Source organism: Leptopilina heterotoma, unplaced genomic scaffold, assembly GCF_015476425.1.
Source record: "Leptopilina heterotoma isolate Lh14 unplaced genomic scaffold, ASM1547642v1 Lhet_11, whole genome shotgun sequence".
Lineage (NCBI taxonomy): Eukaryota > Metazoa > Arthropoda > Insecta > Hymenoptera > Figitidae > Leptopilina > Leptopilina heterotoma.
The window spans coordinates 565,813-637,901 of NW_025110829.1; the positions used below are offsets into that span (position 1 = coordinate 565,813).

Here is a 72,089-nt window from a genome sequence, read left to right on the forward strand (position 1 = left end):
ACCGAACTAAATGTGTTTTAATCCAAAAAAACACGATTCAAAATGAAATATAGATTGAAAGATATTCTTAATTGATCTATAGCCAAATATTACATCATTAGGGGAATTAGGAACCATTTTCTGGTCATCTATTTCGTAGGGGGAAGAAAAAAGAGACTCAAAAGATCATACCACTTAGCCCCACCCCCTCCCCATCCTATCCCTTTTTTTCCAGTGTCGAAATATTTTTCGCGATCGTAAATAAAAGAAATCCTGGTAATGGCTTTCGCCAAGGACCTTTCTCTCGTTTCTCTCGAAAAGTTATTAAGACCCTCTCTCTCTCCTCCCACCCTTCTGGAAAGAAGCATGCGAAACCGCGTTACGGCCTCAGCATCCCGAAACCCAGTTAATTCCTTAACCCTTATAGACTTGGAGAAAATTTAGAGACCTCACTTCCTAAGACGACCGGAATAGAAACCAAGGGGAGAATGGAGAATGTGAGAGAGAAAGAGGGAGGGAGGGAGAGAGAGAGAGAGAGACAAGCAGAAAGTATGATGGAGGTGAGTGAGAGAAAGATGTCGAAGGGGAGAGGGAAAAGGGGTAAATGTGTATACCAGGTGCTCTTGGGATCTGAGCATCTTATGCTTGGGCGATACATAATTTATGTTTGCAAGAGAGGCTTAAAGACAGTATTAAGATCGGTCGCTCTATTCCGTGGCCAGTTATTACCCATTCTAAGAAATCGAGAATATCGTCTATGATCCATTAAAAACTTTAGTTGATCTTTGACTTCAATTTTCTTTCAGTGAATTTTTAGTTTCTCTCTTTGCTTTCTGATTACTTGACACAAAGAGTAGATTATTCTTCTTACATTTGGTTAATTTATGGTAGTAATGAAAAATTTATTCTTTAATAGAGAAAATGGTCATTGTAGTCAGGGTTGGACCCCCTTTTTAACAATATATAACTCAACTAGCAATAATTATTTTTATTAATTAATATTATTAATTAATTAAAAACAAATCTTCACTTTTAATTAATTATTATTATTATTAAAATATTAAAATCAACGGTGCTAATTTAATAGTTATTTTTATATAAATAAAATTAGCAATATTTTATAAATAACATAATTTAAAACTTTTTAATTAAAATTTTTTTTCTTAAAAATAAAATATGAATTGGAATATAGTTTTATTACTATTATAACTATAATAATCATATATATTCTGAATCAGGGAATTCAGGGAAAAGTCAGGGATTTTTATTAAAATTACTGGAAAAAATTAATTTTTAGAATTCATAAGAAAATTCTGAATTTTTGAGTCTTTTTTGTTTGCCTTATAAACTATGAAATTATACCACGAATTCCAATATAAATCCTTCAAATTTTTCTATTTCTGACAATAATTTCTTTTTAAATAACTTAATTCTTGAAGAACTATATCATAAAATTATTGCTTTAAAATTGTTTAATGAATAAAATTTTACATAAATACTTCAGAATTAATTGAATTTTTGAAAGAGTTGCGTTTATGATTTTCATAAATAAATCAACTTTAAAAGGTTTTAATTTGAAACTTTATGTTTTAAGATTGAATGAATTTAATTAGAAATTTTAAAGAACTTAGTTTTTTTTAAAATGTAAATAATAATTCCAATCCTTCTGAAATCAGCTAAATTTTTTAATATATATTTAATTAAATATTAAAAATAATGGATTGCAAATATTCTATTTTTTTCAAAAGAAATAAAATTCTTCACAGAAATTCAATTATGTACAAAAATTTTTTGAAATTCTCTTTAAAATTTCAATTACATATCTTTATAAATTATGAAATTCAATTACCTATTTTTAAAAATTTAAATAACATTTTTGGCAAAATTTCAATTATTTTCAAAAAATTGTCTCAATTCAATGATTTTCAATATTTCCTAAATATAAATGAAAATTTTCCAAAAAAATACAATAATTTTTTAAAAATTGATAAAATTCTACGCCAACATTTAATTTTTTGCAAAAATAATAAAAATTTCACAGAATTTCAATTTTTTTACAATAAATTATTATTCATAAATTTATTCACAGAAATTCAATAATATTCCAAATTTTTAAAAAATTCTAGTAAAAATTTCAATTATCTTTATAAATTATATAATTCAATAATTTTTAAAAATTTCAATAACATTTTTGACTGAATTTCAATACTATTAAAAAAATTGACTCAATTCAATGATTTTTTCAATATTTTCTAAATTTTAATTAAAAATTTGCCCAAAAAAATGCAATTCTTTAAAAAAATTTCATAAAATTCTGCACAAACATTTGATTACTTTCAAAAATACTAAAAAATTTTCTGGAATTCAATTATTTACATATTTTTCATAAAGTTCTTCACAGAAATTCAATTATGTTTAATAACTTTTAAACATTCTTATCTTTACAAATGATAAAATTCAATGTTTTCAAAAATTTTAATAACATTCTTGGCAAAATTTCAATTATTTATAGAAAATTGCCTCAATTTAATAATTTAATATTTACTATATTTTTAAAAAATTAATAAAATTCTACCCGAACATTTAATTATTTACAAAAATAATACAAATTTCCCAGGAATTATTTACAATAAATTATTTGTAAATTTCTTCACAGAAATTCAATTATGTTCAAGATTTTTTCAAAATTCTCTTCAAAAATTTCAATTATCTTTATAAATAATAAAATTAAATATTTTCAACAATTTTAATAACTTTCTTGGCAAAATTTCAATTCTTTTTAAAAAATTCCCTCAATTCAATAATTTACAATATTTCCTATTTTAATTAAAATTTTCCAAAAGATTTCAATTATTTTTAAAAAAAATTGATAAAATGCTAGGCGAATTTTCACAGGAATTCAATTATTCTCAAATTTTCCATAAAATTCTTTGGAGAAATTCCATTATGTTCAATAATTTTTAAACATTTTCTTCAAAACTTCAATTATATTTATAAATTATGAAATTCAATTATTTTCAAAAAATTTAATAACATTCTTAGCAAAATTTCAATTTCTTTTTAGAAAATTGCTTCAATTATTAATTGAGGCATTCAATTATTAAAAAAATTTGATAAAATTCTATACAAACATTTAATTATTTTTAAAAGAGATAATTATTCCACAAGAATTCAATTATTTACAAATTTTTTATAAATTTCTTCGCAATAATTAAATTATTATTTTTATAAATAATAAAATTTCGTTTAGGAATTCAATTATTTTCGAAAATAATAAAACTCATTGGAAAATGTGAATTATTTTTAATACAATTTTAATAGAATTCCTCAAAAAACAATAAATAATAAAAATAATAACAAATAATTGCACAATTATTAATAAAAAATGATTTTAAAATGAATTTTAGATGATAATTTAATATTATTTTATAAAATAATGATTTTCTCACTCGGTCGTGTTTAATTATTATAAGTTGTTTAATTTCAAAAAGGTTTGAATTTGAAATTTTTCAAAATTATAATTCCTATCAAAAAATAATAATAATAATTAAATATTTATTAAAAAATAAAGTTCTTGTTTTCGAAAAATGTTAAAATTGAAGAAACTTGTAAATAAATGTAACAGTATATTTTTTTGAGTGAAATATTTTCCTTTATTTTCTAAAAATTCAAAAATTTTCAATTTCATTTTCAATTAAAAAATTTGCAGTTGGCAAATACAATTTATAAACATTTTTTTCCTTTATTTTTAAAAGACTTTGAATTTTATTGAAACAATTGTAATATTAAGAAATAGAAATGTCGCAAATTATTTGCTTATGAAAATTGAGAATTTTTTTACAAAAATATTAAGAAATAGGAATATGTAATATTTTTCCCCCCAAAGAAAAGAATCGGTTTGTGAACAATATTGTTATTGAGAAATAAAAATTATTTATAAAATGTGTATATTTCCTATTTTTTAATCATAATTTTTTAACAAATAACAATTTACTATTTTTAATAAATAAAAAGGAGAAAAATTTGCATAATTCAGATCAGTCAAACGAAAGATAGAGAAAAAAGCATATAATAGACAAAATGGGTATATTTTTTATTTGCTAATCATAATTTTTTTAAAATTTTCTAATTTGTAATATTATTTTATTATAAATCGTGAAAAAATATCTGCGTATTTTCGATTTGCCAAACAATATTTTTTATAGAAAAAAAAGCAAAAAAATACAGAAGAACTAACTTTAAACTAGGGTCTGAATGAATGAAAGGCATAAATATCAGAATATTATAGTTTATTGCCTAAATTTATTTTTTAAAAAAAAGTTCAAAAAGGTGGCCCAACCCTGACAATGTCACTCTACATTAATAATTTTCAGGTGCACTTGCAGGACACAAAAACTGATTCTAAAACCGAAAAACTAATTCAAAAACTAATCTGTAAAAACTAATTCAATAACATAATTAATATAGAAAATAATTAGATTATCATTAATCACATTACATCTTAAATGAGTAAACAACAATAAATTCCACCCTCGATTGGACAAATGAAGAATTTCTAATTGAAGGAGAGTTGACATAATATTATTACCGATGGAACTATTTGTGCTTGGCGGCTAAAACATGCGTAACAAACATTTGCTTTTTAAAGAAGGCAACCAAGCGCTTATAACCCGAAACATTTTGTTTGACGATTTGATCAAAACTTTTCTTTTGACGAGTAAAACCCTCGTGGGGATGCCGTCGACCCGCCACAGCTTTTATCCGCTATCAATTGAGAGAAATTCCCCCTTCGCACAGAAGCAGCGAACAGCCCTTCTAGTCCTTTTGCGAAACCTTATCCTTTCTCGGATCCGTCGACGGTTTCTCTGTTTCGATATTTATGGCTTTCTGTTGTGTGTATATTATTACGTATGCACATTCAATCCGCTCTTTATCAGAATATCGATATAAACTTGGAATTACATTTTTTTCATAATATATATATTAAAAAAATGCGTATTACATTTTATTTCTCTTGAAACGAAAAAGATATTACATTTTTTTCACTTCAATCCAAAAATGCATTAAACTTTTTTCTCTTGAATCAAAAAAAGTATTTTTTTTTCTTGGGTCAAAAAATGTAAATTATTTTTCTCATTAATCAAAAAATATGTTAAATTTTTTTTTCCCCTGAGACAAAAATTTGTCTATAATTGCTAAAGTTAATATGTTTTCTTAAGAGTAAAATTTGTGTTTAGAAAATTCGGTTTTTTTGGGGGAAAAAATAAAAAAAAATTTATCAAAAATGGAATAATTAGAAAAGTGTGAAGATCAAGTTTTTTTTTGCAGAAAAGGTTGTATACATAAATCGCAAAAGTAAAGTGGAGAGAAATTTGTGCCATAGGGTTCTCATGCAAGTTCATTCGCGTCTATAAAACACGAAACCTCTAAAGCTTTCTCGAGAAAGGTTTTCGCATCTCTTGGCTTATTTTAGTGGGAGTATATGTTTGGAAGTTGTTGGTGTTGGTATAGTATAAGCTTCTATCGTGCTGCGCAAGGCAATACAGATTTATGTAAGTATTTAGCACAGGCTCTTTGCTTTATCGCAACCGGCCCAGCCAAGACGTCCTCTCTCTCTTTCTCCCTGATACCAACACCAAAAACCTATTCGAAGTCACCTAGCAAAAATTTCTTAAAACTTTTTCTTTTTATAAATTTTCTCTCACACACATAACATTCAACTTCACTGTGTAGAGAAAAAAACACACCAACATTAAAATTTTCGTTCATTTTAACAATTTCATCATCATCATGGGGGAGTGATGCTGCTGATTCTCAGACATTCTCAGTCATTAAATGTAAGTAATACTTTTATAAAAAATCAAAATTTTTGGAAGACTTTTAGACACTTTAGCAATAGTTTTAGAGTTCCACAACGATTATTTAATAGATTTAATGACTAACAACATGAAAAGCGACATTCAAAAAACAGTTCTAACATTATATTCGCAAAAAAGAATAAATATTCTGCAGTTCTCTAACAAAAAAACAAGAGCTCTGCAGTGAAAAAATGTGCTGCAATAAAAATAGGTACAAACTACAAACTTAACGAGTAATACCAAAATGTGTATTAAAGTCCAGTACAAAATAAAAAGCAAATTTCGGTGATATTTTTAAACCGAAAAAAAAATTTTTCTCCTACAAACTTTACTATTAACATAAAACAATAAGTAACACCATTTCTAGTAATGTAGTAATATAAGGTAAAAAAGTAAAAGAAGTAAATAACTTGTAAAAAAATTCGGCGCAAATCAAAATTTGAGACATGAAAAAATTCATGTTTCTTAAGGCTACCTTAAGGCTACCAAGGCTTAATTAAGGCTCAAGACTTGTTTAATGCTAAAAAATTGTCTAGAACTTAGGACTGAACTTAGACATAAGGCTTGCTTAAGGCTCACTTAAGGCTGAAGACTTGTTTGAAGCTCAAAACTCGTATAAAACTTAGGACTGAAGTTAAACATAAGGCTCGCTTAAGGCTCAAGGCATGTTTGAAGCTCAAAACTCGTCTAAAACTTAAAACATAGACTCGATTACGGCTCATAGCTCACTTAATGCTCAAAACATGTTTGGAGCTAAAAACTCGTCTAAAATTTAGAACTGAGCTTAGACATAAGGCTCGATTAAGGCTTAAGACTCAGTTAAGGTTCAAGACTTGTTTGAAGCATAAAATTTGTCTAAAACTTTGGACTGAACTTAGACATAAGTCTAGCTTAAGGCTCAAAACTTTTTTGGAGCTCAAAACTCATCTAAAATTTAGGACTGAGCTTAGACATATGGCTCAAGGCTCAGTTAAGACTCAAGACTTATTCAAAGCTAAAAAATCGTCTAAAACTTAAAACATAAGACTCGATTAAGGCTCATAGCTCACTTAAGACTCAAAACTTGTTTGGAGCTTAAAACTCATCTAAAATTTAGAACTGAGCTTAGACATAAGTTCGGCTCAAGTAAGGCTCAAGTAAGGCTCAAGACTTGTTTGAAGCTTAAAACTTGCCTAAAACTTAGGAATGAACTTAGGACATAGGACTCGATTAAGGCTCAACGCTTACTTAAGGATCAAGACTTGTTTGATGCTAACAAATTGGACTAAACTTAGGACTAAACTTAGACATAAAGCTCGTTTTAAGCTGAAGGTTTGTTTGAAGCTTAAAACTCGTATAAAATTTAGGACTGAGCTTAGACATAAGGATCGCTTAGGGCTCATGGCTCAGGGTCAAGACTTGTTTGAAACTTAAAAATTGTCTAAAACTTAGGACTGAACTTAGGCATAAGTCTCGCTTATGGCTCAAAACATTTTTGGAGCTCAAAACTCATCTAAAATTTAGGACTGAGCTTAGACATAAGGCTCAAGACTTGTTTAAAGCTGAAAAATCGTCTAAAACTTTAAACATAAGGCTCGATTAAGGCTCAAGACATGTTTGAAGCTCAGAACTCGTCTAAAACTTAAAACATAAGTTTTTTTAAGGCTCAAGGCTCACTTAAGGCTCAAAACTTGTTTGGAGCTCAAAACTCGTCTAAAATTTAGAACTGAGCTTAGACATAAGTTCGCTTAAGGCTCAAGACTTGTTTCAAGCTTAAAACTCGTCTAAAATTTAGAACTGAGCTTAGACGTAAGTTAGCTTAAGGCTCAAGACTTGTTTGAAGCTTAAAACTTGCCTAAAACTTACGACTGAACTTAGGACATAGGACTCGATTAAGGCTCAACGCTTACTTAAGGATCAAGACTTGTTTGATTCTAACAATTTGACTAGAACTTGCGACTAAACTTAGAAATAAGGCTCGCTTAAGATTCAAAACTTGTTTGAGCTCAAAACTCGTCTAAAATTTAAGACTGAGCTTATACATATGTTCGCTTAAGACGCAAGGCTTAGTTAAGGCTCAAGACTTGTTTGAAGCTTAAAACTTGTCTAAACCTTAGGACTGAACTTAGACATCAGACTCGCTTAAGGCTCAATATTGGTTTGAAGCTCTAAACTCGTCTAAAACTTAGGTCATAGGGCTCGATTGAGGCTCAAAACTTACTTAAGCCTCAAGACTTGTTTCATGCTAAGTAATTGTCTAAAACTTAGGACTAAACTTAGAAACTTGAAACTAAAACTTAGCTCGCTTAAGGCTCAATACTTGTTTAGAGCTCTAAATTCATCTAAAATTTAGGACCGATCTTAGAAATAAGGCTCGCTTTAGGCTCAAGGCTCACTTAAGGCACAAGTTTTGTTTGAAGCTCAAAACTCGTCTAAAATCTTGGACTGTACTTAGAAATTAGGCTCGCTTAAGGCTCAAGGCTTACTTCAGACTTCGGAATTGATTGTAGCTAAAAACTTGTCCAAAACTTGAGATTGAACTTATAGCTCGCTCAAACTCGATTAAGGTTCATCATTGCTTAGCTTAGGCTCTAGATTTGTTTGAAGCTAGAAACTCGTCTAAAACATAAATTTTGATTAAGGCTCAAGGTTCAAGACTTGTTTAAAGCTAAACAGTCGTCTAAAAATTAAAACTGAACTTAGACATAAGGCTCGCTTAAGGCTTAATACTTTGTTTGAAGCTAAAATTCGTATATGACTTAATATTGACCTGAGACATTTAATGTTTATTTTTATACAAGTTTTTAGCTTCAAACAAGACTGGAGCCTAAAGTGAGCCTTGAGCCTTAAAAAAGCCTTATGTTTGAAGTTTTATACGAGCTTTTAGCTTCAAACAAGTCTTAGGCCTTAAGTAAGCCTTGAGCTTTAATAGAGTCTTTTGTTTTAAGTTTTAGACGAGTTTTGTGGTCCAAACAAGTCGTGAGCCTTAAGTGAGCCTTGAGCCTTAATCGAGTCTTATGTTCTAAATTTTAGATGATTTTTCAGCTTTAAACAAGTCTTGAGCCTCAAGTCTAAACTCAGTCCTAAATTTTAGATGAATTTGAGCTCCAAAAAAGTTTTGAGCCATAAGCGGAGCCTCATGTCTAAGTTCAGTTCTAAGTTTTAGACAATTTTTTAGCTTCAAACATGACTTGAGCCTTATGTCTAAGTTCAGGCTTAACTTGTAGACGAGTTTTTATCTTCAAACAAGTCTTGAGCCTTAAGTGAGGGTTATAAGAAAAATAAATAAATAATTTTTTAATTCTATGTAATTTGCAGACGAAAGTCTAATCTTATTTATCAGGATATTTTTTCATGTTTTAAAGTGTTGTAGGAATTTTTGATTTTTGAAAAATGAAAAGTGTTTTTAGAATGTTTGCTTCAACCTGGACGCATCATAAAAAAAGAATAGAAGAAGACGAATGAAAAAATAAAATTCAGTGCAAAATTTGAATTATTCCAACTCGTTAATTGATGAGGTGAAAAAAAATCCATTTTCTTTATATTCGTCGCTTAGAAAAAGGAAAATTTCTGTTAAGAAAATATGGGTTTTGTGTAGGGTTCTATATGTATATATATATAAGTATACGGGATCCATGGGTGCTGGAGCAATAAATCTGGCGGGTATATCTGAGCTCATGAATGTTATTAAGATACAACCCCCCGCGAAGCTGAGCGAAGATGGCAGGGTGGGATGTTGTACGTACCAACCGAGAAAGATACAGTTTTGAAAGCGCAGAAGAATAAAAAGAATGAAATAGAACACGCGAAAAGTAGGGAAGAGGTTTTTTGATAGAGAGAGAGAGAGAGAGAGAGAGACTCGAGGAGTAAAAAAGAAAGTGGGTGGAAAGGTAAAATTTTCTCTTTCTTTCTTTCTTTATTTTCCTTTTTTTCCTCCGTTAGGAAAGCGTGACTATACAACTTTGGTATCTCGAAGAAATTGAAGGGAAAAGGAAAGGAGAGGAGACGAAAGAAGGAACGACCTGGAGAAACGGTTATGAAGAAATACCGCCTACGGTAATCCTACTATAGATCACCGCCCGTTGGACGCCTCTGCTCGCTTCTCCTTCGCGTCTTAATACTGAAGACTTAACTCATACTTAACCCTGTACCCGAAGGACGACGTGCTCCTCTCTCGCTTAGCTCGCCTAGAAATCGTATACCCCCCTCACTTCCCAAACCAAGAATCCAGTTATCTTTTCCCTCTAACTAATTCGAATCGCATTTTCAGATTAATGTCCTCTTGAAACTTTCCTAATGGCTCATTGCAAAGATTCTTTTTCGAAAAGTTTTGCTAGTGAGTTTGTTACTAGAAAAAAAGGAGTAAAGGAGAGGGAAAGAAAGAGAGAGCTTGCAGAAATTTCTTCCCCTTTTAAATAGTTATCTTTCTTCTTTGCAATCGGGGCTAAATAGTGTATATATATATATATACTTGAAACTATCTGTCCCCGGAAAGTTACTTCCCAGTTAATTAATTAAGACTTTCATATGAAATGGACCACGACCAGGAGATCAAAGCAAAGATATGGTCTTCACTGAGTCGTGTCTTTCAAAGTGTTCTGCCTGCCAATTAATAAAGGACCTACTACTATATTTGCTACACGTAGTGGCACTCGCATCTTATCCTATATTAATAGTAAGTAAATACGTCCAGATTTAATCGACCGTGAAAACTGCGTGTCTACACTTATATTTCGTGTGTGTGTGTGCACTTCTCTAATCATCAATTTATTCCTTAAATCATCAATTACAAATTATCAATTACAAATTATCGATAAAAAATTATCAATAAAAATTACCAATAAAAAATTCCCAATTAAAAATTATCAATAAAAAATTACCAATTAAAAATTATCAATTAAAAATTATCAATTATTTTGTTCTCAACTATATGAAATAAACCCGCGTCGAAAACTTCTATGGAAGTATTCCCTGAAAATTTCATAGAATTTCCGTGGAGATTTCATGAAAATTCTGCAGGTTTTTTATTTTAATATTATTTTAACATTTCTATTATGGTTAGGGTCTAATAGAAATTTTAAAATATTGTTAAAATAAAAAACTTGAAGAATTTCGATGGAATTTTCAAGAATTACTTCCATGGAATTCTTCGACGTGGGAACCAGCGTCGTTTTTCAAGACACAAATTTTTTTTTGAATCGAAAATAAATTCTAAAAAAAAGGCTGAGAACCTTCGTGTTTCGGAAAAAGCTCTTCTTTAATAAAAAAGCTCCAAATTGATGAAAAAAGCACCAATTTGATATTTGACTCCAAAAATTGTGAAAATAAATTTACAAGACCAATGTCGTTTTTTCAAGATACAAATTTTTTTCTGAATGGGAAGTAAATTCTAAAAAAGTTCTGAGTACCTCCGTGTTTCGGAAAAAGCTCTTGATTAATAAAAAAAAAATTCCAATTCGGTGAAAAAAAACCCAAATTTGATATTCGACTCCAAAAATTTTTTTTTAAAAATTGTCAAGACCCGCGTCGTTTTTTAAGATACAAATTTTTTCTGAATCGAAAATAAATTCTCTAATCATAATAGAAATGTTAAAATATTATTAAAATAGAAAACTTGCAGAATTTCCATGGAATCACCAAGGAAATTCCATGGAGAAGTTACATGGAATTTCCAGGGTGTACTTCCATGGAATTTTTCGACGTGGTTAACACTCGCTTTTTTCTAATTTTATAGATATTTAAAAATAGTTATTAACATTTCTAATTTTCTTATAGAATACAAAAGAATTTAATTTCTTTTTAACTATTTTCTTAACACACATCAAATAACAGAAAGTTGATCAGTATTCATTAAATGTATTCAAGTACAAAAATTTAATAAAATAAGCAACTGCATTTAAAGAAAATAGAATTTTAATAAAAATGTTGTTTATTAAACAATAGAAATTAAGCAAATTTTTTTAACTCTTTTAAAAAAAAATAATTGTGAGTTTGTTAAAAAATTGTATTATTTATAAAAAAAACTGGAAATTTGGTTAAAATATTGTATCAGCGAAATAATCATAAAAAGTTCGTTCTCCTTTTGCAAAAGGAAATAACTGAGAATTTTGTACAAAATTTTGTAATTATGAAATGAAAATTTTGTAATTTTTTTTTATTTATTTCTAAAAAAAATTATAATTTTATTAAAAATGATTCATACACATTTTTTTTCTTTTATTTCTGAAAAAAATTTAGAATTTTAATAAAAAAAAGTTCTAATTTTAGAAAATACAAATAGTGCCAATTATTTTGATTTTTTTTAAAAAAAAAAGAATTTTATACGAAAATCGTGATTAAAAATAGAAATTATGATATAATTATAATTATATTTTTCAAAAAGAAACAGACAATTTTTTACTAAAATTTGTGATGATGCTAACTTTTCTCAATTTATTTAAAGAAAAAAGAATTTTTTTTAAAATCGTGATAAAAAAATAGAAATTATTGGAAACTTTTTAATTCTTTTTTGAAAAAAAAAATCTTGTGATTTTGTAAAAAAATTGTGATTATAAAATAGAAATTATTTAATTTTTTTTTATTTATTTCTAAAAAAAATTATAATTTTATCAAAAACCGTGATTATTAAATAGAAATTATGGAATTGTTTTTTATTTATTTCTAAAGAAAATTATAATTCCATTAAAATTATTATTAAAAATTAAATTATTATTATTAAAATTAATTAATTATAATTATGAAAATTTGCTTTCGAAAAAAAATTAAAAGTTTGTATAAAAATATGATTCACGAAATTTTTTCCCTTTATTTCCCAAAAAAAATTTTAATTTTTGTGAAATAGAAATAGTGCAAATTATTTTCTTTTTTTCTAAAAAAGAGAATTTGATTTTAAAATCGTGATTAAAATTAGGAATTAATCAAAATTTTTTCCTCTTTTTTTAAAGAAAATTTGAACAAATTTTTAATTTTTATGAAAAGAAAATAAATCTGCTTAATTTAAATTTGTAAAATATGGTATAATAAATATATAATGAAAAGATTAAAAAATTTGATTATGATTTGTCAATTACAATTTTTTTTACAAAATTCTAATTTTTTTCTTTAAAAAAAAATGGAAAATATTTGCATAATAATTTCTCTTTCTCAATACTTAACAACTTGTTAACAATGTTCCAAGTTTTCTAATTAGCGTACATGAGTAATTCTCCTCATACGAGGCAATGATTAAAAATTCTAAAAATTATTTTAAAAATCGTGTTTATAAAATAGAAATTATACTAATTTTTTCCATTTATTTCTCAAAAAACTGGAAATTTTGTTAGAAAATCGTGCATAAAGGTATAAAATAATGCATAAAAAAATTGTGATTTTGTTACAAAATTGTTATTGAGAAATACATATAAGTGGTAAGAATTTCTTTTTTTCTTTAAAAAAGGAGGAAATTAGGATTTTGTATAAAAATTGTTACTATGAAATAGAAATCATTCTAATTTTTTTTTTATTAATTTAAAAAAAAATATTTTCATTAATAATTGAGATTAAAAAATATAAATTATTAAAATTATAATAGTGAAAAAAGTGTTGAAAAAATTTTTTTATTCAAATTTTTCAATGATAATTGGAAAAGAACACAAAAAAATTAGCTTTGGACATGAACTTTCGAATGAAATATATAAAAACACGATTAAAATAGACTTTGTGTAAAATAAAGCATATTAAACTAGATGATTTTTAGTTAAATCGAGAAAACTGCATTTTGATTATTTTCGAATTAAATCATAACTTTTGTTTAAAAAAATAAATTTTTTTCGATTCTGATATTACTAAAAAATATAGTAAAGATTAATTATGCAAAAGTTTGAAGCAGATTTGAAAATAATTTTTAAAGTTATTAAATAGGAAACAGGAATCAAAAGTGACCACTGAAGAATCACCCATATGTAATAATAATGATGATTAACTATTAATTATTTATTATATGTGAAATTGGCTTTTATTTTAATTAATAAAATATGAATATCTGTAATCGTGTATTTTATAAATTTTATGAATCGAGCTGAAGAGTAAATAAAAATTCAAATTTTTATCGTATACTTTTATACATAATAAAAGGCGCGAGGAATTTCGTTGTTGTATATTATATTATTATTTGTAGAGGAAGTTTTTTGGCAAAGAAGAAGTATGTCAGGAGAAGTTGTTGGAGATAATGCAAACAGAAAAAATAAAAAAAAAGAAGGGCAGTTTCGCTGAGATTTAAGACGCCGTGGCAGAATAGTAAACAAAAGCTACGATAAATTTTGTAAGTCGGAGAATTAATAAAAGATTACACCGCGGTTACTGCGGTACCGGTGAGATAAGATTCGCCCATAACCGGGAGCAGAGAGTCCGCTGCTAAATCATCGGATATCTTACCAGTAATACATAAACCACCCTTCAAGCTTATACCTTATATGTATACGTCTCATTTCTATCTTAAAATCCAAGAGGCTCAAAATGTTCTTTTTTTTCCTTTTTTTCTTCTATTTTTTGGTTTATAAAGCGCAGATATTGTGATTGTGCATCGTAAATCCAAATTTGGGATTTAATCCCAATCGAAAACATTTTTATTGTATGTCACCATTTGAGTTACACGCAAGTACAATTGTTTCTGTTTTGAAAATTATTATCTGTACTAGGCTAACTTCTTACTTATTTTTTTAAATAAAATTAACAATTTGAAAAATAATAGAATTTAAAAATTTTCTAATTTAAATTAAATTTTTGTTGAAAACACTAAAAAAATTCAGTTTTGGAGAAATAACAAATAATTGCAGAGATTCAATTATTATCAAAAGTAATAAAATTTATTCTTCTCATAAACTTCAATTATGTTCTAAATAAAAAAAAATCTCTTGTCAAAATCTCAATTACCTTTGTAAATAAAAAAATTCTTCCACAAAGTTAAATTATTCTCAATAATGTCAATATAAAACTCTTGTCCTAATTTCAATTATTTTCAAAAATTTTCCTCAATTCAATGATTTTCAATATTCACTATTTTAATACAATTTTCCAAAAGAATTCAATTATTTAGAAAAAATTTAATAAAATTATACGAAAACATTTATTTTCAAAACTAATAAAAATTTCATAGGAATTCAATTAACAAAATTTTCACAAATTTCTTCGCAAGAATTCAATTATTTTAATAAATAATAAAAATGTTTTAAAGAATTTAATTATTTTCATACGCAATAAGATTCTTTTTAGAAATTCAATTATTTACAAAAGTAATAAAATTATTCATATAAATTCAATTTGTTTAAAAATTGAAAAAAGAAATTCGTCAATAAATGTAACAGAATATTTTTTGAGAAAAATTTTTTCCTTTAATTTTTAAAAATTAAAAAATTTTCAATTTCATTTCAATTAAAACTAGCAATAATTCGCGCGCTAAAGCGCGCGGCTAACTTCTTGCTACCTTTTTAAAATAAAATTAGCGATTATAAAAATAATAGAAGTTAAAAATTTTCTTATTTAAATTTTTGTTGAAAACACTAAAAAAAATCCAATTTTGGAGAAATTACATATAATTGCAGAAATTCAATTATTTCCAAAAAAAAAATAAAATTCTTCTTATAAAAGTCAACTATGTTCAAAATTTTTAAAAAATTCTCGTAAAATCCCAATTATATTTATAAATAACAAAATTCTTCTACAAAGTTCAATTATTTTGATAAACGTCAAAAAAATTATTGTCCTAATTTTAATAATTTTCAAAAAATTGTTTAATTTCAATGATTTTCAATATCAATATTTTAATAAAATTTTCCAAAAAGAATTCAAATTTTAATTACTATTTTACTAAAATTTCACAAAACAAGTCTACTATTAAAAAAAAATGTTAAAAAATTCCTCTCAAACATTCAATTAATATAAAAAATATTAAAAATTTTCGTAAGAATTCAATTATTTTCAAAATTAATAAAATTCTTTACAAAATTTCAATTATTTCAAAGATTTTAATCAAAATTCTTGTAATGAATTCAATTTTTTTTTTTAAATAATTAAATTTTTCAGGGGAATTCAATTATTTTTTAAAATTTTAACAAAATTCTTCACAAAAATTCAATTATTTTTATAAATAATAAAATTCTTCTGACGAATTCAAGTATTTCGAAAAATAATAAAATTCTTTGCAACATTCCAATTATTTCAAAGATTTAAATCAAAAATCTTGTAAAGAATTCAATTATTTTTATATAAATAACAAAATTTTTTAGGTGATTTCAATTATTTTTATAAATAATTAAATTTTTCAGAAAAATTCAATTATTTTTGAAAATGTTAACAAAATTCTTCATAGAAATTCAATTATTTTCAAAAGTAAAAAAATTCTTGTGAGGAATTCAATTATTTCAAAGATTTTAATTAATTTTTTAGAAAGAATTCAATTAATTTCATGAATAATAAAATTCTTGTGAGAAATTAAATTATTTTCAAAAATAATAAAATTGTTTGCAAAATTTGAATGATTTACAAGATTTTAATCAATTTTTTGTGGGTAAGAATTCAATTAATTTTCTAAATAGTAAATAATAACATTTTTCTTAAGAATCTAATTTTTTTTTTCAATTAAAATCGATGCAAAAATTCAATTATTTCTATAAATAATAAAATTCATTGTAGAAAAGGAGAAAAATTTACATAATTTAGATCAGTCAAACGAAATTTTTAATAGAAAAAAAGCATTTACACTGTAAAAAATTTAGGGAGTTAACGGACTCGGGAGTTGGGTGTGAAATTTTTCGAGTTAAAAATCAACTCCAAAAGAGAGTTAATTTCTAACTCCCTTCATTCAACACCCGCGAGAGTTATTTTTTCCTTGGGGAGTTAGCATTTGGGTGTGAAATTTTAACTCTCTTTATTTAACTCCCCTGGCATTAACTCCCCAATGGGTGCGACTTTTATAGACCCCCCGGGGGAGTTAAAATTTAACTCCCTTTTTTTACAGTGTAATAAACAAAAATTTAAATGTTAATAATATTTTTTTAAATTCTCTAAATTTCTAATTTCAAATATTATTTTATTGTAAATCGTGAAAAAATACCTGCATATTTTCGATTTTGTCTAACAATATTTTTTACAGGAAAACAAACCAAAGCATATACACAAAAACTAACTTTAAAATGTGAACAGACATAATTAATGAAAAAATGAAATACAAAGATTATTATAATTAATTATTAATAATAATGTGTAAGACAAGATTTCTTGGCGCAAAAGTTTCGCTTATTTAATGGAAAAGCTTTTTTGGAATTTTACAAATCTTATTTTCGATATTAGACAAAGATTCCTTGGCGCAACCACAGAAAATTTTTGGGAAATTATTTCAACTCCAAAATGGATAAAAATAAACTACAAAGCTTTAATCCATCAAGGATTAAAATAATCCATCGGAGGATTATTATTTTTTCAAAATTTTCGAAATTGATTTAAAAAATTATTCCTCTTTTTTCATAGGTTTAAAAAAATTTTTAAAGCGTGTAAATTTTTTTTTTACCTTTCAGAGAAAATATTTTGGATATTTTGAGTAATTGCTAAAAGCAAATTGGTAATCAGCGAATGACGTTTGTATTTCAGCATCTCTCTCTCTACATACATGAATGTCTACATGAAGTTGGCATTTTATTCGCGAATTCCGTAGCGGGCGAGAATGGCGCTATATTATTATTAGAGTCCCTTAAGTCTAAGAGCCTTAAATCTGCGATAACTTATGAGCACCCCGCCACCCACTCTTTCCCCTTCCCCGCCACTTTCTTGCCAACCCATACCTTATATACCATTTCCCTATAATATCTTAGTCTACGAAGGCGCCTCTCCTGCCTTTATCTCGCATACATTATACGCTTCTGAGCAAAACGGAGGGGGTTCCTGAGGGTAATTGAAAATAACTACCACCCTAAACCAAAACCTGCGGCGTGGAGTCCCTTATATGCGGAATAACCAAGACGAACCACCGGGGATCATCTGCCGGCTCAACGGCGAGTTTTCGATATTAACTTTTCTGTCAACTCTTACACTTTTTCTATCTTATTTTCAAAAAATCTTATTTATTTATTTATTAATCGCTCATAAGGGTTAACTCTTATTTTCTTTCTATTTTTTCCATTTCTTCTATTTATAATTTCTATTTTTCAATTTTCCTCTATTTCATTAGACACGGTTGCCAGTCGCTAAAGCGCGCGGCTAGCTTCTTACTAATTTTTTTAAAAATAAAATTAGCAATTTTAAAAAAAATAGAATTTAAAATTTTTGTTGAAAACAGTAAAAAAATTCAATTTTGGAGAAATTACAAATAATTGCAAAAATTCAATTATTTAAAAAAAATATATAAAATTTTTCTTATAAAATTCAACTATGTTCAAAATTTGAAAAAAATTCTCATAAAAATCACAATTATTTTTATAAATAACAAAATTCTTCTCCAAAGTTCAATTATTTTTACAAATGTCAAAAAAATTCTTGTCCTAATTTATCAATTATTTTCAAACATTTTTCTAATTTCAAATGATTTCAATATCTACTATTTTAATTAAATTTCCCAAAAAGAATTCAATTATTTAAAAAAATTTTTAATAAAAATGCAAACATTTAATTATTTTTATAAATAATAAAAATCTCACAGGAATTCAATTATTATTTTCATAAAAAATAGTTTAAAATTCTAGAAAATAATAATTGAATTAAAATGACGAAAATAGTTTTGATGAAATTACAGTAACAATATTCTTATAATATAAAATAATGATTTTATCTCTCGGTCATTTTTTATAACAAAATACTTTTATAAGTTGTTTAATTAAAAAAAGGTTTGAATTTAAAATTTTTGAATGTCTTAATTCCTGTGGAAAATCCTGTTCCAAAAATAAGATTAAAAATAGGAATTGTGCAAATATTTTTCTTCTTTTTCTAAAACAAAATAATAATTTTGTTAAAAAAATTGTGATTCATAAAGAAAAATAATGCAAAATAAATAAATTTTCTATTTCTTAATCACAGTTGTTTAACAATTTTCTAATTTTGTTTAGAAGTAAAGAACAAAAATCTGCATAATTTCCATTTGACAAAACATAATATTTCACAAAATTTTAGTCTTTTAATGAAAAGAAGTGAAAAAAATTCTGATGATTTCTATTTGTCATTACAATTTTGAATTAATTATAAAATAAAAATAATTATAACTTAATAATATAATATACAATCTATCTAAAGATAACAAAAAACTTTTTTAGAATTTATTTTCGATTCAGAAAAAAATTGTGTCTTGAAAAACGACGCTGGTCTTGACAATTTTTTAAAATAATTTTTGGATTCGAAAGATTTAAAAAAAAAATTTAATGAAAATTTTGGATGTTTTTCATCAATTTGGAGCTTTTTTTTATTAATAAAGAGCTTTCTCCAAAACTCGGATGTACTCAGAATTTTTCTGGAAATTATTTCCAAATTAGAAAAAATTTGTATCTTGAAAAACGAATTTTTGCTTTTTTTCATCAATTTGGAGCTTTTTTTTTATTAAAAAAGAGCTTTTTCCGAATCACGGATGTACTCAAACTTTTATTAGAATTTTTTTTCGATTTAAAAAAAATTTGTATCTTGAAAAACGACACTGATCTTGACAATTTTTTTAAACAATTTTTGGAGGTGAATATCAAATTTTGTCTCTTATTATCAAATTGGATAGAGAAGAAGGAGCTTACTCCTTCTTCTCTATTTCTGCGAATAATTTCTTTTTGAATAACTTAAGTCTTAAAGAACTATCAAAAAATTATTATTTATAATTTATTCAATGAAGAATTTTATTTAAAAATTTAAAAATTCCCTTTAATTTTTAAAGGGTTGTGTTTACAATTTTCAAAAATAGATGAACTTTAAAAGGTATTAATTTGAAATTTTATAAAACTACAGAATTTAATTAGAAATTTGAAAAAACACAGATTTTTGACAAATTTTAATAATTCAAATTCTTCTGAAATTAATTAAATTTTTTAATATTTATTTAGTTAATTATTAAAAGTAATGGATTAATAGAAGAATTTTAGTTAAAAGCACTAAAGAAATTGAGTTTTGGAAAAGATTCAAATAATTGCAAAAATTCAATTATTTTTAAAAGTAATAAAATTTTTTACAGAAATTCAATTAGGAATGTTCAAAAAGTAAAAAAAAAAAATTTCGTCAAAATTTCAATTATCGTTATAAATAATAAAATACTTCTCCGCAATTCTCAATTCAATTATTATTTTCAAGGAATTTAATAAAATTCTTGATAAATTTTAATTATTTAATAAAATTTTCCTCTAATTGAATGATTTTAAATATTCACTAATTTTAATAAATTTTCTTAAAGAATTCAGTTATTTAAAAATAATTTTAATAAAATTCTACACATTTAATTATTTTCGTAAATAAAAAAAATTTCACTTGAATTAAAACATTTCATAAATCTCTTCGCAATAATTCAATTATTTTCATAAATAATAAAACTCATAGCAGAATTTTAATTACTTTTAAGACAATTTGAAACAAATCTCTTGAAAAATGTAATTATTCTTAAGAATTTTATCAAAATTCTTCGAAATAATTTAATTATTTAAAAATTTGTTTATAAAAATCTTTATAAGAATTAAGTTTTAAGAAACATGCAATTAGGTATTTAATAAATTATTTATTTTTTATTTAAATAATTGAATTCTCGTAGAGTCTTTTTTAATAGAGATTGATTTAAAAATAAATTTTAGTTAAAATTTGAGATAATAATTGAACATAAAAAGCATTACATCATCAATTTTTAGAAATAATTGAATTTTGAAAAGGTTTCAAACTAAAATCTTTAAAAATTTGAATTTTTCGTATTTTTAACTAACAATTCTGTAGAATTAATTTTTTTGAAAAAATTTAATTGTAATTTTTTTTTTAAACGAAGAATTGGATTTCAAAATGTTTGAATTTGAAGTTTTTCAAAATCTTAATTCTTATAAATAAATAATATCTAATGATTAAATATTTATTTTAAATAAAGCTAGGATGTTGTCGAACAATTATATAATAAAAAAAACTCAATTGCCTAAATTTGTTTATAATATTTTTTATTTTTTATTTATCTATATTTATTCAATTTTATTTACAATATTTCATTTAATTATATTTCTGTATTTAAAAAGTTGTGAAATAAAAAAATAATAAATAATAATAAATTTCCGAGGGGTGAAAAAAAAATTCTCTCCAGCGGGGAATCGAACCCCGGTCTCCCGCGTGACAGGCGGGGATACTGACCACTATACTACTGAAGATGAAGTTTTTTTGCACCTCATTTGAAAACAGTGAGAGCTATAATGACGTTATATTTCAGTATTTAAATTTATAAATAAAATTCTAGGTAGAAAAAGAATATATTTTTTCTTATTGAACACGTGCTTTTAAATATAACATAATTAAAGCATACGCCGTTTTTAAATGAAGCCCCAAAAAATTCCATCTTCAGTAGTATAGTGGTCAGTATCCCCGCCTGTCACGCGGGAGACCGGGGTTCGATTCCCCGCTGGAGAGAATTTTTTTTTCTTAATTTTTTTTACGAAAAATACAAAAGAAAACGGTTTTTTTTAAAATGTTGTCATTTTTTTATTAATTGGACCAATTTTTATGCTTTTATTGAATTATTCCGCTTTTTCCTCTGCATCTATTATTTTTTTCTGAAACTCGAATTTAGTTTTTTTAAATGGCCAAGTTTTACTAAAACCTTTTTCTTTATAAATACTACACAATTTTTATTGTAAAAATTTAAAAAAAAAATTTAATAGTATGAAACGTTATAAACAAACAAAATTTTTGTTTGCAGTAAATAATAAATTTAATATAATAATAAAATTAATTTAATAAAAGAAGTTATTTAATAATTTTTTAATAAATAAAAAGTGCTTGTAAAACTAAAGTCAATTCATAAATAAATAAGTGAATAAATGTAGAAATAAGTAGATAAATAAATATGTTGATAAAAAAAAAGTGAATAAAAAAATGAACAAGTAAATCAATAAATTATAAATTAATAAATAAATAATTGAATAATTAAAAAAAATAGAATAAAAATAAATAAATCTTATTTGAAAAATATTTGAAGAAAAAAAACTATTTGGAAATATTTTCTCTTTATGAAGGAAAAAAAATGAGAAGAGAATAATAAATTCATTATGTGGAGAAAATATTTTATTCACTTTTCAATTCGCATTATTCGAGAGAAAATGACTTATAAATTTTGAGAAAGCCGACGATCCGTAAGTTTCTCTCTCTATATAGAGCCCCCCCAAGGGGAAGAATAGGCTATTGATGTTAAGAGCGTTGCTTTAAAGTTTTTAAGTCCATGTAGCAACGAGTCTTCGTGTAACTTAGTCGGATGGAGGAGAGCGGCATTGCGGCCGACTTAAGCTCAACGTCCGAAACTTAGTCGTCACAAGAACTAAATCCGACGTAACCAGGTTGTCAGATCCTCTTTTAATTTTCCATCCAACTTTTCTTTATAGATACTTATTTATATTTTAAACTTCTAGCTCTCTTTCTCTCCGTCTCTCTCTCTCTCCCTCCCTCCCTCTCTTCTACACAAACTTTTTATTATTTACATTAAATTTTTTTTCCTAAAAAAAAAAAATGAATGAACCTGCGCGAATTAAAAAAAAATTATAAGTATTTTTATCTCTCGACAATTATTTCGCTACGTTCTCAATTTTTTTTTACTTTTTTTTCTCATTGTTTCTTAAAATTGAATAATTTTATTAAAAACAAATTATACACAAAACGTTTAAAATGTTAATTTCAAGTTTTTGATCTGTTATTTTCTTAATTTTCTCTGGAATATCTGAAAAAAAGATTTAATTAATTATTTATAATGAAATAAATAAATTTTTAAAATAAAGCACAAACGATCGAAAATTTTTTTACTCAACATTATAAAAAGGCGAACTTCGATACTCAAAATTCAATGTTACTTTTAACAAATAAATTATTAATTTTAAAAAATAATGTAAAATAATAACAAAAATAATAAAAATAATTTTAAAAAATAATAATAACTAGCAACTAAAGCGCTAAAGCGCGCGGCTAACTTCTTACTGCCTTTCTTTAAATAAAATAGCAATTTGAAAAATAATAGAATTTAAAAATTTTCTAATTTAAATTAAATTTTTGTTGAAAACACTAAAAAAAATTCAATTTTGAAGAAATTACAAATAATTGCAGAAATTCAATTATTTTCAAAAAAAAATTAGAATTCTTATAAAACTCAACTATGTTTAAAATTTGAAAAAAATTCTCGTCAAAATCCCAATTATCTTAATAAATAACAAAATTCTTCTCCAAAGTTCAATTATTTTCATAAATGCAAAAAAAAATTCTTGTCCTAATTTCAATTAGTTTCAAAAATAAAATGCATTTTTCTCTAATTTCAACGATTTTCAATATCTACTATTTTAATAAAATTTTCCAAAAAAAATTCAATTATTTAGAAAAAAAAATGTAATAAAATTGGATGCAAACATTTAATTATTTTCATAAATAATAAAAATTTCACAGAAATTCAATTATTTTCATAAAAAATAATTTTAAATTCTAGAAAATAATAATTGAATTAAAATAATGTAAATAATTTTGATGAAGTTAGAGTAAAAATATTTTTATAATATAAAATAATGATTTTATTACTTGGTCATCTTTAATTATTAGAAAACATGAAGAAATCGATCACTTCGAGTCTTCGACTCGGAGTGATTAATATCTTCATGTTTTATAACAATACTTTTATAAATTGTTTAATTTAAAAAAGGTTTGAATTTAAAATTTTTGATTGTCTTAATTCCTGTTGAAAATCCTGTTCCAAAAATAAGATTAAAAATAGAAATTGTACAAATATTTTCCTTATTTTTCTAAAACAAAATAATAATTTTTTATTTAAAAAATTGTGATTTATAAAGAAAAATATTGCAAAATAAATAAATTTTCTATTTCTTAAACATAATTGTTTAACAATTTTCTAATTTTGTTTAGATGTAAAGAACAAAAATCTGCATAATTTAAATTTGATAAAACATAAAATTTAACAAAATTTTAGTATTTTAATGAAAGGAAGTGAAAAAAATTCTGATAATTTCTATTTGGCATTACAATTTTTAATTAATGAAGGATATAATTATTTTTATCTTATAATTAAAATAAAAATAATTATAACATTAATTAATAATAATAAAGTACATGTTCCGGTAATCTGTCCGCAATTTGAACTTAGTTGTTGTTTGCTAATTGTTGTTATTATTGTTATTATTGTTATTATTAATTTATAATTCTTCTTTTCAAATATTTTCAATTTTAAAATTAATGTAATGAAAATCATCAAATTGTTGCAAAGAATTTTATCAAAAAATGTGATAATAATATAATTCCTTTAAAGAATTCTATTATTTAGAAAAATAATATGATTTTTGTAGAAAATTTTCATTTTTCATAAGGGAATAATTTACATTATTTCAATTTTTTAATTACAATTTATTGTTCTAATAAAATTCAAAGTTTTTTTTTAAAAATAAACGAAACAATTGTTTATAAATTTTACTTGTCAATTACAAATTTTTATTGAAAATGAAAATTTTTGAATTTTTAGAAAATAAAGGAAAAAATTTTATTCAAAAAAAGAATGTTCCGTTATATTTATACGAATTTCATTAATAATTGTAAAATTATTCAAAAACATCAATAATTTCTTTTTTAAATAAATATTTAATTACTATTATTTTTCCACAGGAATTAAGACATTCAAAAATTCCAAATTCAAATCTTTTTGAAATTAAACAACTTATAAAAGTATTTTGCTATAATACATGAAGAAATTGATTGAATTTCTTTAGTGATCGATTTCTTTATGTTTTATAATAATTTATAATAATTAAAAATTTATGAAAATAATTGAACTATTGCGAAGAAATTTATAAAAAATTGTAAATAATTAAATTCCTGTGGAATTTTTATTATTTTTGCCAATAATTAAATGTTTGTGTACGATTTTATTAAATTTTTTTTAAATAATTGAATTTTTCTCCCAAAATTTTATTAAAATATGTAGATATTGAAAATAATTGAAATTAGGACAAGAATTTTATTGTCATTTTTGAAAATAATTGAACTTTGGGGAAAAATTTTGTTATTTAAAAAAATAATTGGGATTTTAACGAGAATTTTTTTTTAATTTTAAACATAATTGAATTTTATGAGAAGAATTTTATTACTTTTGAAAATAATTGAATTCCTGCAATAAATTATTTGCAATTTCTCTAAAATTGAATTATTTTAGTGTTTTCAACAAAAATTTGAATTTAATATTTTTAAATTCTGTAATCTTTAAAATTGATAATTTTATTTAAAAAATGAATTAAAAAGTCAGCCGCGCGCTTTAGCGCGCGAATTCTTGCTAGTAATAATAATAATCATATCATTAATAATAACAATAATAATAATAATAATCATAATAATAATAAAAATAGTAATTAAAATAAATAATATTTCTAAATAATAGTAAATGATGGAAAATAATTAATAAAATCTTAATAATTAAATTAATAATCGTTATAATTAAGATTAATTAATGTTAACAGCCACTTATTTTGATTGTACAATACATGGACTTTTATTGTCAAAAGAAAAAAATAATAAAAAATGAATAATTTTGTTATAAAAAAAGTAAAAGTTTGTAAATAAAAATTTTTTTTCTGCTGTTAGCTTTTATCATTATTACGCCTAGGAATATGTTACCGGAGAACGCCGCTGCGGAGAACTGGGCAAAGATAATCATACCTCAAGGCGCTGTAAACATGTAAATTAATGCACTTTAAAATATTTTTTACATTTTTTTTCTGAAATTAAAAAAAAAGTAATAAAAAGTAATTAACATTTTTTTTGCAACAAAATTTACAACGATTTTGATATATTTGTTTAAATAAACTTAAATTAGTTTAGTAAAAAACATTAATTATTTAAATTTAATTAAAAAATTTAAAATTTAATTTAAGGGTATTTGAACCATTATGACGTCATAATTTAAGAACACATGCTTTGCACAAATTGTGACGTCATAATGGTTCAAATGCCCTTAAAATTCATTTTTTATAATAAAATTATTTTTACATTTCATTTAAAATTTTTTTTTCATAATAAAAGTTTTGTTAAATTTTTTGTTACTGATATTTATTTTATATCTACGAATTTTATTGTTAATTACGTAAGACATTTTCATTAAATTATATCATCGCGATAAGAATGAAAAGCAATTCAAATATTTGGAAAATAGAAATGAATCATTCGAAATTGTATTATTTAGGAGTATTCAAAATTTTAATAAAAGAGAAATATTTCTTTTGAATGATATTATAAAGGTCTTAATTTAGAGAAAATTTTCTCAGTTTCATTTTATTTCTTGTCTGGAGTAGATATCTCTGTACAAGCAAAATGGATTATGTTGAAGTAACCAACGTAGTCAAGGCACTTATTGTTGCTAGAAAAGGTGGAATGCCTGTCGAAGAATTGGATAGTAAGTTTTCGATTTTTTTTTCACAATTTATTTATTTTCTATTTTTCTATGTTTACTTTTTATTTTGAAAAAAAATTTTCTTATTTTCACTTATTTTCTTTCATTTTGTTTTTTATTCAGTTTTTTTCAATTATTATTTATTCAAAATATTTATTTAGTGAAGAAAAAATTTATTTAAACATAGTTTATTGAAATATTAAGAAGAACTTTTCTTTTACATATTATTCAGTTAAAAATTCAATATAAAATTCAAAAATCTCCATTTTTGGAATTTATATTTTTATTTTATAAATTGTTAGTAAAAAAAATCGTTTATCTTGACAATTTTTTTCTATTGCAATTGTAGAAAGATTTATAAATTTTTTAAATTGATTACTATATTTACTATCAATTTAAAGTCGCTTTTTTAACAAATAAAAAATAATAGAACTTTAAACAATAATATAAAATAATAACAACAATTATAACTTTAATAATAAAAATAATAATAACAATGAAAATAATAAAAATAATAAAAATAATAAAAATAATAATAATAAATAATAATAAAAATAATAAAAATAATAATAATAATAAAAATAATAAAAAATAATAATAATAAATAATAATAAATAATAATAATTATTATTATAGGCGAATTTGAAGAAATAGAAGGACGTTACATTCCATATTTAAAATTAGGATACAATACTCTCTTCGATTATCTTCAAGATGTGAAAGAAATTAGATACAGAAAAAATTATAACGGAGATATTTTTTTAACCGTAAATGATCCAAAAGTCAATCATTTGAATGAATTAATAAAAAATCAAAAACCAGCAAGGGTAATAATTAGTTATTAATTAAATTTTTTTATCATAATTCGACTAAAAATAAATAATCAAAAAGTTTGAAAACATGCATATTTTTATTATTTCAATTTTCAGACGAATAAGAAACGTAGTCGAAGACAAAGAAAAGTCCATAACAAGAGGCATTTGGATTATGATGTCAACAATAATAGTTTTGATTGTCAACAGCATCAACAATATTCTCCATCAAGTATGTATATTCATTACAATTAATTTAATTTTAAAATTTAAACTTAAATATAAAAATAACAAAATTTCCAATTCAATTTCAATTAATTTAATTTTAATATTTAAATTTAAGAATTAAAAAATAACAAAATTTTCAATTCAATTTTAACTAACTTTATTTTAATATTTAAATTTTAATTAAAAAACAACAAAATTTTCAATTCAATTTCAATTAATTTAAATATTTAAATTTAAATAAAAAAATAACAAAATTTTCGATTCAATTTCAATTTCAAAAAATAATCAGTAACGAATAATTAAACTAATAAATAACATTAAAATTTACAAATTTAGAAAATTGATTATATTTTTTTATTGAAAATTTGAAAAAAATTGAGTTAGTTACGTTATTTATTTATAGACCGAATTATTTGTTATTTATTTGCATGGATTAATTAGAATTATTTATGTATTAAATTTATTTATTTGTATTTTAAGTTAAAAAGATGTATTTTTTAGTGTTGACAAGAATAATTTATTATTTATTTATTAAATGCTTGTTAATTATTAATAACTAATAATGATTAACTATTAGTTATTATAATAAATATTAATCTAATTTAAATTGTTTATGTATTTTGTTCAACAATTTATTTTATAAATATAAAAAATAAATATTTAATATTTAATTAATTTAATTTGTTTATTACTAATTTTTTTAATTAATGAAAATATTTTTTACAGTTTCTTCTGGATATAAAAGCGCATCCACTTCTATGTCTGATGATTACGATAGACCAATGATTAACATAGACACCAGGAGGAGAAATGTAAATTTTTTTTTTAATTCCAATCTTTTTATTTATCTCTCAAAAAATTTTAATAAATTAAAAAATTTAATATTAATATTTAGATAATATTTAATATCAATAAATTATTTCTCAATTATTTTATTTATTTTACAGTAAGAATACAATTATTTTTTACTCTTTATCAATTTTGATCATTTGTAATATTCTTACTTTTATTTTTACTTCTCTCACAACTTTTCCACCTTGAATTCAATTAAAATTGTAAAATTAAATTTTTCTTTTTTTTATGTACAGAATTACGTCTATGAGCCGATTTTCAATAGAAAGCAACTAATTGGTGATGACTTTCTCCTTCAATTGGCAATTAAGGAACTAAAAGTTCCGATCTGGCGAAAAGCTGGTAAAAGAATAATTTTGGACATTATAATTTTTTTTAGGCAAAATTTTTCTATTTTTCATATTTTATTGAATTTTAATTTCAGAGGATGGACATTTTTTATTTAAAATTCATGTTTCGCGTAACTTTTTCTTATATGATTTTTTTATTTATTATTTATTTAATATTTATTCATTATTTATTTATTTATTTATTTATTTTCAGAAAAATCTGCCTTATATACTGGATTGTGTGTCTCAGGTCAAACGATTCGTCAATGCATTAGAAAATTGGATACAATGAATGCTATTTCAGATAGAATAACTATAATGTTAGGTGCCGTTGACATATACCAAGTACGTATATTGTAAACAATTTTAAACAAGGTTTTATTTTTTCAATAATTGATTAAATTAATTAAATTAATTAAAATTTATTAAAATAACTAAAATTTATTAAAATTTGTTAAAATAATTAAAATTTATTAAAATAGTACTTGAAATAATAATTTAAATCAATTATTTTAATTTTTACGATTAAAAATATTACAAATAAAAATTTACAGTAAAAAATATTTTACAAAAAAATATTATTTTATCACAAAAATATCTTCACTTGGAACAGATATAAATTACACTACATTTAGAGAAATTTTTATTGTGTCAGTTAATACTTTCGTTACTATAGAGAAATTTATCGCTGTTCCAAGTGAAATTCTTTCTCAAGTAATAATTAATAATCAAGTTCAATAATAATTATGTTATTTTAATAATTATGTAATTAAATAATATGAAAAGTTATTATTATTACTCGAGAATATTATTTTTGAAGAAATATAATGAATTATATTGACTTAATAATTTTAAATTCAAAAATTAATTAAAAATTCAAATTAATAATTTTAATAATTATTTTATTAAGTCATAATATTAAATTATTATTATTGAAGATTTTTATTATTAATATAGTATAATAATTATTATTTAAAGATATTACATGAATGTTACGATAAATAAATGAAATACAAATTAATTTTAAATTATTATATATTATTAATTATAATAAATTATAAATTAATTTAGTCAATAAATAAGAAATTGATAAATTTGATGTCAGTTGTAATTAATTAGTTGGAATTGTTTTTGTTTTTTAGGGAAGAACTTTGGAGCAGATGCGAGCCGATTATAGAGAGCTTTTAAATCTTATTGAAATTAAGTTTAATATACCGCGAACCTCAATCACACTGTGCACAATTCCACCGTTGGCAAATTTGAGTTTTCGAATTGATTTCGAAAAATGCAGTACATTACATTTATTCAATAACTGGCTCCGTAATATTTGGCGCGAGTACTGCGAATTCGATATGAATGGTTACTATTTGAATTATAGTTTAGCTGATTTTGACGAAACTTTTAGAAACGATGCCGGTGGCATCAACTATAATTACTATCAAAAGTATGTCAAATATTTAATTTTTTATTTCATTTCATTCTCTTAAATATTTAAAATACTTTTTTGCTTCGATTTTCTTATTTTATGCATAAAAAATTGACATAAATATTTTCCAGTAACTTTATTCAAAAAGGTCTTTAATATTTTTTTCTACTTTTGAATTTGGATTGTGATCTTTATTTCCATTAATTAATAATTTATAATTTATAATTAATTGATAATTAAATTTCCAAAAAAACCTTTTTTGGATATTTTTTATTTAATTTTTTTATTTTTATTTTCATTTTTGCAGTGATGCCCGCTATGTATCTGGCACTCGACAACCATGGGTCCTGTTCAATGGAAGAGGACGAAAATTAGCTTTACATCTAATACAATATTCATAGGTGACAAAAAAAAATTAGATCCTTTATTTGATAAATTTCTTTTAAATATTTTCCCATAATCCCCTCAAAAATTATTTAAAAGAATTTTTATCAAATTTTGGAAAAAATTTTGCGAAATTACCTATTTCAATTATTGTATAGATTGAAAATTGAAAATCAATTTTTTTAAAATGAAATTACCTATTTCAAAAGTCTCTCAATTTGGGAAAATATTTTTAAAAATCTAAATGAACAAAAATTTATTGTTATTCTCGTTTTATTTTTGGAGAAAAGAACGTTTTTTTTAAATACCATTCTTTACGTCGACTACTGAATTGGTTATTTCAAGAAAAACCTCCCTTTTTCCTAAAAAAAGACGAATATAAAAAATTTTTGTCATTTAAATTTTTGCTCTAAATATTTTTTAAAAAAATGAAGAAATTGAGAATTTTAATTTGTTAGTTTGTAGTTATTTATGTGCGTATGTGTAAATTATTTATTTATTGTCTACAAAACTTTTTTATAAGTGAATGTGTGTATGTATTTATTTACTAGTTTTCCAATGTGCCAAAAATAAAAATGACTGTTAATATTATTGTAACAATTAAAAAAAGTCATTTTAGTAATAAAAGTTAAATACTCGAAATTTTGCGATTTTATTTATTTTTTCATCTTTAAAAATTATCTATATAAATATAATTGTATTTTTGAAAATACATTATTTTATGAATTTACATAAATTATTCTATTTAAATAATTCAATTCTCGTAGTTGAATTCTGATGGGAATTAATGTAAAAAAAGTGACAGTTAAAATTTTAGAAAATAATTGAATACGCGGAGAAGAAGGATTGTTACGTTGACAAAAAGATTGTTAATATAGAACTAACAAATTTATTTTGTTGTCCTAACAATTCAAATTTTTTCTAATAACAATAAATCTGTTGAGGTAACAAAAAATTTTGTAACAACAACAAACGAAATTTGTCAGATCTATATTAACAATTCTTTTTTCTCTTTGTATTTAAAGCGTCATAACATGAATTTTAGAAATTAATTAAATTTTAAAAGATTTTTAAATTAAATTCTTTGAAAATTTAGGGGATGCAAAAATTTTTGTTTTAAAAAATTATTAATTACATTATTTTTCTTTAAAAATTTTGAAAAATTTTATTGAAAAATTCTAAAAAAAAATAATTGAAACAATTGAAGAAAATTTTGTCGATTTTCATTAAAATAAATTTTACTTAATTTTCGTCAATAATAAGTAAACAATACTGTGTTATTAAGATTTGCTTTTACTACTTAAAATAATTGCATTAACTTGAAGATAATATTATATCTACTGCATTTACGAAAAAATTCCAATTAATTGTCTGACTAGAGTTTGATTTTACTACTGAATCTTTAATCACATGTGATTGGAGGGGGGAATGATAAATTTATTGCTGTTAAGCGCGCAAACGGAAAAATAACTAATACTATCACAGCTACTTTTAGTATTAAAATAATTTAATTAACTATGAATGTAAAATTAAATATTGAAATTATCAAGAGATAAAAAAATTGTCTGGCTAGAACCTGTATTTACTACTGAAAAGGTAATAATTGATGCATTGGTGTTTACTGCTTTTTATTGTCTGCTTTTTACCTCTAGAAAAATTTCGTCTCATTGAAACTTACTCCTTCAGTTTATTAAAATTGAAAATAAAAAATATGTAATGTCTGACTAAAACCACTTTATACTACTGAGAGACGAATTATTAAATTAAGCAAACTGCTCGTAATGTCTGACTGCAAATTTATTTTACTACTTAAACTTTAGATTATGGAAAATAAATAAATAATTCTGCAGTAAAAACTCTGCTACTACTGAAAAAAAGGATTGTCTCACTAAAACTGATCCATACTACTAGTTCAAAATTGTTATGATTTTACGGATTTTGACTGACAAAAACTGAAAAAGAAGTTTCAGTTATATACTGAAAAAGAAATTTAAAAAATGGATTAAATTGTCTTGTTAATACACTTATTTTTACTATACTTCGTTAATAAAAGATTGTCTGACCTAAAGTGACTTATACTCCTTGGGCACAATTTAAAAAATACTGTTTTTTATTTTATACCATTAATTTATTTTCCTACTCGTTTTCAAGTATTGAAAAAAACTACCTTTATATTAAAATGTTCTTACTTAACCTTATTCTTTTCCTACTGATATAATAATTTCACAGTAAATCGTGAGGTATTAAAAAGTGTTGCAAACTAAATTAACACCAGAAATGTTTAAAGTAATCAATTTTGGTGTTATTTTTTACAATGAATGAAATTTTAGTTCATTACATTTTTTTATAACTATAAAACATGAAGATATCGATAACTCCGAGTCTTCGACTCGGAGTCATCGATTTCTTCATATTTTATAATAATTGAAGATGACCAAGTAATAAAATCATTATTTTATACTATATAAGAATATTATACTTTTTCAAAATTATTTTCATTATTTCAATTCAATTATTATTTTCAATAATTTTTAACTACAATTCTACTTTATATCAATTATTTTTAATAATTTTCGAAAAAGTTCTTTGGCAATTTTTAAATCCATTTTTTACAATATTCAATTTAACGAAATAAAAACTTCAAATAATATAAAAGAAAATTCAATTGAACTTTTTCAAAAAATTTAAATTCAAAATTCAATTATTTCTAAAGATTCACGCTATATTGCTTTTAATATTCAATTATAATCTAAAATTTTAACTGAAATTCATTTCTATGAAATGAAAATCAACTTTTATTAGAAAATTCTACAAGAATTTAATTATTTAAATTCAAAAGTAAATAATTTATTGAATAATTGAATTTTTCTCAAAATTCAATTCTGATAAAGAATTTTATTAACAAATTTTTCAACAATTCAATTTTTTTGTCGAATTTTATTAAAAATTGCATGAACATAATTACCTTTTGCAAGGAATTCAATTATAATTGTATAAAAAACAATTGAAACGCTGCGATCAGTTTTATTATTAGTAAAAATAATTGAATCCTTAAGAAGAATTTTATTACTCTTGAAAATAATTGAATTTCTGCAATAATTTCTAACTTCTTTAAAATTAAATTTTTTTCTAGTGTTTTTAACTAAAATTCTTCAATAAATACATTATTTTTAATAATTTTTAAAAAAGTTCTTTGAGAATTTTAAAATTCATTCGTTTACAATTCAATTTTACGAAAATTTCAATTATTCGGAAATTCTGCAATTAAATATATATTGAAAAATAAAAGCTTGAAATAATTTTAATAAAAATCTTATTAAACTTTTAAAAAGAATTAATTCTATAGAATTGTTTGTCAAAAATATGAAAAATTAAGAATTTCAATGATTTTAATTTGAAACTTTTTCAAAATTTAATTATTTCTAAAAATCCACGTTATAATGCTTGTAATATTTAATTATAATCTAAAATTTTAACTGAAATTCATTTTTAAAACCATTTTTATTAGTCAATTCTACGAGAATTCAATTATTTAAATACAAAAATAAATAATTTATTAATTTCATGTTTCTTGAAATTAAATTCTCATAAAAAATGTTATCAACAAATTTTTTAAATCATTAAATTCTTTGGACGAATTTTAATAAAGTTTTTAAGAATAATTACATTTTTCGAGGAATTCGATTAAAATTGCATTAAAAATAATTGAAATTCTGCAATGAGTTTTATTATTTATGAAAATAATTGAATTCCTAAAAGAATTTTATTATTTATAAAAATAATTGAATCCCTGTAAAAATGTTATTATTTATGAAAATAATTGAATTATTGTGAAGAAATTTAAAAAAAAATATGTAAATAATTGAATTCCTGTAAAAAATTTTAATATTTAAGAAAATAATTGAATGTTTGCGTAGAATTTTATTCAAATTTTTTTCTAATAATGGAATTCTTTTGGAAAATTTTATTGAAACAGTAGATATTGAAAATCATTGAATTTTAGATAACTTTTGAAAATAATTGAAAATTTGACAAGAATTTGATTAAAATTTTGTAAAATAATTGAACATCAGAGAAGAATTTCATTATTTATAAAGAGAATTCAAATTTTGACGAGAATTTTAAAAAATTTTTGAACACAATTGAATTTAGTAACTATGTTGCTAAGTTAGTTACCAAGTTAGTAACTAAGTCAGTAACTAACTTACTAACTTACTATTCTCCCTGGAGAAGCTAAATTCGTTGATTTTTTACAAATCGTTGGCTTTGGCGTTTTAATTAAAGTAAAATTTCATTCATAGTTAAAAATAACACCAAAATACTCTCTAAATCTGAATTAGTAGTTTTCTACTAATAAAATAGTGCGGATTCGTTTACCAATTGAATTAGTAACTGTTTTTACTAATTTTTAGTAGTTTTTTACTAATTATTAGTAGAAAATTTACTAATTTGAAACAGTGAAAAATACGTTCTACTAATTGAATTAGTAATTTTCTACTAGCAATTAATAAAAAACTACTAAAAATTAGTAAAAAAATGTTACTACACTGCAAGCCCGATCAGCGGTCACCCGATCAGTGGTCACTTGTTTACGTCGTTTGTAGATGGGGCGGGCGAGGGGCAAAGAGGGAGTCGAAAAGTTGTGGCAGTAGCGTATACATTAAAGACGCTCTGGCCCCTTAAAAAAAAATTCAGTAGTCAAGTAATGGTAACCCATCATAAAACAGTTCGTACGGTCCTATATGTTTACGCCCGATCAGCGGTAGAGCACCCCCGGAGCTGACCGCTGATCGGGCTTGCAGTGTAATTCAAATTGGTAAACGAATCCGCACTAATTCAGATTTAGAGAGTAGATTATTTTAATCCTTTCCGGTGTTAATTTAATCCTAGAGGGATTCAACTGTTGCGGATTATTTTAATCCATTCTGGTGTTATTTTAAAACCTCACGTTTTACTTTGTTCCATTCATATTTTGTTTAACTTTTTTCTTTTACTACTGCGATAAAAAAATTTTCATTTTTCATCTATTTTCTCCGACTAAATTTTTCTTTTTACACACTGCAATACAGACATTTTCATTTCTCGCCTATTTTGTCCGACTAAATTTTTCTCTTTCTACTGCGAAACAAAAAATTTTCATTTCTCGTCTATTTTGCCTGACTAAAATTGTCCTTGACTATACTGTCTTCCTATCTGACTTTAAAGTAAATCCCCGTCTTAAAAGTATTTAAAAAAGGAAATTTCAAAATTTATCCGACATTCCTTATTTTTCAAGATAGAAGCTCTTAAGTCTAGTTTGGTTAGCATCGATATGTGTTGAGTATAAATGTGAAGAACGAGAACATTGACATGTACGAGAAAGCATCTAAGAAGAGAGTTCAAATACCATCCCCAGAGAGAAGAGGAGAAATAGAGAAGGAGAGAGTGAGAGAGATAGAGAGAGAGAGAGAGAGAATTCGAATGCGGATTTGTCGCGTCTGAAAGCGTCTCGCGCGCAAAGCGAAGAAACTGAGACACCAAAACCGAATGCCACGTGAGGTAAAGAGAGGTTTCAAGCGGAGGTGAGAAATCCATGAACGACGATTAGACAATGCGCTTCGGAAACTGTTAGATATATAAACCAATGTTAAGTCTCGAGGAAATACGTTTCTCAGCGAGAGAGAGAGAGAGAGAGAGAGAGAGAGAGAGAGAGAGAGAGAGAGAGAGAGAGAGAGAATAAGAGAGAATGAGAGAGTTAGAGAGAGAAAGAGAGAGTCGTCGCGTTTTGGAAAGGGGTTGGGAGCACTGACAGATGTGCCACCGCGCGCTCAGTACACACCTTCATCCCTCGCTGGAATTCCATCCCTGATCTTGTTAAGGGCGCAGTGAACCACAAACAGCAAGCGCCCATTCAAATTTCATCGTGAAATCCACCCACTTAGGCTTGAATTCACAATCCCCCCCCCCTTCACCCCCCTCTCTGAAAACTGCGCTGGACCCCCAACGTCCATTAGACTACTCACAAACTAAAGACAACGACATTGTCTTAGAAGGAAACTGCAATCCTTGACAAAACTTTTGAAACAACTTTTAATCCTAAATGTTTTTAGAAAATTTACATTTCATGAAACTTCTAGTGGAAATTGAATGTTTCAGAAAGTTTTTCCAATGTCAGTTTTTAAGAATTCAAAATGGTAGATCCAATATGGCGGACGCCAGTTTAAGAAATTTATGAGATTCACTTCAAATCTCTTACTCGGGATTTATTGATGTCGCCGATTTACAAATGAGTAAACCCGAGTCGAAATTTAGACCCTACTTAGCCTCTGAAAATGTAGGGCTTATTCAGGTTTAGCAGTCGTAAAGTAGGGTCTGATTTCAATACAATTTTTAAAAACTAGACCCTACTTTGACTCCCAAAACAGGCTGAAATTTGCCAATCTTCCATTTGGAGATTCAAAGTAGGGTCTACTTCTAAGAAACCTATACCGAACTTTTAAACCTCGTAGACCCTACTTTCATACTCCTAGACCCTACAATTAGAAAAAGAAAAATTTGAAGATTTGCTCAGATTCAATTGAAGCACTTGGGATGAGTAAAAGTGGAATTTTATGTGTTTTATAGCGTCTATATACACGAAGTGTATACAGGGTGATTCAAAATAAGTGTAGGTCATTAATAGTTTGGAATCAGGAAATTATTTGGAGAGAGCCTTTTTTGTAGTTTTTAATTTGGTGTAGTATGGTTGAAATGGGATAAAATTGAAAATTAATTAAATTGAGCCAATGAGAGGCCGCCATTACGCGAAGTGAAATCTCCAGTTTGAAACAATGAAATTTGATGTAACACGAAATTCACTTTGCATGTTACTCTTTGTTGCAAAAAAAAAAACAAAAAAAAAAGAGAAACTTGACGCTGGCTCTGACATGCGCAATAGAAATGAATAATATTTTGAAAATATTATTTGGGAATTAAATTTAAAGTTTTTTTAAAATAATTAATTAGTTAGTTAATTAATTAATTAATAATATTCAAAGGTAAATAATTTAAAATGTTTGTGGAAATTTTTTTTTAATGAAATAAGGTTAAGTGAAATATTTTTAATTATTTTTAACCCCAAATGAAATGTAATTAATTAAATAATGATTAATTAGCAAAAATAATAATTTCTATTATTATGATTATTATTGAATAATAATCAGATTTAAATTTATTATAAAAGAAATTAAATCAAAATTTGTCAATTTCAATAAACTTCAAAAGGTAAGTAATTTTTAATTGTAAATTTTTTACTGAAATTGAAAATTTATGAAGAAGAAAAATAATTTTATACAATTTAAATAACTTTAGAAGCTAAGTAAGTAAAGACAATTTTATTGTACTTATGAAATTAATTGTTTATTACATTTTATGAAGTTTAATTACAAATTTACCTAATATTAAATAAAATTGATAATTTATAATATTTTGTCAATTTTATTTCTAATGGTCCGTCAGCAGCTGCCCTCTCGTGGCTCTGTTTATCATTACAAATTGTTTTTCTCTTTAAAAACATTTTTTATGTTTAAAAGCATTTAACAAAGAAATTATTGAATTTTAATATTAATTTAATTTCAGTCTTCTAATAGATTAAAAAAATTGATCCTGAAATCAATTCAGAGGATTGATTTCAGGATCAATTTTTTTTAGTCTGTCAAAACGAATTTCCCTTAAATAATAAATAACAAAAATGGTCAATATCTTCTGAAATGGTTCAGTGGTAACGCTTCAGACTTGTAATTTCGAAGTCTGCGTTCAAGTCTCGGTCGATCAAAAATTTTTTTTTTTATTATTCTATTAGAAAATACTTACTATTTACTTATTATTAATTATTTTAAAATAAATAATTAATTAATTAGTTAGTTAATTAATTAATCAAATAATTAATTAATAATATTGAAAGGTAAATAAATTAAAATGTTTATGGAAATTTTTTTTTAATGAAATAAGGTTAAGTGAAATGTTTCTAATTATTTTTAAACACAAATGAAATTTAATTAATTAATGAAAATAATAATATCGATTATTATTTATTATTATTGAAGAATAAGCAGCCTTTTTAAATTTATAATAAATAAAATTAAACCAAAATTTCTTAATTTCAATATCCTTCAAAGGTAAGTAAATTTTTCAGTGGAATTGAAAATTTATCAACAAAAAAATTTTACACAATGTAAATAATTTTTGAAGGTAAGTAAAAACAAAATTTGAATAAATATTAAAATTATTAAAATTTTTATAGAAATGCGATAGAACTTCGACATTTTATGTTTGCTGTAAATTTGTTTAAAACAATTTTCGATTACTTTACCTGATATTCGTGCTAATTACCAACGAATTTTTTTTATAACATTTTTTAGAAATTGGTTAGTAATTTTAACGAATTTTTTATTGCTCACAGCTTTTATTATTTATTTATTATTTATTCATTTTACCAAAACGGTCTTGACACCTGCTGCCCTCTCGCAGTTTTTCTGGTTACTTTCTTTTCTCCGTATTTTTAAAGCTTTTTTAAAGAATAAAAAACATATTTCTTGTTTTTTGTCAAATAAATATTTACTTAAATCAAATAATTTTCATTTTGAATTTTATTATTTATGAAAATAATTGAATGATTGTGAAGAAATTTATAAAAAATTTGTAAATAATAGAATTGTTGTGAAATTTGTATTATTTTATAAAAATAAGTTTTTTTAGCGTACAATTTTACTATTTATTTATTTATTTATTTCTTATACATTTCTTGTACTATAATTTTTTTAAGTAATTAAATTCTTTTGGAAAATGTTATTAAAATATTCTTTTTTTAATTCTCTAAATTATAAATAATACAATTCTTATCTAATTTAATGATTTTCAAGGCAATTTAAATTCCTCAAGAATTTATTTATTAAACAAATTTTTTTTATTAAATTCGTCGCACGAATACAAATTATTTTAATTTACAAATGTAATAAAAATGTTAAAAATATATTCAATTATTTAAGGAAAAAAAGATTACATTTTTTATAAAAATTCAATTCTTTTCATAAATAATAAAATTCTTAGGAGAATTTGAATTATTTTAAATAAAATTTTTAAAAATAATGCAAGAATTGCATTATTCTTATAAATATTACAATTTTTCAGAAGAATTCAGTTATTAAACTAATTAAAATAATTAATTACTTCAGAGAAATTCATTTATTTTTATAAATAATACAATTCTTCAACGAAAATCAAATATTTTTAATAATAATTTCAATAAACTTTCTTAAAGAAATTATTTTAAAAATTTTAATAAAATTCTTTAGTAGAATTCCATTATTTTCATTGAATTCTTTAAATGAATTTAATTATTTTAAAAAATTCTTAATTAAATTCTTTGAAACAATTCCTTTTCAAAAACTAACTATTCTTTCCGACTGCCGTGAAGGAAGAAAATAATATAATTTCGAATGTGCCGGCACAGGTCTAAGAGACACATTTATTATCCTCTCGAATTTATTTTTAAATTAATTATGAAAAAGTTGAATTTCACTGCAAGTAATTTTCTCCGTATAGATATTTTGATTGTCTAAGGACTAGATCTACTAAGGACGTTGCACTCAAATGCTTGCAAACAGAACGCAAATAATCGGTTATATTAATTTCCAACAAGCCAAACTCAAAATCTTACAATCTTCTATGGACTTTTTTTATCTAAAAAAAATTTTTTAAAATATTTTTAAATAACTTTTTAATAATATTAGATTTGTAATTACTTTTAATTAACAATTTTCAAACAATTAAAATGTAGCTACATTTTTTGACTTACTTTTGTACAATAATTATTTAAAATACAATTTAAAAAAATTTCAATTATTTAAAATTTTTAATTGAAAATGAAAAACTAATTTTCAATTATATATTTTGAAAATTTAATTTTCTTAGAAAAGTTAATTAAATAAAAGTTTAAAAATATTTTACTACAATTATTTTCTTACACCACAAAAATAAAAGTATTTTTTATCATTTTATACGAAAAAGTGTAATTTCGTTGAAATGTTTGGAAGGAAGTCGAAAAAGTCGCATTATTTAAAAAAACTCGACTTTTCTGAAAGTAGTCAAAAAAAGTTCAAAAATTTGAATTATCCGATGCCTCAAGTTCTCATTTGGTTAAAGGTTTTTCTTCTTTATTTGCATTTTATTTGCCTTCAAAATTAAAATTTCGTGTTTATCTAAAAATTCGAGCTATCGACAGGTTCAGTTTATAGTTTGGATAAGCTTTTGTTTTTTTATTTTTAAAGCTAACTTCAAATTATTCACACTGCGTCGAGTAGTTAAAGACAGGTTGAAGTTGTCTTGAATATATTTGCTGCTAAAAATTGTTTTAAATTCTATTTTATTACTGTGTTTGTTCTTTTCGTATCGCTGTACCTATCGCTTTTTAAAATGCAGCGATATACAGCTGCCGATTATTGTGAAATGATCATTTTCTATGGAAGGGCAAATTGCAATGCAGAGCGCGCAGCTCAAATGTATCAGCAACAGCTTCGTCGAGAACATTATCCAAACGGAAATACGATTCGTAGGGCAGTTCACCGACTACGAGAAACTGGTATGTACAGAAAGAAAGAACGACATTACACACCCGTATAGAGAATCGAGGGAATCCCTCTCCATGTAAAAATAGTGCAACGTTGCCACATAGTTTTTTGGTTATGTGTTCTGTAAAGCGCACTGTAAAAATTTTTTTTTGTAGATTTACAGTTTTGTTCACAATTTTAAAGAAACTTGTGAAAAATCGTCTTTAAAAGTAGTGAATTTAAAATCCCTTCTGTAAAATTAGTACTTTTAATGTGGCAATTTTACAATTTTTTGTAAATTTACTACTCTGAAAGTAGGTAATAAAAAGACAAAAACATTACCTACTTTCAGAGTAGTAAATTTACAGAAAATTGTAAAATTAACTTGTTAAAAATATTAATTTTACCGGAGGGATTTTAAATTCACTACTTTTAAAGACATTTTTTCACAAGTTTCTATAAAATTCTGAACAAAATTAAATCTACAGGATCTACAGAAAAATTTTTTTACTGTGCGTGTAAAAAATATATATTTAAAATACTGAAACTGTAGAGGGAATCCCTCCCTAGGTGTGTAACGGAAAGTTAAGGAACATTCAGACCTCTGCAGGCTGACTGTCTGCGCAGACAGAAGAAATAAGAGTAAGGGAGAATGTGTAATAAATTTGAATTTCCTGACTCTCTTACTCTTGTACGTTACCACGGCAACCTGCAGGCATGTCAAACAGACAGCAGAGGTTTGAATGCTCCATTTATCCAAAAATATAACTCATTTTTTATTAAATTTCATATAATTTTGTTGTAAAAAATATAAAAATCTCCGAAATTTTGTATTCAATTATCACAAATTATTTTTTGTTAATAAACAAAGATTCACAAATTTCAAAAAGAAAATTACTTAATGTTTAAATAATTTGTTTTGTAAAATTAATAAATAAAATTTATTTAAAATTAATTTTATAAGAATTTAAAGAATTTTCAAATATTTCAGTATTGAAAACAGAAATTTGTTTCAAAGTGATAAATAGAAAATTAAATCTTCTTTAAAAAACTATATTTCATAAAATGTTTCTAAAAAGAAATTTTTTTACTTATCAATAATTATAAAAGTAATAAAAACCATTCGATATTTAATATTTTAATAATCCAATAAATAATTAATAAAAAATGTTTGCATCGTGGAAAAAGTATCTAAGTGAATTTGTCATGTAGATTCATTTTCCACTGGAAAAAATAATTTATCAATTTTTTATGAAAAAATAAAGATAATACTAAAGAAACTTGATACTTAGAACTCAATACATTTTAATTACTTGAAAAAAACAAATCTTAAAAAAACTTGTAAACAAAGATTCAATGAAAAAAAAATTTTTTTGAAGTCTTTTTTTTTTTCGACTTTATTACCCCAAACACATAAAATCACAATTTTAACAGTGAAAAAATTATTATAGAATCTCGACTTAGGGAAGTCCGCCATTTTTGACTTAATTACCCCTAGGGCTGCTCACGAGACGAGACTTATTAAAGTCTCGTCTCGGTCTCGTCAAATATGAAAATCGTGTCTCGTGTTAATAAAATGAAAATATTGATTGACTTTGAAACTATATAGTATTAATTTAAATTAAAATTTTAAAAACAGTAACAATTTTTAAGAAAAAAAACATAAGTCCAGGGTGGCCACATATGTCAGTAAAGACAGGGAAATGTCAGGAAAAAATAATTTTTGTCAAGAAAATTTCCGAAAATTGAGATTTGTTCGTCTTATTTTAAAAAATTGCGACTTTGTCGAATTTTTTCTAAATATTGGAACAAAATATCATATTTTTTAGTATTAAATGTAACTTATTCCGATTTTTATAGTGTGAAAAATAACTATTAATAAATGTTTCCATAATTATTTTTGAATCATTTTTCTATTTAAATTTTAGAAATAAACAATTAAAAAGATTTTGTATAATTGAAATTTTGTAAAACTTAATTGAAAGTAATTAATTTTTAAAACTATTTTGTTAAAATTTTTGAAAATAAACTTTTGAAGAATTTTAATTGCAAATTTTCAAAATAATGGAAATCTTTAAACGTAAATTTAAAAATGAAAATTAGCTTCTGACTTTTTAAAATGTAGGGAAGAATGGGGCAAACCGGCCAGGGGTCTATATCTCCGAAATGGCGAAATTGTCAAAAGTGCTATTTAGAAATTTGAAACAACCATGTGTACTATACCTTATTTTTTCAATTTGACATTTTTTACTTTTGTTTATGCAACGCTGGGAGCAAAAGTTATTTTTTAGTTTTTTTCTACACTTTTACGATTTTTTTAAAGGAATTTTTGAGGAAATCGTGTAATATTTCCAAATATTAGGTCTTGGGTTTTGAAGGTACACACCTCAGGAATATTTACCACCAAAAACTTTGATGAATTTGCAAAGCGTTTTTTTTAAACAAATATTTATTCTCAAAATGAGGCTGTGGGGCAAAGCGGACAGTTTTCGGTGGGGCAAACCGGCCATAGGATATTTTCATTGTATTAGAGTTTCAAGAAAATTATTATTAATTAGAATGTTTTTTTCATTAAAATATTTACTTTCAATGAACAATAATTATCTTCCAATGATAATTAGATCCTAATATTGTTTCTCTAATAATTTCAAACATTTTTTTGTTACTTAAAAAAATTAATTATTTAATTAAAATTCAATCCTGTATTATTATTTACATTATTACAACCATTGTTCACATGGTTCTTTATGTTTGTTGTTATTGTAGGTTATACAAATGCAATATTGTAGATAAAAAAAACCCAACTGACCGGTTTTCCCGAGGAGGTGGGGCGAACCGGCCCGTTTGCAAATTTTTTTAAAGTTAACACAGCAACTAAACAATAAAAGATAAAGTATAGGTGCCTCTGGGAAAAATTTGCGCAATTAAATGATCTTTCAAACAAGTCATCGAAAAATGAAATCGGTTGATTCGTTTAGTCACAAGAGTAAAAACACCCTAGGTATGACCGCTTTGCCCCACTCTTCCCTACTATTTGCAGTATTTTTAATTACATATTTCCAAAAATTCAAGTACATACAGAAAATAATAACATTTTAGAATAATTTTTAACATTTTGCAGATAAAAATTATGTTCAAATAATTTCATTAAATATCATGAATTTTAAATAATACAAAAACACTTTTAACAAATTTAATTGTTTTCGAACAAGTACATAACAAAATTTTTAAAAACTACTTAATTATTACAATTTTTTATATTTAATTATCTTCGAATTAAGCAAATGAAAATTATTATTTTCAAATTTTCCCAGAATTTTTCACGAAGCATTGTCAACTCATTTGTTCTGGTCAGGTCAAAGTGATGTAACCGCTTCAGGATGGTAGCAAGTCAGGGAAAAGTCAGGGAATTTTTAAAAATTCTTTAAAAGTCAGGAAATTTTTAAAAATTCTTTAAAAGTCGGGAAATTTTGATCGAGAAAACCACAAATTAAAAAACTTTGATACTTACATTTCAATTCAGCTTTTTATTTAGACGTTTTTGTAATACAGCTCATTATAATGGCGCTGTCACATTTTTTATAAGTTTGGACCCTCTTACGGACATTTCAATGTAGAATTCAGTAAAACCTCGTCAACACGAACACTCGGTTTACACGAAAAAAAATTACGGTCCCTTTAAGTTCGTGTTAACGAGGTTTTACTGTATTAAATAATTCAAAAATTTGTTAGTCAGGGAATTTTGAAAATAAAATTTTGCGGCCACCCTGTCCTTAAAATCTGTCCTAAAAAAAGTTAGTCTAATGTATTTCAAATTTTTAGTTTTTTAAACGTTTAAATCATCTGGAACTTTCTATTCTGCATAAAATCATTTTACAAAAAACATAAAAATTTAGGGGAAAAAACGAAATAATTTTTTTTAAATGAATAAAGTAAGAATTTAAAAAAAACTAATCCTAAGTTGAGTTCTATTCGACTTATTCTCTGTCCTACAACAATTTATTTTATAAAGAATTTAAAATTTTAAAGGAAATAAAGAAAATTATTTTTTAAATAAATGAAATCCAATTTAAAAAAACAAATCGCCACTACCCGTTTATATAATGCTTATAGAAAAACAAATGCAAGATCATTCTTATTCAATTTTTGTTGCAAGATAATTCTTAGCGAATTTCCCATGCAATAAAAGCCTTTATCAAACTTGTGTCCAAAAATAAGAAGCTTTAAATAAATATGGCTTTCAGCCATACTTAAAGTATGGGCAAAATCTAGCAAAACATTGCTAATGAGCGTTTTCCATACTTCTGAACTTTGGCAAAACCATGGGCAAAGTATGGGAGAAAAAAATCGATATTTTTCCTATTTTTGGTAATGAAAAAATTAGAAATTTCAACTTTGGCAAAAACATGGGCAAAGTATGGGAGAAAAAAATCGATTTTTTCCTATTTTTGGTAATGAAAAATTAGCAATTTCGAACTTTGGCAAAAACGTGGGCAAAGTATGGAAGAAAAAAATAGATTTTTTCCTATTTTTGGAAATGAAAAAATTAGAAATTTGAACTTTGGCAAAAACATGGGCAAAGTATGGAAGAAAAAAATAGATTTTTTCCTATTTTTGGAAATGAAAAAATTAGAAATTTGAACTTTGGCAAAAACATGGGCAAAGTATGGGAGAAAAAAAAATCGATTTTTTCCTATTTTTGGTAATGAAAAAATTAGGAATTTGAACTTTGGAAAAAACATGGGCAAAGTATAGGAGAAAAAAATATCGATTTTTTCCTATTTTTGGTAATGAAAAAATTAGCAATTTCAACTTTGGCAAAAACATGGGCAAGGTTCAGATTGTTAATTTTTTGATTACCAAAAATTGGAAAAAATAGTTTTTTTTCCTCCCATACTTTGCCCATATTTTAGCCAAAGTTCAGATTGATAATTTTTTCATTACCAAAAATTGGAAAAAATCCATTCTCTTCCTTCCGTAGTTTGCCCATGTTTTGGCCAAAGTACAGATTGTTAATTTTTTCATTACCAAAAATTGGAAAAAATAGTTTTTTTCCTCCCATACTTTGCCCATGTTTTAGCCAAAATTCAATTTGCTAATTTTTTCATTACCAAAAATTAGAAAAAATCGATTTTTTTCTCCCATACTTTGCCCATGTTTTTGCCATGAGTCAGATTCATAATTTTTTCGTTACCAGAAATTAGAAAAATCAATTTTTTCCTCCTATATTTTGACTATGTTTTTGCCAAAGATCAGACTGATTTTTTTTATTAACAAAAATTGGAAAAAACCATATTTTTTCTCCCATACTTTGCCCATGTTTTAGCCAAAGTTCAGATTGCTAATTCTTTTATTACCAAAAATTGAACAAAATCGTTTTTTTCTCCCATACTTTGCCCATATTTTAGTCAAAGTTCAGATTGTGAATTTTTTTATTACCAAAAATAAAAAGAAATCGTTTTTTTTCCTCCCATACTTTGCCCATGTTTTAGCCAAAGTTTAGAAGTATGAGAAACGCTCATAAGCAATGGTTCACTAGATTTTGCCCATAGTTTAAGTATAGCTGAAAGCTTATAAACTTTGGCTGAAATCTGGGCCCATGTTTAGCCATCTTTTGCTATCTTTTGCCCAAAGTTCGTTTTCCACGCCGGTATCCTCTTTTATGTAATAAAAATTATTTTGTAAGCAATTGTAATTAAAAATTACATTGAACTGAATATTTCATAAAATTCATAATGTTAGCTAATTTAAGAATGTATTCTTTTACATAGAATTTTGAATAAGCATTTTATTGCAGGGACACTCTAATAATAAAATTGTCTTTCATTACTAATATTTATAATTTTTTTGCTTTACTGGGTACCCGGGTACCCCGGGTGCGAGACAACATAGAATTTGTTGGGTATGGACACAAGGGTTAAATGAGTTTGTGCACAACAGACTACAAATCGAGAACTGTTGAGCTTAAGTTTTGTTTTTTAAACATTTTTTTTTATTTTTTTGAACAATAGTTTTTGGTTTTTGTATTCGGAATTTTGAATTTTCAAAAATTTAACTTTAATAATCTATATCCCTGGACATGAAACAGGTAGCGTGTTGCAGAACCATCGTGATGCAGGAGCACCGCGGGTAGCAAGAAATCCCAATAATGAAGAAAGAATTATTGAGCATGTCAGAGAAAATCCTGAAATTGGTATCAGAGGTGTTGTCCGCCATCTGCATTTATCCTATGGGACAGTACAACGTACGTTGAAGGCCGAAAAGTACCACGCGTATCACATCACGCGAGTGCAAAATCTGCAACTCACGGATTTTGGACGTCGCATTCGATTTTGTCGATGGGTTCTAAGAGTCCATCGTCGGGATCCGAATTTTTTAAGTAGAGTTTTGTTTACGGATGAGTCAACATTCGGAAGGGAAGGGATATGGAACACCCATAACTTCCATTACTGGGCTGACCGAAATCCTCGTATTGTTTCCATTAGGAATTTTCAGAACCGATTCTCAATTAACGTGTGGGCTGGAATAATTGGAAATAAAATGGTAAATTTTAATAATAAATATCCACATAAACGGGGCATATTTTGTAGGTTATAGTTTACAAGAAAATCGCAATTTACTCTTTTTGTAAAGAATTCTTAATTTTTTTTATTAATTTTTATGATTCGAAAAGTCAAATTATGGAGTTATCATTAATTTAACGTTACGTTATTATATTTAATTAAAAAAATTTCCCTTTCAGATATATTTTACTTTCCAAGGTAATTTAAACGCTGCTAGGTACCAAGCATTCCTCGCACGTGTTAAACCGCGTCTATTACAAGCTGGTTTAACGCAAGCAGAAATAGACAGAATGTGGTACCAGCATGACAATGCACCATCCCACACGGCTAGAGTATGTCAAGCGGATTTACAAGCATTGTTTCCGAATCGATTCATTGGACAAGGCGGTGCTGTAAGATGGCCTGCACGATCTCCTGACTTAAATCCTCTGGATTTCTTTTTATGGGGATATGTGAAATCTACAGTCTACAGACACCCGTTGAGAACAATTCAGGAGTTGCGACAACGACTGACTGCTGCAATGAGGAACGTAACTGCAGAGATGTTGAATAACTGTATTCATTCGTTGGTGCAAAGAGCCCGATGCTGTATTCAGGTTCAAGGAGGACAATTTGAACATTTGCTGCATTAAGCATCAGACGGTAGCTGTACATCTATATCAATCGGCCCTTTTCAGGGCCACCAAAAGTTTTTACGAAAGAATTAATTGTCCTTATTTTTCATAACGAGCTAGACCTAAAATATGTCAATATTTTTATTATCGAGATAGTTCGCAAATTCATCCTCATTTTACTACACAGCTAGTCCTCAAAAACGTCGACATTGATCTAGTCCTGTATAGCGTACTCATTTTTATTATCAAGCTAGTCATCAAATACGTCCTCGGTTTTATTATCGACCTAAATACCTCAAATACGTCCTCGATTTTATTATCGACCTAAATACCTCAAATACGTCCTCTTTTTTATTATCGAGCTGAATACTTTAAATAAGTCTTCGTTTTTACTATCGACCTAAATACCTCAAATACGTCCTCGGTTTTATTATCGACCTAAATATCTCAAATACGTCCTCGGTTTTATTATCGACCTAAATACCTCAAATACGTCCTCGGTTTTATTATCGACCTAAAAACCTCAAATACGTCCTCGGTTTCATTATCGACCTAAATATCTAACCTAAATATCTAACCTAAATATCTTTTATCGACCTAAAAACCTCAAATACGTCCTCAGTTTTATTATCGACCTAAAAACCTCAAATACGTCCTCTTTTTTATTATCGAGCTGAATACTTTAAATAAGTCTTCGTTTTTACTATCGACCTAAATACCTCAAATACGTCCTCGGTTTCATTATCGACCTAAATATCTCAAATACGTCCTCGGTTTTATTATCGACCTAAATATCTCAAATACGTCCTCGGTTTTATTATCGACCTAAAAACCTCAAATACGTCCTCGGTTTTATTATCGTTCAAAATACCTCAAATACGTCCTCGTTTTTAATATCGAGCTAAATACTTTATATACGGCAAGTTTTCGACAAGATTATTTTTCAAACTTGCTATAAGTTTGTAGTGTAAGTTTGTAGTGTAAGTGTGCAGTAAGCTTATTGCAAGCTTGCTGCACAAGTATGTACAATGTAATTGAATCAATTTTAATTTTTTCTTGAGATTGCGTATAAATTTCAAAATATATATTCAATCTTCAAATTTTTCTTCTTCTAGTTGTAGGGTCTAGGAGTATGAAAGGTTAAAAGTAAGGTATATAGGTTACTTCGAATTGTACTCTCCTTTACTTCTTCAAATGGAAGATTAGCAAATTTCAACCTGTTTTGGTATTCAAAAAAGGGTAATTAAAGGGTAATTAATTAATTTTAAAAAATTGTATTCAAATCAGACCGAACTTTACGACTATATTTTCAGAGGCTAAGTAAGGTTTAAATTTCGACTCGGAAGGACTTAAATTTTGATTCGTGTCTGTTTATATAAAAAATTAAAGTAAAATGCCATTTTTTGAAAACTTACACAGGCCTGCAAATTTTAGCTTAGTTCTGTTACAGAAAAAGTGATAGGTGATACTTACCCGTGTAGAAATTGACATATCTAGGCCATATCGTGGCATGAAAGGGGCCATCCACATATTACGTCACGCTATTTCTGGCCATTTTTGACCCCCCCGTCCCCCTTGTCACATTCTATTACATACATTAGCGCTATTTTCTCTGCAGGGTGTCACAAATTTTTGACCCCCCCTCCCCCCTTAAAGTGTGACGTAATATGTGGATGGCCCCAAACACCTTCCCAGATCGGGCCCAAGTCTGGCCAGACTGGAAGGTGTTTCATGCCACGATATGGCCTACACAATGATCATAAGATGTGGCCCCGATTTGGGCCATGGTTAAATTTCTACACGGGTATAGCTTTTCTGACTTAGAATACGAATCCGATTTCCAAAATGACCCATTACGTCAGGATTTCTTGTAATATTGCCTTAAATAGCCAAAAAATTGCTAATTTGGACATTTTGCAGAATTTTTTTGGCTAACAAAAAATTTTATTTTTAATTTGCGAAATTCCATCGTATAGTAATATGTCTAAGCTTTTAAACCCATTTTTCAAAATTGCTTTACGATTTTTAAACAAAAATTTATATAGATTTGAAAAACTTGCAGACCTGTGTTTTGAACAATTTTATATCAACGGTATTGCCACGCTACACCCACGCTTTACTCATTTTCAAACAATATTAAATCAACGGTATTGCCCGCAACACCCACGCTTTACTCATTTTTGAAGAACATTATATCGACGGTATCGCCACGCTACACCCACGCTTCAGTCATTTCTAAAGAATATTATAATGACGGTATTGCCACGATACACTTACTCACGATTGACCCACGCTAACGTCATTTTTAAACAATTTTATTCATTTTTGAACAATTTTATGTCAATACTGTAGATATAAATTTGTTCAAAAGTGACTAGGCGTGTCAATACCGTTGATATAAAATTGTTCAAAAATGATTAACGTGGGAGTAGCGTGCCAATAGCGTTGATATAAAATTTAGGAGCTGCATTCTATAACCGGCACTTCAATTGTTCAAAAATGACTAAGCGTGGCTGTAGCGTGGCAATACCGTTGATATAAAGCCGTGTAGAAATTTAACCATGGCCCAAATAGGGGACAGATCTTTTGATCATTGTGTAGGTCATATCATGGAATGAAACACCTTCCCAGATCTGGCCCAAGTGTGGCAAGACTTGGGCCCGATCTGGAAAGGTGTTTCATGCCATGATATGGCCTACATATGGCAATTTCTACACGGGAAATTGTTAAAAAATGATTAAGCGTGAGTGTAGCGTGGCAATACCGTTGATATAATATTGTTTAAAAATGACTAAGCGTGGGTGAAGCGTGGCAATGCCGTTGATTTAATATTGTTTAAGAATGACTAAGCGTGGGTGAAGCGTGGCAATACAGTTGATATTAAGTTTTTAAAAAATGACTAAGCGTGGGTGTAGCGTGGCAATACCGTTGATATAAAATTGCTCAAAAATGACTGAGCGTGGGTGTAGCGTGGCAATGCCGTTGATATAATATTGTTTAAAAATGACTAAGCGTGGGTGTAGCGTGGTAATACTGTTGATATAAAATTGTTCAAAAAAGACTAAAAATGTTCAAAAATGACGTTAGCGTGTGTCAACCGTGGGAATACCATTGATTTAAAATTGATCAGAAATGACTAAGCGTGGGTGTAGCGTGGCAATGCCGTTGATTTAATATTGTTTAAGAATGACTAAGCGTAAGTAAAGCGTGGCAATACAGTTGATATTAAGTTTTTAAAAAATGACTAAGCGTGGGTGTAGCGTGGCAATACCGTTGACATTAAATTTTCAAAATATGACTAAACGTGTGTGTAGCGTGGCAATACCATTGATTTAAAATTGATCAGAAATGACTAAGCGTGGGTGTAGCGTGGCAATGCCGTTGATTTAATATTGTTTAAGAATGACTAAGCGTGGGTGAAGCGTGGCAATACAGTTGATATTAAGTTTTTAAAAAATGACTAAGCGTGGGTGTAGCGTGGCAATACCGTTGACATTAAATTTTCAAAATATGACTAAACGTGTGTGTAGCGTGGCAATACCGTTGATATAAAATTGCACAAAAATGACTAAGCGTGGGTGTAGCGTGGCAATACCGTTGAGATAATATTCTTCAAAAATGACGTTCGCGTGTGTCTACCGTGGGAATACCTTTGATATAAAATTGATCAGAAATGTCTAATCGTGGGTGTAGCGTGGCAATACCGTTGAGATAATATTCTTCAAAAATGACTAAGCGTGGGTGAAGCGTGGCAATACAGTTGATATTAAATTTTTAAAAAATTACTAAGCGTGGGTGTAGCGTGGCAATACCGTTGACATTAAATTTTTAAAATATGACTAAACGTGGGTGTAGCGTGGCAATACCGTTGATATAAAATTGCTCAAAAATGACTAAGCGTGGGTGTAGCGTGGCAATACCGTTGATATAAAATTGCTCAAAAATGACTAAGCGTGGGTGAAGCGTGGCAATACAGTTGATATTAAATTTTTAAAAAATTACTAAGCGTGGGTGAAGCGTGGCAATACAGTTGATATTAAATTTTTAAAAAATGACTAAGCGTGGGTGTAGCGTGGCAATACCGTTGAGATAATATTCTTCAAAAATGACGTTAGCGTGTGTCTACCGTGGGAAGACTATTGATATAAAACTTATCGGAAATGACAAAGCGTGGGTATAGCGTGGCAATACCGTTGATATAAAATTGTTTAAATATGATTAAGCGTGGGTCTACCGTGGGAAGACTATTGATATAAAACTTATCGGAAATGACAAAGCGTGGGTATAGCGTGGCAATACCGTTGATATAAAATTGTTTAAATATGATTAAGCGTGGGTGTAGCGTGGGAATACCATTGATTTAAAATTGCTCAAAAATGACTAAGCGTGGGTGTAGCGTGGCAATACCGTTGAGATAATATTCTTCAAAAATGACGTTAGCGTGTGTCAACCGTGGCAATACAGTTGATATTAAGTTTTTAAAAAGTGACTAAGCGTGGGTGTAGCGTGGCAATACCGTTGACATTAAATTTTCAAAATATGACTAAACGTGGGTGTAGCGTGGCAATACCGTTGATATAAAATTGCTCAAAAATGACTAAGCGTGGGTGTAGCGTGGCAATACCGTTGAGATAATATTCTTCAAAAATGACGTTAGCGTGGGTCAACCGTGGGAATACCATTGATATAAAATTGATCAGAAATGACTAAGCGTGGGTGTAGCGTGGCAATACCGTTGAGATAATATTGTTTAAAAATGACTAAGCGTGGGTGAAGCGTGGCAATGCTGTTGAGATAATATTCTTCAAAAATGACGTTAGCGTGTGTCAACCGTGGGAATACCTTTGATATAAAATTGATCAGAAATGTCTAAGCGTGGGTGTAGCGTGGCAATACCGTTGAGATAATATTCTTAAAATATGACTAAGCGTGGGTTTACCGTTGATATAAAATTGTTTAAAAATGACTAAGCGTGGGAGTAGCGTGGCAATACTGTTGATATAAAATTGTTCAAAAAAGACTAAAAATGTTTAAAAATGATGTTAGCGTGGGTCAACCGTGGCAATACCGTTGATATAATATTGTTCAGAAATGTTCTAAGCGTAGGTGTAGCGTGGCAATACCGTTGATATAAAATTATTTAAATGACTAAGCGTGGGTGTAGCGTGGCAATACCATTGATTTAAAATTGATCAGAAATGACTAAGCGTGGGTGTAGCGTGGCAATACCGTTGAGATAATATTCTTCAGAAATGACGTTAGCGTGTGTCAACCGTGGGAATACCATTGATATAAAATTGATCAGAAATGACTAAGCGTGGGTGTAGCGTGGCAATACCGTTGAGATAATATTGTTTAAAAATGACTAAGCGTGGGTGAAGCGTGGCAATGCCGTTGAGATAATATTCTTCAAAAATGACGTTAGCGTGTGTCAACCGTGGGAATACCATTGATATAAAATTTATCAGAAATGACTAAGCGTGGGTGTAGCGTGGCAATACCGTTGAGATAATATTGTTTAAAAATGACTAAGCGTGGGTCAACCGTGGCAATACTGTTGATATAATATTGTTCAGAAATGACGTTAGCGTGTGTCAACCGTGGGAATACCATTGATATAAAATTGATCAGAAATGACTAAGCGTGGGTGTAGCGTGATAATACCGTTGAGATAATATTGTTTAAAAATGACTAAGCGTGGGTGAAGCGTGGCAATACAGTTGATATTGAATTTTTAAAAAATGACTAAGCGTGGGTGTATAGTGGCAATACAGTTGATATTAAATTTTTAAAATATGACTAAGCGTGGGTGTAGCGTGGCAATACCGTTGAGATAATATTCTTCAAAAATGACGTTAGCGTGTGTCTACCGTGGGAAGACTATTGATATAAAATTGATCGGAAATGACAAAGCGTGGGTATAGCGTGGCAATACCGTTGATATAAAATTGTTTAAATATGACTAAGCGTGGGTGTAGCGTGGGAATACCATTGATTTAAAATTGATCAGAAATGACTAAGCGTGGATGTAGCGTGGCAATACCGTTGATATAAAATTATTTAAAATGACTAAGCGTGGGTGTATCGTGGCAATACCGTTGATATAAAATTATTTAAAATGACTAAGCGTTTGTGTAGCGTGGTAATACTGTTGACATAAAATTGTACAAGAATGACTAAAATTGTTTAAAAATAACGTTACCGTGGGTCAATCGTAGCAATACCGTTAATCTAAAATTGTTCATTTGTGATTAAGCGTTGGTGTAGCGTGACAATACCGTTGATATAAAATTGTACAAAAATGACTAAGTGTGGGTGTACAATGGCAATATCATAATTCTTTATAAATGACATTAGCGTGGGTCAACCTTGGCAATACCATTCATATAAAATGGTTCAGAAATGACTAAGCGTGGGTGTAGCTCGGCAATACCGTTGATATAAAATTGTTTAAAAATGACTAAAATTGTTTAAAAATGACGTTTGTGTGGGTCAACCGTGGCATTGTTTTGATGACGAATGAACTAGGCTGAACTGAAATTATTTTATTTTACGAGTGTTCAAGCTGCCTTTTCCCAAAAACTCGAAAAAATTAAAATTAACTGCAATTAATTTAAAATGAATAAAATTATTGAGAAATTTTCCGTTCTACATTTTTCCACTTAGATTGCATTATTCTGATGACGAATGGACTAGGCTGAACAGAAATTATTTTATTTTACGAGTGTTCAAGCTGCCTTTTCCCAGAAACTCAAAAGAAAATAAAATTAACTGCAATTAATCTAAAAAGGAATGAAATCATTGAGTAATTTCCCGTTTCTACATTTTTCTACTTAGATTGAATTATTCTGAACAAGAATGGACTAAGGTGAACAGAAATTATTTTATTTTTCGTTCAAGCTGCCTTTTCCTAGAAACTAAAAAAAAAGTAAAATTAACTGCAATTAATTTATATTAAATAAAATTATTGAAATAATATTCCGTTTCTACAGTTTTCTACTTAGATTGAATTATTCTGAACAAGAATCAACTGGGCTGAACAGAAATTATTTTATTTTTCGAGTGTTCAAGCTGCCTTTTCCCAAAAACTCAAAAAAATAAAAATTAACTGCAATTAATTTATATTAAATAAAACTATTGAATTAAATTTCCGTTTTTACATTTTCCTACTCAGATTGAATTATTCTTAACAAGAACTTTGTTCGCACATTTTCAGCATATTTTTTGGAAAAAAAATGTTGAGGTTAACTATGGGCTCATATGTAAAACACTTTCTGTATCTTATAGGCTTTAGTACAACTAACATTTATTAACTGAACTTTATTCATGTTTAATAATTGAATTCTTTCGAAGAATTGTTTATTCATAACGAATTGAATTCTTAAGAAGAATTTTATTCATATGCAAACGAGTAATTTAATTATTCCATAAAAATGTAATTGAAATTGTCTTTAAATTAGTGATTTCTTTCTATTAAAATATTTAAAAATAATGGAATTCTAAAAATAATTAAATTTTGTCAAAAAATTTTGCATTTATTAAGATAATTGAAATTTTTACAATTGTTTTTAGATTTTTTGAAAATAATTGAATTTTTACATTCTCATCAAAAATGAGAAAGTCTTGGATTTGTGCGATTTTGAGCAATGTCTAATTTTGCTAAATCTTTACGTTTCATCGCCCCCTGATTCCAAAAAAATGGTTTTTAGAAAAGTGTCTGTCCGTCTGTCTGTCCCTCTGTCTGTCGTCTGTCTGTAGAAAAATTTGTCGCCACGATAACTCGAATAAATTTTTATGAATCGTCTTGTAATTTGGCACACTTTTTTAGTCCAGAAAAATGAAGCCTGAGTTCGTTGGGCAGCCCATTTCGTCAAAAAACAACAAAAATACAAAATTTTGAAATTTTCAAAATTTTGTATTTTTTACAATTTTCAAAAAAATATTTTTTTAAAATTTTTTCCTTAAATTTGGTGCAAAAACAAACAACTTTTCCTTTAGACACTTTTCAGTACAACAAAAAACAAAAAAGTTGTGAATATTTTTTTTTTTTTAAATTTGCTATTTATTGTTTTTTTTGGACTTTTTGTCAGCCTTCTCTGCAGTAGAAAATTTGTCCTATTGGGGCCGTGTTAATAAAAATTAGTTCATATTATGCTAATACACCTTTCTTAACATTAGAATCGACAATTGCATCTCTTACACAAATTTAAAAAAAAATTTTCCAAAAAAGTACAAAAAATTGAGATTTATAGTGAGTGAAGCATTAGCCGAAACATAAGAAAACATTAAAAACATATCGAAACCTTCCTTTTTTTCTTTTAGATGCCAAATTTAGGTAAAAATACAAAATTGGGAACAAAAAAGAACTCAAAATTTTCAAAAATTCTGCCTTTTTTTGATTTTTTCCATAAAATTTGTTTTTACATTCTCATCAAACATGAGAAAGTCTTGGATTTGTGCGATTTTGAGCAATGTCTAATTTTGCTAAATCTTTACGTTTCATCGCCCCCTGATTCCAAAAAAATGGTTTTTAGAAAAGTGTCTGTCCGTCTGTCTGTCCCTCTGTCTGTCTGTCTGTCTGTCGTCTGTCTGTAGAAAAATTTGTCGCCACGATAACTCGAATAAATTTTTATGAATCGTCTTGTAATTTGGCACACTTTTTTAGTCCAGAAAAATGAAGCCTGAGTTCGTTGGGCAGCCCATTTCGTCAAAAAACAACAAAAATACAAAATTTTGAAATTTTCAAAATTTTGTATTTTTTACAATTTTCAAAAAAATATTTTTTTAAAATTTTTTCCTTAAATTTGGTTCAAAAACAAACGACTTTTCCCTTAGACACTTTTCAGTACAACAAAAAACAAAAAAGTTGTGAATTTTTTTTTTTTTTTAAATTTGCTATTTATTGTTTTTTTTGGACTTTTTGTCAGCCTTCTCTGCAGTAGAAAATTTGTCCTATTGGGGCCGTGTTAATAAAAATTAGTTCATATTATGCTAATACACCTTTCTTAACATTAGAATCGACAATTGCATCTCTTACACAAATTTAAAAAAAAATTTTCCAAAAAAGTACAAAAAATTGAGATTTATAGTGAGTGAAGCATTAGCCGAAACATAAGAAAACATTAAAAACATATCGAAACCTTCCTTTTTTTCTTTTAGATGCCAAATTTAGGTAAAAATACAAAATTGGGAACAAAAAAGAACTCAAAATTTTCAAAAATTCTGCCTTTTTTTGATTTTTTCCATAAAATTTGTTTTTACATTCTCATCAAACATGAGAAAGTCTTGGATTTGTGCGATTTTGAGCAATGTCTAATTTTGCTAAATCTTTACGTTTCATCGCCCCCTGATTCCAAAAAAATGGTTTTTAGAAAAGTGTCTGTCCGTCTGTCTGTCCCTCTGTCTGTCTGTCTGTCTGTCGTCTGTCTGTAGAAAAATTTGTCGCCACGATAACTCGAATAAATTTTTATGAATCGTCTTGTAATTTGGCACACTTTTTTAGTCCAGAAAAATGAAGCCTGAGTTTGTTGGGCAGCCCATTTCGTCAAAAAACAACAAAAATACAAAATTTTGAAATTTTCAAAATTTTGTATTTTTTACAATTTTCAAAAAAATATTTTTTTTAAATTTTTTCCTTAAATTTGGTGCAAAAACAAACAACTTTTCCTTTAGACACTTTTCAGTACAACAAAAAACAAAAAAGTTATGAATTTTTTTTTTTTTTTTTTTAAGTTCTTGGGCCAGGTATATTTTTTAAGTTTTTGGGCCAGATTTAGCCAAACGGTTTATCTAGAACTAAAAAATTTTATTTTCATATCAAAATATTTTTTTTTGTCTCTCAACATTGTTTAGAAATATTGCTTTACATATTACTCAGAAATTTTTTTTTAAAGCTATTAAAAATTTAATTTTTTAGTATTTCTAAATTAAACACATTTTTTTTGAGTTCTGGTTAACCGATATAAAATTCGAAATATGATTTTTTCATTTTCAATTGCACTATTTGAATATATTTTTTGTTTTTAATCATTTTTACATTATTATCACATGAGAAAGTATTAGTTTTGGTCGAAAATTGACTTTCGCTAATTTCTTGAAATCTCGACGTTTTGGAGTCCCCTGAGTCTGTTAAACATGGTCTAGAAAAAGTGTCTGTCTGTATGTCTGTCTTCGTGTCTGTCTGTAGACACAATGGTGTCCCTACGATAACTCTTGAAAAACTTATTGCATCAACTTGCAACTTTGCATGCATAAAGTTACTGTTAAAATACAGATCGAGTTCGTTAGCCAGCCATTTTCGTCGAAAACTACACAAACTACAGTAGTTTCAAAATTTTGAAAATTCAATTTTTTCAAATTTCAATATTTTTAATTTTATATTACTTTTGATTAGAAAAATACAAACAACTTTTCTCTACAACATTTTTTCATAGAAACTTAATTTTTTTTAAGTTTTTGGGTCAGGCGAGGTCAACTGGGTTAAAAAAATTTTATTGGTTTTCTAAAATGTTATAACTAAAATATATTCATAAAAGATATAACATTTTAGAAAATCAATGAAATTTTTTTAATACAGTTGCGCTGGTGTGACGCCTTTTTACATTTCAATTTTTGGTCCTATCTTGTTGGAAATGGTTTTTTACATTCTCATCACATATGAGAAAGTAATATACCAGAGTAACTTTTCTAGGAGATAAACACTTAATTAAAACAAAAATGTCTGAGTAAATAAACAAAGAGTGAAAAGTTAGTCATTACGCTCCGGTCTACACTACACAAAAAATTTGATACTAATTCTTTAAAAATATTTTAGCTGCTTCTGCAAATCATGTTTTTACTAAGAGAGTTAGTATAATTAAAAATAACTTTACAATTTTAATCATCAAGACCAAAAATATACATTTAAATTCACTTAATATCGCAATCATCAGCAAACTAAAACATGTGATGAGAATGTAATCCTTAAAGTCGTAGTAACTTTAAGAAAAAAAAAACTGTTTTATGAAACATATAATAGGAAACAAGAACATAAATAATGCACAACAATTGCAGACCCCGGCGAGCGAAGCGAGCCATTTGCGCGCGAAGCGCGCAACAACACACGGAGCGCGAAGCGCGAGGATCAATAATCGCGCGCCCCGAGGCGCGCTGAAACTTGCGAGCGAAGCGAGCCCCCGCGCGAAGCGCGGATGAGAATGTGTCCGCGCTTGCGCGGACAGATTTTTTATAAGAATTTTATAAACATTGTTTTAAATAATTAATTTTTTCGAAATATAATAAATATTATGAGAATTTTATTTTAAATAATTGATTTTTTCGAAATTTTTTTGAAAATACTATTCTTAATTAATTAACTTCTTGTGAAATTTTTATTATTTATAAAAATAATTTAATTTTGGATGAATTTTATCAATTTTTTATTAAATATACTTTAATTTTGAAGGCGAAATTTGATAAAAATAATTGAATATTGAATATTTTTTGAAAATAATTGAATCGCTTTAAAGAATTTGATTATAATTTTTTGTTTTCTAGTATTAGCGAATTTTCAGTAGTAAAAATACTAAAAGAACAGAAATAGTAGCATTTAGTGTCCGAAATCTAAAGATAGTATCTATGTAGTAGCGTAATAAAAGTAATAAATACTAGGTTTTAGTAGATAAGTGCGAAGCCTGAAAATTACTATTTTTTATCAAAATTTGGTAACAAAATTTTGTTCTTTATAAATAAAATAATAATTTGCATCATTTTTACACTTAAATTTTCAATATTTATATGTATGTTTATAAAACTTTTAAATATCTTTAGGAAAGAAATCTTTAAAATTTCTATTTGTTAATTACGATTTTGAAGTAGATTATTATAAAATTTTGCAAAAACATTTGCATAATTTCTACTTTTTATTATAATTTTTTAAAGAAATCTTAAGTATTTTTTTAAAGAATAAAAAAATGTTGTAAATTTTGTTTTTTAACCATAGGGGAGGGTAGGCTACATTGAACCGGGTATTTTATAAAGTCCAAAAACTAATTAAATTTTACTAATCTCGATCAGATTTTTGTATCAAAATTAGGCTGAAGAACTACTTTAGTTAATACACACGTTACAAACACAAATTATTATGATTAAATAATTAAATTTAATTTTTTTCTAACAAGTCACACTTTTCTCATTTTGAAGGATCTGTGTCTACATTGAACCACCTCTAATAACACACTACAATTTACTTCAAAAATAATATTTCCACTTACACATTGTAAAAAATCTTATTTTTCACTCAAAAAAATAGAAAATTGTTGTTAAAGAGTTATTATTTGTTAATATAGGAGATTAATATATTTTAATGTCAGGTTAGGTAGGTAAAGTGACAGTTTGAGTTTATCTCGTTCACAATTGTGATTAAAGCATGTCTTCCAGTATTTTTCTTACTAATTAGTAGAGCAGACAACTTTACAACTCTTAAAATTAAAAATTCTTTGCTTTTTCGGGTGGTTCAATGATGCATACTCACTGTATTCACATGATATTCACAATAAAAATTGTTTATAATAAATTTTTGTTAGAGTTAAAATTCTTTATCACATCGGAATATTGAAGTTGACACCCTAAGCGAAATAAATCAAAAATTTACTAATTTTTAAAACTTCCTATTTCAATAAAAAAACGTCATTATAATTCCACAAAATTTTTTGTTTTGTATGTGAAAAACAGTTTTTTAGTTTTTCTTTATGAATAATAAACCTACGTGCCCGAAAGAACGTTCTCAGAAAATTGAAGTGGTTCACTATTGACGCTGGTTCAATGTAGCTTACTCTCCCCTACATATCTATTGGTCGTGATTAAAAATATTTAATATTGTTAGAAAAAAGAAAATTTTTGAAAATTACCTTAATAAGAAGGCAGAAAATTACAAAATCACCTTTAGTAGAAAAAATATTTTATAAATTCACCTTTATTAGAAATTTTTTTAGAAAATACGATTTAGAATAATATTTGAAGAAATTATAATTTAAATCTTTAGATTTTGAATTTTATTACATTTACTCTTAATAAATTGCAAATTATTTATTATATAAAATTAATAAATCTAATCTATAAATCTATTAAATCATTATTTAATAGACTATGCTGGCTTGGTTATGGAGGTCTCAAAGGAAAAATAGGAGATGTCTGCCAATGAATCCTTTGGAGCAGGAGTTATTGAGACATAATTATGATCTACACTGAAAAAAAAGTTCTGGTTGGAATTACCAGAAAACCTGTTTTTAACTAAAATTTCGTGTTAAATATGCCCTAACTAGATTTTTTCTGGTTAGGTTAACCAGAATTCTAGTTGTTTGAACTAGAATATTGTGTTAAAAACACCCTAACCAGAACTTTTTTTCAGTGTAAAAGTAAAAAGTTTTGTTTTACCATAAGGATCTGGAACGGAGAATAATGTATCAAGAATAATAATTATTAAAATATAAAAATATAATAATACCAGCAAGAAAAAGTTTAATCTCTTAACCTTAATTTGTTTTTCTTAGCAAATTTTTACATTCTCATCATATGAGAAAGTATTAGTTTTGGTCGAAAATTGACTTTCGCTAATTTCATGAAATCTCGACGTTTTGGGGTCCCCTGAGTCCGAAAAACATGGTCTAGAAAAAGTGTCTGTCTGTATGTCTGTCTTCGTGTCTGTCTGTAGACACAATGGTGTCGCCACGATAACTTTTGAAAAACTTATTGTATCAACTTGCAACTTTGCATGCACAAAGTTAGTGTTAAAATACAGATCGAGTTCGTTAGCCAGCCATTTTCGTCGAAAACTACGCAAACTACAGTAGTTTCAAAATTTTGAAAATTGAATTTTTTAAAATTTCATTATTTTTAACTTTATATTACTTTAGATTAGACAAATACAAACAACTTTCCTCTACAACATTTTTTTCATAGAAAGTCAAATTTCGGAGTTATAGGCTCTTAAATAGGAAAAAAAATACTAAAAAATCCGGAAATAACGATAAAAATCAAAATTTCTCAAAGAAAAAAATTATAACATTAATTTCCACATATTCTCACCCCATTGTACTTAAAAAACACTCACATCAATCAAAAACTAGTAATTTGTGGAAAAACCACCGTATATATATATTTTTTATCATTTTTTTAACACAAAATCCATATTCCGACTCAATTATCTCCAAAACTATTGCCTATGGGAGCTTGCTACCAAAGACTTTTTTTCTCGTCTTACCATCAGCTACAACTTTGCTGTTGACAACTTTTCACTAAACTTAAAACTTTTCGACTTATTTGCAAAAAACTAATTTTTTATTACATTCTCATCACATGAGAAAGTATTAGTTTTGGTCGAAAATTGACTTTCTCTAATTTCATGAAATCTTGACGTTTTGGGGTCCCCTGAGTCCGAAAAACATGGTCTAGAAAAAGTGTCTGTCTGTATGTCTGTCTTCGTGTCTGTCTGTAGACACAATGGTGTCGCCACGATAACTTTTGAAAAACTTATTGTATCAACTTGCAACTTTGCAAGTACAAAGTTACTGTTAAAATACAGATCGAGTTCGTTAGCCAGCCATTTTCGTCGAAAACTACACAAACTACAGTACTTTCAAAATTTTAAAATTTTAATTTTTTCAAATTTCAATATTTTTTACTTTATATTACTTTAGATTAGAAAAATACAAACAATTTCCCTCTATAACATTTTTTCATAGAAAATTAATTTTTTTTTAAGTTTTTGGGTCAGGCGAGCTCAACTGGGTTAAAATTTTTTTATTGATTTTATAAAATGTTATAACTAAAATATATTCATAAAAGTTTTAACATTTTAGAAAATCAATGAAATTTCTTTTACACAGTTGGGCTAGTCTGACCTTTTTTTAACATTTCAATTTTTGGTCCTATCTTGTTGGAAATGGTTTTTTAGATTCTCATCACATAAGAAGGTATTTTTGATTTGGTGAAAAATTGACTTTTTATACCTCAGGCACAAAATAGGAGCTTTTAGATAGCATCCAACAGAAACTAAAAGCCATTCATTTGTCCACTTGAATGAAAATGGCGACCTTTTTTTCCCATGGGCAAAAAAACAGCTAGTACCATGCGTTACTTTTACTCATGGAAAAAAAGGCCGCCATTTTCATATAAGTCGAACAAGTGAATGACTTTTACTCCCTGTCGTCTGCTAGTAGAAAAACTGTATTTCACATATGAAAGTAACTTTTCAAAATTTTCATTTTTTCGTTCTAATTTTTTTAAAATAACTTTAAAAAAGAAACTAATATCGCGTTTTAAGCTTGAAACATTTTTTTAGGGTCAATTTGAGATTTTTGATTCACACTTACTGTATTGATAAAAATTACAAAATATTTCCCAAGTACCCTTAGGGCGTGTTGGCTAATGCAACACGCTATGCATAAAGTGCAACCTACGATACCGACGAAGTGTTCGTTCATTGTAGAAAAAAAAGTAAGAGTAATTTAGGGACGTTCGTTTTTTTAAAAGAAAGCTGAGATGCCAGAGTAACTTTTCTAGGAGACAAACAATTAATTAAAACAAAAATGTCCGAGTACATCAACAAAGAGTGAAAAGTCAGCCATTACGCTCCGGTCTACACTACACAAAAACCTTGATACTAATACTTTAAGAATATTTTATCTGCTTCTGCAAATCATGTTTCTGCTAAGAGAGTTAGTATAATTAAAAATAACTTTACAATTTAAATCATCAAGACCAAAAATATACATTTAAATCCACTTTATCTCGCAATCATCAGCAAATAAAAACATATGATGAGAATGTAATCCTTAAAGTCGTAGTAACTTTAAGAAGAAAAAATGTTTTATGAAACATTTAATAGGAAAAAAGAATAATAACACAAATAATGCACAACAATTGCAAACCACCGCGAGCGAAGCGAGCCATTTGCGCGCGAAGCGCGCAACAACACACGGAGCGCGAAGCGCGACGATCAATATTCGCGCGCCCCGAGGCGCGCTGAAACTTGCGAGCCCTCGCGCGAAGCGCGGATGAGAATGTGTCCGCGCTTGCGCGGGCATATTTTTTAAATATCTTAACATTTTAAGCCAATTTAAAAGTTCAGATTTTGAATTCAAATTCTGCGGGAAAACACACATAGAAAATATAGTAATGAAAATGTAGTAAATAGAAAAATATAGAAAATATAGTAAAACTCGTTTCAAAAACGCCATCAGTTCACACTTGTTACGAAATGTACTATTACGTCGATTTCAGTTTACAGTAATACTTAAAAGTAAAATATTAGTTAATTTTAAAAAGCTTTGAACATAAAAAGTTGGAATTAAATATGTATAAAAGAAATTAAAAATTGTAACAAAAACGTAGTACTGTTACTTTTATAACCAAATATCAAAAATAAAATAATTTAAGTGACAGATAAATAAATAGTACAAAAAACAATAAATATAAATAAAACAATATAAAGAAATAAACATAATTTATAAAATGAAGTAGAAAAAACAACACGACGTACGATACCAAACAATCACTGCACTGAACATTGTCACTGAAACGTCTGATATGATGATTAGAATAAAATGAGAAACACTGCAAAAAATGGCGTCTAAAAATAAGACGTTTAGACGTTTATAAACGTCTTATGTAAATAAGCGTCTTATTTGGGCGTCTTAAATGAAAAACATAACCTCCAAATACATGCATTTTACAAGGTAAATAAGACGCTTATAAACGTCTAAAATGTGACCATGTAAACGTCTTAAACCAAGACGCTCTTTTTTTACAGTGAACGTCTACATTCTTCTTCTAAGAAGAATATTTAAGAAAATTTTCTTTACTTAAGAATATTATTAGGAGTATTTATTTATAGTATATTAAGCAACAAGGGCATAAAGGCAGCCATTTGTTTACGGTGATTTTTGTGACAAGAGTGGAGGTCGAGGGCGCCCCGAGACCGGAACAAGTCACAAAAATCATCGTCAAAGTCACACAAAAATCATCGTAAACAAATAGGCTGCCTTTATTCTCGTGTTACTTACGATATTTTTTATTCCTAATGCACAAAAGTGGCGATTTCAGATAGCAGACGACAGGGAGAAAAACTCATTCACTTGTTCGACTTATATGAAAATGGCGGCCGTTTTCTCCCTTGGGCAAAAATAACGCATGGGATCAGCGGTTATGTTTGCACATGGAAGAAAATGGACGCCATTTTCATATGGTCGAACAAATGAGTGACTTTACTCCCTGTCGTCAGCTATCTAAAAGCGCCATTTTTGTGCATGTGGGATAAAAAGTATATTATAGTCTTGATTTTAGAGTAGTATATTAAGATAAATTTTAATAAAAATTTTTTAAGTATTTTATATTCTCAAAATTAGATTACCGTTTTTTCGGTGTTGTAATACCAAAATTTGTTATTTGATCGAAACTTTTTTTTATGTATTCTGTGCCTGGGAATAAATTTCACGAATTTTTACTTTCAAAAAATTAAAATTTATCTGATGACATATGATTATCGAAATACAATTATGTTGAAACATATGTTAGAAAATTCTCGTCATAATAATAAAATTTTTGTCAGAGTTTCAATTATTTTCATAAATAATAAAACACATAATAGAATTACAATTATTTTTAATACAATTTCAGTTTAATTCCTCTAAAAATGTAATTATTCTTGAAAATTTAATTATAATTCGTCGAAAAAATTTAATTATTTAAAAATTTGTTGATAAAATAGGTCAGAAGAAAAGAAGCAAGTGAAGCTAACCAATTTGTCAGATAAAATAACAAAACATGACTATAATAAATTTTGAAAAATAAATCAATGAGGTTGAGTTCACCCTATATACTATTACAGATGTATTTTTTTGAGAAAATTATTTCAATTAAATTTGATCACTTTTCGAAACTAATTTTGTCCAAAATTCGTGTGCATTAATGACGAATTTTTACATAAAATTTTTAAGAAATTTCCACTAAAAATTCGATAGGAATTCCGCATGTGATGTTTGCTGCAATTTTTTTAATTTTCAATCACTATTCCAAACTAGTACGATATTCGTTGATTGCTAAAGAATTTTTTTTATTAAATTTTTAAGTAATTTCCGTTAGAAATTCCATAAGAATTGTATGTTCATATAATTGTTATCGCAATTTTTTTTCAAAATGTTGTAGAAATTTTTGGAAAAAAAATTTACTGTAACAACTACGTGTACAATTCTTATGGAATTTCTAACGGAAATTACTTAAAAATTTAATAAAAAAAATTCTTCAGCAATCAACGAATATCGTACTTGTTTGGAATAGTGGTTGAAAATTAAAAAAAAATTGCAGCAAACATCACATGCGGAATTCCTATCGAATTTGTAGTGGAAATTTCTTTAAAATTTTATATAAAAATTCGTCATTAATTCACACGAATTTTGGACAAAATTAGTTTCGAAAAGTGATCAAATTTAAATAAAATAATTTTCTCAAAAAAAATACATGTGTAATAGTATATAGTGTGAACTCAACCTCATTGATTTATTGTTCAAAATTATAGTCATGTTTTGTTATTCTATCTGACAATTTGGTTAGCTTCACTTGCTTTCTTTCTGCTGACATAAAGAATAAAATAAAAATGTTCTTTTTAGTACAATGGTCGACGAGCAGGGAAATTAGCGTTGTGGAAAAAGCGGATGTGGTGAAAAAAAATAAAAATTGTTGTCTTATAAACTGGAATGGAAAAAGCTATAAAGCGAAAATCCTAGCAGTGAATGGTATTTATATTTATTATTTATTTATATTTATTATTTATTTTTGTGTCTGCATTGTGTCTGCTCGCCACATTTAAAGATGACCCCCCCTGGAGTAAATTCTGGATCCGCCACTGTACTTTTGTGTGTGTGTTTTATGTATTTTGAGTGCATTTTGAGTGTATTTGTGCGAGTGTTTATTTTGAAGAATTTAATTTTAATTTTTTTTATTACTATTTTTTTTTATTTATTTTTTGTGTTTGTATTTTGTGTTTATTTTGAAGCATTTTATTTTATTTTTTGTTATTATTGTATTTTCTTTTTTATTTATTTTTGTCTGTGTATTTGTTTATTTTGAAGTATTTTATTTTTTATTTATTTATATTTACTATTTATTATTTATTATTTATTATTTTAGTAATAAGTTCTGAAATGTGACCTAAGCATTGACATCCCTTATCTATATTATATCCTAGACTAGTCCTAACCTGGAAATAGCTAGGAGATCCATTTATGTGTTATAAACATTTTTAGGAAAATAAAATGATTAAATTTAGGATAACGATTTTTTATACATTTAAAAAATTGTTTAAATAAATAATTATTATTAATTACTAACTCATGACACAAAGCACTTTTAAATTAAGCAATTTTAAATTTGTGTTTTTTTCTAATTTTGCAATAAACTAATCTCAAAATTATGAAATGAAAATATTTTACGATTTTACCAATTCAGCCATTGGTACAAAACTTTATGAGATATTGCAGTTTGAATGTGGGCTGATTCACCCAGAGGCTAGCCAGGGGTGCTATTCTGTAACTTCAATTCACTTTCACTTCACATTCACTTCACAATCACTCCACATTCATTTCGCATCCCTTTCACTTCACATTTACTTTACATTCACTTCACATTAACTTCACTTTCGCTTCACATTAACTTCACATTCACTTCACTTTTACTTCACATTAACATCACATTCACATCACATTCACTTTACATTCACTCCACATTAACTTCACATTCACTTTACATTCATTCCACATTAACTTCAAATTCACTTCACATTAACTTCACATTCACTTCACATCCACTTCACTTTCACTCCACATTAACTTCACATTCACTTCACATCCACTTTACATTCACTCCACATTAACTTCACATTCACTTCACATTTACTTTACATTCACTTCACATTAACTTCACTTTCGCTTCACATTAATTTCACATTCACTTCACTTTCACTTCACATTAACTTCACATTCACATCACATTCACTTTACATTCACTCCACATTAACTTCACATTCACTTTACATTCATTCCACATTAACTTCAAATTCACTTCACATTAACTTCACATTCACTTCACATCTACTTCACTTTCACTCCACATTAACTTCACATTCACTTCACATCCACTTCACTTTCACTCCACATTAACTTCACATTCACTTCACATTTACTTTACATTCACTTCACATTAACTTCACTTTCGCTTCACATTAATTTCACATTCACTTCACTTTCACTTCACATTAACTTCACATTCACATCACATTCACTTTACATTCACTCCACATTAACTTCACATTCACTTTACATTCATTCCACATTAACTTCAAATTCACTTCACATTAACTTCACATTAACTTCACATCCACTTCACTTTCACTCCACATTAACTTCACATTCACTTCACATTTACTTTACATTCACTTCACATTAACTTCACTTTCGCTTCACATTAATTTCACATTCACTTCACTTTCACTTCACATTAACTTCACATTCACATCACATTCACTTTACATTCACTCCACATTAACTTCACATTCACTTTACATTCATTCCACATTAACTTCAAATTCACTTCACATTCACTTCACATTCACTTCACATCCACTTCACTTTCACTCCACATTAACTTCACATTCACTTCACATCCACTTCACTTTCACTTCACATTAACTTCACATTCGCTCCCTATTAACTCCACATTCACTTCACATTCACTCCACATTAACTTCACATTCAGTTTACATTCACTTAACATTAACTTCACCTTCACTCCCCATTATTATCACTTTCACTTCACATTCACTCCCCATTAACTTCACTTTCACTTCACATTTACTCCACATTAACTTCACATTCACTTCACATCCACTTAACTTTCACTTTACATCCACTTCACATTCACTTCACATTCACTCCATATTAACTTTACATTCACTCCACATTAAATTTCAATGATTCCATCAACATTATTTTTGTCTTGAATCCAACTTTCAAAGATTTTCTATGTTATGATATGAAAATATCAAAACGTAAATTTAACTTATATTGTTAGAAAACAGGCAATGGTTGGAATCTTTGATAGTAAATACTGCTGGCTCCATTTGTGGACAACAAGTAACAAATGGTAATTATTCATTAAATGATTTAATAATGTTACTAATATCGAAGCAAATAAATCTAAAAAAATGTAAAGATTTTATGAAATTATCAACAGTTAAATTTGAAACATATTATCAACCTATAATTATATGTTATATGTATAACATACAATTTTAAACATATTATAATATATGTTTAAAATTTAACTGTTGATAATTTCATGAAACCTTTACAATTTTTCTACATTTATTATCATTATTTTTTTTAATATTATCACATAAAAAAATATTATATCACTGTTAACTAAAAAGGATCAAATTGCAACGAATTGATCTCAAAAAGTGGATCAAGTCAGAATTTGGTCTCAATTTTTGAATCATTTTGATCCAATTGGGGATCATTTTGACCTTTTTAGGAAAAATTACTTATGGAAGCATTATTTTACTGCAAATTTTAAACAAAAAAAAATGTTAACCGCAGATTTCAATTTTCAATATAAGTAAAAGTATAAGACTAACTAACTGGTTGATAGCTTTAGTTCTATATTAATTAAATTAAATTATTATAATTCATCACAGTTGAGGAAAAATTCCAACATTCGAAATTATCTTCAGTTGTAGAAGAGAGAATAGATTTATCTGAAGAAGCACAATCAGCACACGGTAATTCACGAGATGTTAAAATAACACCAGAACAGATTAGAATAATCAGCAACAATTTAATCCCTCTAGGATTAAATTAATACCAGAAAAGATTAAAATAATCCATTTTGGTGTTATTTTTTACTATATGAATAAAATTTTACTTTAAATCAAACACCAACACTGTAAAAACAAGTGTCTCAATGTAAGACGTTTTGTCCCCACTTTTAAAACATTTGAGGTGTTTTATCTCAAAATTATTAAGGTAAAACACCTCAAATGTTTCAAAAGTGGGGACAGAAAAGTCTTACATTTGAGACACTGTTTTTACAGTGAAGTCAAAGATTTCTCAAATTTGAACGAATTTAGCTTTATCAGGGACAATAGTTAATTACTTACTTACTAACTTAAAATTTAATAAATAACGAGCTAACTAACTAATTTAACTAACTTTCTAAGTAGCTTACTAATTTACTAATTTAACTTACTAACTAACTTATTAATTACCTTACTACAATGTAAATAAAAAGTTCTAAATTAGAGCTGATTTTAGATATTAAAATAGAACCAAATGACAATTTAGTAGGGGAGACTGGGGCGAAAAGTTAAACTGCCAAAACCGTTAAAATTCATTATCTTTCGAACGAAAATAGTTAGAGCATTGCAATTTTAATTATAGAAGGGTGTTATCACCCTAAATAAATGTCCGAAGTTGTGTGCAATTCTGTTTATTTTTGTGGTGTCGATATTGAAATTTTTTTTTCAACCTACTTTTGAAAATTTTTTCGAAAAAGAAAATATCAACTTTTAAGTATATTTTTTGCATTTATTCTCACCGCGATTTTTTTACTTCATTATTTGGGTCCCCTGAAGAGATACCAAAAGGAATTTGCTAAATATCTTTAGTCAGATTTTTTATATTTGTTTTTAAAGCCAAAAACGCACCCTGGGGCGAAAAGTTAAATGTATTTTTACATGTTGTTAAAAAATTTTTTTTTATTTTTCGTTTTTTTTGGATTTATTTGTTTAAACATTATTTATTAGACATTGGGCAAGTACTCTGTCAAAAAATAAGCCGGTTAACGTGAAATAAACCAAAAAAATTTTTTTTTTTTTTTAAATTTCAATTTTTTAACTTTACAACTATTCTAAAGCTTTTGTCAAATAAACAAAGATCTTTTATTTACTAAATTACTTGTTTACGTATACTTTAACTTATCTACTACTTACCACCTATCAGAAAATAGTTTTAGTAGGCTAAAAATAGAATTTAACTTTTCGCCCCAGGGTGGGGCGAAAAGTTAAAAAAAACAAAATTTTCAAAAAAGGACAAAACATGTATTTTTTTCAAAAATATCAGGAACTTTTATATTGAAAGTTGTAGAGGACAAGTTGCCCTACAATATTGATATACAAATATTTGCATCTAAGCGGCTTATATTGCCAAAAAAAATCATTTATGCAAAATTTAACTTTTCGCCCCAGTCTCCCCTACCCAAAAATGGTACTAAATTAGTACCTTTCTTTTTACAGTGATAAGTAACTTACTTACTAACTAACTAGTTGATAATTTTATTTTCATATTAATTAAATTAAATTATCATTTTTCATCACAGTTGAAGAATTATTACAACATATGAAGTTATCTTCTGCTGTTGAAGAGCAAGCAGATATTTCTAAACCTACAAAAGAGCAATCTGAAGAAGCACAATCAACACACGGTAAATCGTTAGGTGTTAAATTAACAAACTTAGAAACTTTATTACTAATAAACTTACTAACTACCTTAAAAATAACTTACTGACTAATGTACTAATTAATGAAATAAATTCTAATTTACTAACTAAGTAGCTTACTAATTTTCTAACTAACGTATTAACTTACTAACGAATTAACATACTAACTAACTTAGAAACATAATTACTAATTAACTTTCTAAATAATTTACAAACTAACTAACTTACTAATTAAAAATCTTAGTAACTTTCTAACTAACTTAAAAACTTAATTACTAATTAACTTATTAACTAAGTAACTTACTAACTGCCATACTAAGTAACTTACTGACTATCTTACTAACTTACTAACCAACTGTTTGGTATATTTGGTTTCAT

The 72,089-nt window shown here is 26.4% G+C and overlaps 1 protein-coding gene and 2 non-coding genes across 3 annotated transcripts; 2 read left to right on the forward strand and 1 right to left on the reverse strand.

The window, feature by feature from the left end:
- Positions 1–21,073: 21,073 nt before the first annotated feature.
- Positions 21,074–21,145, reverse strand: Trnad-guc. The gene has a single exon. It is a non-coding gene; the product is annotated as a tRNA-Asp (tRNA).
- Positions 21,146–21,329: 184 nt separating this feature from the next.
- Positions 21,330–21,401, forward strand: Trnad-guc. The gene has a single exon. It is a non-coding gene; the product is annotated as a tRNA-Asp (tRNA).
- Positions 21,402–26,258: 4,857 nt separating this feature from the next.
- Positions 26,259–31,085, forward strand: LOC122504004 (maternal effect protein oskar-like). The gene is made up of 8 exons (XM_043614827.1): positions 26,259–26,415; positions 27,049–27,239; positions 27,342–27,456; positions 28,179–28,264; positions 28,541–28,646; positions 28,848–28,978; positions 29,776–30,077; positions 30,367–31,085. Exons 1-8 carry the CDS (start codon positions 26,334–26,336, stop codon positions 30,458–30,460), a joined length of 1,107 nt encoding a protein of 368 aa, XP_043470762.1. The 5' UTR covers positions 26,259–26,333; the 3' UTR covers positions 30,461–31,085.
- The last annotated feature ends 41,004 nt before the right edge of the window (positions 31,086–72,089 follow it).

Bases quoted from the DNA above. Each gene is read 5' to 3' on its own strand.
- LOC122504004 (XM_043614827.1), top strand. From the start codon at position 26,334: ATGGATTATGTTGAAGTAACCAACGTAGTCAAGGCACTTATTGTTGCT. The intron at 28,265-28,540 runs GTAAATTTTTTT...TTTTATGTACAG, and splicing joins TAGACACCAGGAGGAGAAAT to AATTACGTCTATGAGCCGAT. The intron at 30,078-30,366 runs GTATGTCAAATA...TCATTTTTGCAG, and splicing joins AACTATAATTACTATCAAAA to TGATGCCCGCTATGTATCTG.